The sequence below is a fragment of the Melopsittacus undulatus genome, chromosome W (genome assembly GCF_012275295.1).
Source record: "Melopsittacus undulatus isolate bMelUnd1 chromosome W, bMelUnd1.mat.Z, whole genome shotgun sequence".
Lineage (NCBI taxonomy): Eukaryota > Metazoa > Chordata > Aves > Psittaciformes > Psittaculidae > Melopsittacus > Melopsittacus undulatus.
In genome coordinates this window covers 1924223-1994651 of record NC_047558.1, presented here as the reverse complement: position 1 = coordinate 1994651, position 70429 = coordinate 1924223, and the positions used below count along the sequence as shown (strand labels likewise).

Genomic DNA, 70429 nt, shown 5'->3' with positions numbered 1-70429 from the left:
AAAAGGAAGTTATTTGCTTACTAGTATAAGATGAAGCTTACAGACTTTATTAATTCACATTTACCAAAAATATAGCTCAATTACCATGTCACACTATACTGCTGAATAGCATGATATTTCTGCATGCATTTAATTTAGTACCAGTATTTGTCCTGAGCCAAGAACAGCAATTAAATGTACTGAAATGGAGATTAAGCACATTTTCCACTATTTGTTTGTCTATTATAATGATAATCTTTTTTCTTAACAAAAAAGGAACACCTAGCCCATCTATCCAGTGGTGATATTAATTTTTCAGAAGATTTAAAAATCCTTTGACATCCAGAAAGGTTAAAACAGTTATTAGCTTCACCATAAAGGGTTATTTTAACCCATAAAGGGTATTTTCAAGGAACAGTCATTCAAAGAATTGAATAACATGAACGTTATATTCTCATTCCTATTAACTATGTGTTTAAAAGTTAGATAAAAAAATAAGCTTTGTTTAAAAATAAGAATGGTAAATTCTAATTTTTAATTTGGTTTGAAATATTTTATTTGTAAGTACTTCTAAGTACCAGCCATAACCAATATTTCATTATGCACCTCAAGCAGTACTTTAGATCTTACATATGTCTGGAACCAAATCAAGGGTAGAGTAACCCATTTTATATCTTCCTAGCTATAACGGCACAGCCTTTAATGCCAAAAATAGGCTGAAATTGAAAACTGTTTTAAATTTGTGCAGCCCAAAGACAATGCAGATGAACAAAACCAACAGCAGGTAAAGCTTAAACACCTAAAGCTGTCTCCTAATCTTCCAAACACCAGCTACAGAATTGCAATTTATTTTCTGCTGCTAGTTGACTGAGGCAGCTCTTTAATCCAGAACCTGTCAGTCTCCTAAATTGCTTAGAGTCGGTTTAATGATCCATAACCAAGGTACTTCCTACAATCACTGACAATAGTTTTTCATTTAATTCACAATGGGCAAAGCTCTGTCCTTATGTACAACACGATATTCTTTCATCGCTGATGTGTTACGTAAGTGCTGAATTCATGTAAGGATTTCTAATCAGAAATTTCTGTTATTGGTGTCTCAGCTTTAAACAAGCTAATTATGGCATCTTAACAAATAACATTTAGAGAGGATTTCTCTGATGCATTGTTTTGGGAAGATTATTTTGTTTTTTTGTGAAAGCTCCTTTCCAAATTTATGACATTAATGAGGCAAAATTATCTGAGACATGCTATGTCACTTTAATAATTAATATTTCCTCAATATGCACAAGTCCCATTGACATTAGTGTAAGCTTGTCCTGGGTTCAGCGGTAGCAGTTATTTTTCTGTTTCTTAGTAGCTGGTGCAGTGCTGTGTTTCAGCTTTACTCTGAGAACAATGCTGATAACACACCGATGTTTTAGTTGTTGCTAAATAATGCTTACCCCAATCAAGGACTTCTCAGTCTCTCATGTGCTACCAGTGAGGAGGGGCACAGGAAGCCAGGAGGAAGCAGCAACAGGACACCTGACCCAAAATAGCCAAAGGGGTATTCCATACCACAGCACGTCATGCTCGGGTCGTGCTGGGTATCAGTCATCAGGTGGTGTGCAATTGTATTGTGCATGACTTGTGTTTATTGTGATTTTTTTCCTTCCCTGTTTAGTCTTGTATTCTCTCCCCTTGTTATTTCCTTTATCATTAAAATTATTATTATTAGTAGTAGTAGTTTTACATTATACTTTACTTATTGGACTGTTCTTATCTCAACTGGTGGGAGTTACATTTTTTTTATTTTCCTCCCCATCCATCCGGAAGGGGAAAGAAGGGGGGAGGGGTGTGGGGTGTGGTGTGAGTGAGCAGCTGAGTGGATCTGAGTTACCAAAGTGAGGCTCAAAAGGTTGAGTTAAAAACAGATCTGACCACAGTATGCTGAATCGTTTGCCTAATAAGCATTCATTGTTTTGGATTAATAGTCACTTGTCACAATGTTGATTTATTTGCTCTCAGAGCTGCTGTGTTTGGTCTCAAAGAATCAGCATGTGCTGTGATTGAAGCCCAGCCAGCAACCCAGAACCATGCAGCCGTTTTCTCACTCCCCCCTCTTCCTCCCCCAGCTCCTGGAGGGATGGGGAGGAGAATCGAAGGAATGTAACACCCATGAACTGAGATAAGAACAGTCCAGTAACTGGGGTACAACACAAAACTACTACTGCTGTCACCAATAATAATAATGACAAGGGAAATAACAAGAGAAGAGAATACAACCACTCACCACACAGCCAAGGCCTCAAAGGTGATACACACTAAACCAGCTAAAACTGGCTGCAAGTAAGGCATGACATGCTGTCCTGGGTTCAGCAGTAGCAGTCATTTTTTCTCCTTCTTAGTAGCTGGTGCAGTGCTGTGGTTTTGACTTTCAGCCTGGGAACAACATTGACAGCACCGATGTTTTTAGTTATTGCTAAGTAATGTTTAGTCTGACCAAGGACTTTCTGAGTCTCATGCTCTGCTAGGGAGGAGGGGAAGACGGGAGAAAGCAGACACAGGACACCTGACCCAAACTAACCAAAGAGGTATTCCATACCACAGTATATCATGCCCAGTATATAAACTGGAGGCAGTTACCCAGAAAGGAGAGATCACTGCTTGGGTCAGGCTGGGTATCAGTGGGTGGGTGGTGAGCAGTTGTATTCTCTTCCCTTGTTATTTCCTTTATCATTATAATTACTGGTGGTGCCAGTAGTGGTTTTGTGTTAGACCTTAGTTACTGGACTGTTCTTATCTCAGTTTGTGGGAGCTACATTCTTTTGATTGTTCTCCCCATCCCTCTGGGAGCGGGGGGAAGAAGGGGAAGGAGTGAGCAAACGGTTGGGTGGTACTGAATTACCGGCTGGGTTTAAACCACAGCAGTTCTTTTTGACACCCAACATGGGGCATGAAGGGTTGAGATAATGACAGATCTGACTGCAGTGTGTCTAATACTATTTGTGAAAAACATTCATTATTTTGGATTAATAGTCACTTGTCACAATGCTGATTTATTAGCTCTCAAAGTAGGTACTCTTGATCTCAGAATTTCACTTGTAAGATGGGCTAATGCCAACCTTATGAAGTTTAACCATGACAAGTGCAACATCCTACACCTGGGTCGGAGCAATCTCAGGCACAGCTACAGGTTGGGTAGAGAAGAGATTCAGAGCAGCCCTGTGGAGATGGACTTGGGGGTGCTGGTAGATGAGAAAATGAACATGAGCCATCAGTGTGCGTTTGCAGCCCAGAAAGCCAACCATATCCTAGGCTGCATCAAAAGGAGTGTGACCAGCAGGTCAAAGGAGGTGATCCTGCCCCTCTACTCTGCTCTTATGAGACCTCACTTGGAGTATTGTGTACAGTTCTGGTGTCCTCAGCATAAAAAGTCATGGAACTGTTGAAACAAGTCCAGAGGGGGGCCACGAGAGTGACCAGGGGACTGGAGCACCTCACGTATGAAGACAGGCTGAGAAAGTTGGGGCTGTTCAGCCTGGAGAAGAGAAGGCTGCGTAGAGACCTCATAGCAGCCTTCCAGTATTTGAAGGGGGCCTACAAGGATGCTGGAGAGGGACTCTTCACTGGGGACTGTAGTGATAGAACAAGGGGTAATGTGTTCAAACTTAAACAGGGGATGTTTAGATTGGATATAAGGAAGAAGTTCTTTACTGTAAGGGTGGTGAGGCACTGGAATGGGTTGCCCAGGGATGTTGTGAATGCTCCATTAGATATGCTCTGGTCAGATCTGTCGTTATCTCAACGCTTTATGCCCCACCATGGGCACCACAAAGAACTGTCGTGGTTTAAGGCCAGGTGGTAACTCAGAACCACGCAGCAGCTCGATCACTCCCTCCCCTTCTTCTTCCCCCCGCTCCCAAAGGGATGGGGAGAACAATCAAAAGAATATAACTCCCACAAACTGAGATAAGAACAGTCCAGTAACTAAGGTCTAACACAAAACCACTACTGGCACCACCAGTAATTATAATGATAAAGGAAATAACAAGGGAAGAGAATACAACTGCTCACCACCCACCCACTGATACCCAGCCTGACCCAAGCAGTGATCTCTCCTTTCTGGGTAACTGCCTCCAGTTTATATACTGGGCATTTCTCAAAGTGAAAAATATTTCTGCATAAGCTACTTCATTCCACTTTCCTTTTTGTCTCAAGAATAACATCCACCATTGATTACAGTATTTTACCAGTCTCCTGAGTAACTGAACTACCCAAGGGTCCACCACTTTGTTTCAAAGTCTTCTGAGTGACCAAGCCACCCTGGGGGCTCACCAATTTGTTTCCAGAGTGTTGCAAAATGTAACCCAGCAGGGATTTCTTCAAAACCCCCTATGGAGGCAGTGGTCCTGACCTCCACCCAGATTCCACCAATTTGTTTCCAGACTGTTGCAAAATGCAACCCATCAGGGACCTTTTCAGGACTCCCCTTTTGGAGACAATGGTATTCATAATCCTGCCCTCCACCCAGATACCAGAGTCAGGAGCACCAACACCAGACTACCTTTTACCCACCACGCAGGGTATCCCCTGTGTCTTATGTGGAAAGGGACCAGAAAGAATGCCTTGTTAAAGAAATAAAATCAGGGTCTTACTGAGGTCCCGAGTCAGTCCGGGGAGCTGCGGTTCCTTTCTGGAAAATTCCCCCGATGCTGGTGTGAAGGTCCCAGAGACTCCCCTGATCTGTGGGAAACACAGCAGAGGATCCCTGTTTGGGTGCCAAATTTTTACCGTAAAAGTCAGTTGGAGAAACTCTCTAAGACTCAATTTGGAGTTTTAGAAAGCAGCATTCCTTATTGCAGCACTGGGACACACACAAATTGTTTTGCAAAACTGAGTGCACCAGTTCCTTGCTGGCAGCATCTATATGTTTAGCATATTCATGCATATTTACAGAATTTCCAGGAACTAATTATAATATTTGCATCCTAATTACACATGTGCTTTCTTGCTGAGTGGGGGTCTCTGGTGGTCACCGATAGTCTTCCTCACTGTGTTTACTGAATGACCTCAGTGCTTGTGCATGCTTGCAAGGTCCTAGTGCTGAGTTAGCAGCTGGTATGTCCATGCTTCTGTTCCAGTCTCACTCCACATTGGGCTCCACTTTGCTATCTTGAAGGCTAGCATCCTTGGTCTTATTTACTGTCTCCTTAGTTGTTACCAGTCCTGTGATGTTCCTTCCTCTGTCAGCCAAACATTCCTTTCTTTCTACACGTTAGTAAGTTAGAACAGTTTGGTCCATTCTACTATGTTAAAGGCACAAATGCTATTGTCACTTTAAAATTTAAGCCTACAACATAAGTTGTATGTCTTGTAATGTTGGCTTTTCCTTTCAATTAAGCTCTTTTATTTAAATCAGTGGTGTTTTGGTTGGTTGGGTTTTTTTTCTACCAGTCATTTCCTTGTCTTTTTTCTCCTTATTTCATTTCAATTTTTAAAGAGCTATGATTGTTAATCAACATTCATCAACTGTTTTCCCTCTGTTCTCATGATGTATCCAGTCCCTCACAGGAAAAATGTCTGTCTGTTCAGATTTCAGAGATTAGGAAGATTTCAAGTATTCATGCTGATTATTTAGCACTTCTGCTGTTTTTCATATAGGGCCTCACAATGATACACTTCGTAAAACATCAATGTATGGAAAAATGGGATCATCAAACAATGAATATTTAATCTAAACAGAAAATAAATAAGCAAGCAGTATCTTTACTGGTTTTACTCTAGAAAGTACTAAAGGTCAGTATTAGTTCTGTAAAGCATTTAAGATTTACTGGCAGTGTCCTGGCTTTAGCAGTAGCAGTCATTTTTTTTTTTCTTCTTAGTAGCTGGTGCAGTGCTGTGTTTTTGAGTTTCAGCCTAGGAACAGAGGTGGTAACACTGATGTTTAGTCTAACCAAGGACCTTGTGAGTCTCATGCTCTGCCAGGGAAGAGGGGAAGCCGGGAGTGCCGCGGCCAGGTGGAGGGGAGAAAACACCGATACGATGTAGGTTCACAAAATGCTCCGTTTATTGATTACAAGGCTGCTCTTAATATACTGTCTTACACGCAATCACGCATTACTTGATTGGCTGCTTCACTTTGCCCGCGAGAGGTACACGCTCCACTTTGCCTCTCCTGATTGGTTTCACACCTTCGCTTCAGCTTAGCGTTACATCATGCTTCTGGCATCTTGTTATTGCGCTCCTGTTTTGCTGACCTTGACGCTTCCTCTTCCAGCCTGGGGTCAGAGGTTCACTTTCTCACAGCTTGCTGCAAGCCTGTTAAAGCGCCCATGCTCGACCCCCAACATCTCCCCCTCTTTTTTCAAATAAGGCGTTCGTCATCTGCTGCATGCGTTGCATAGTACATTGTAACAAACAAGGTCCAAAAAACAAAATTAACAACATAATCATTATTGGTCCACTAAACATCATGATTAAACTCCTTAACCAACTACTTATTCCTAACGATTTTAACCAAGAGTCTATAGGATTTGTTTCTACAGTATTTTCTTTAAGCTCAAACAATTTCTTGTGAATAGATTCAGAATGATCAGAAAGATTGTGAAGGATGTAAAGCAGCTGCAGAAGTAAACTGTACAGTGTTAACAGTCAAGGAGTTTGCTCCATCATTACACTCCCCCCCCTTTTTTTTTTTTTTAGGTGGTCAACCATAAATACCTGCTGCACTTATGCATTGACCCTTTCTTGCCCAAAATGTTGAACTGCTACCTGTTAAAACTTTTTACATGAACCTGACAACAAAAAATATACAGAACACTGTCTGCCCTCATCACACACACACAAACACACATATATGCATATATGGGATCCCACATACACTCTCCACAGAACTACAATATTTGAAACACAAAATCCGGACAATCATTGCTCCCACTGCACAGTCCCACATACAGGACGTGGCACAAGGACCTTGTAAAGACTATTAAGAAACCAGCTCCAAGAAGCATCATCGCAGTGCAAGGTGGCAGGCTCAACCTTAGCGGGCGTCCCCACAGAGGCTCTGCCTCCCTCACATCACGTGAGGCTTGGGCTTTTATACTGACTAAAATGCACACTCGTTCCAACACAGGTGGCCAGCCTGTGTTGGAAGAAGTGGTCAGCCATATCTATAAAGGTCTTGTGAGATACCAGAGGGACTCCAATCAAACATGTTCGAAATGGATCAGATGGGGTTGCTATAGATAAACAAAAGGAATCCTGCCCTATCTCATTAACCCATGTTACCCACATGTTTTGCCGATGATCCATGTTATGTGACATCATACTTCCCTGTTCCATCAGAACCACAGGTGCTGCCAGACCTAATATCTTCATTTCGTTTTTCTTCCAAAAGTTCCCTAGCTAGATTCCACAAATAGTTTATTAAGACACCGTCTGCTGTCCTCTCGTTTCCTCAGAATCTCCCTTCTTTTCCAGCCACGGTTTTACCCATTTAGCTGGGACCCATCGAGGTGGGTCATCACCTGTAGAGACACAAGCATATCCCCGTCCCCAGGTGAATAAAGTTTCTTTTTCTGTTCCCCAGGCCCCTTTTTTAGGGTCCCAAGTACGGACAGGCATTTTTAAAACAGAATTTTGTGAAGTATAGTGCAAATGTATCAGAATAACAGTTTGCTTATCATTGGTTGAAACAGGATTTTTCCAATTTAAAACATAACATGCTTTAGCTAACATATCGTGTGGCGAGAGGGTTATCTCCCCCTCTTTTTTCAAAGCGCCAAGCAAGCGTTTAATATCCTGATGTCGTCTTTCGACAATGCCCTGGCCAGTAGTATTGTAAGGTATGCCTGTAACATGTTTAACACCCCATTGCTTTAGAAATTGTTCACTCCAGTGTCCTACATAACTTGGCGCATTGTCTGTCTTTATCATTTCAGGAACCCCTAGGACAGCAAAAGCCTGTAACCAGTGTTGTTTCACTGCTTTAAAGGCTGTTGTAGTTAGTGCTGAGGCCCATACTGCATGACTATGAGTATCAACTGAGACATGTAAATATTTCAGTCGACCAAAAGGGGGGTATTCTGTAACATCAGTCTGCCATACTTTTCTTGGGCCTAAGCCTCGCGGGTTAACTCCATGTTGTTGTAATGGAGCAATACGGGCGCAATCAGGGCAGGCTGCGACAATATTTCGAGCCTGAGACCTAGATAGTCCAAATTCCTGCTGTAGACCTCTTGAGGATTGATGAAAAAACTCATGTGACTGACGAGCCGCTTCAAAGTTCTGTAGCACGACTGGTCCTGCAACCGCTCGGTCAATTACAGCATTACCCTGGGAAAAGATACCAGGTAAGTTGGTATGACTTCGCATGTGGCAGCACCAGATGGGCTCCTTACGTTCTTGAATTATACCCTTTAGGCGAATTACCAATTCTTCAATTTCCAATGTTCCAATTTTACCTATTTTTGCACAGTCAATACGATTGACTACACTGACTGCATATGCTGAATCGGATACAATATTTAAGGCTTGTGAGGAAAACCAATTTAAGGTTTCAACAATGGCTTGTAGTTCTAAGATTTGCACTGATTGTCCTGTGTCAGTCCATATCTTTAGTTTCCAATTTTGATTGTCTTGCCATGCGAAGCCATATTTCCCAGTACGTCCACTGGCATCAGTGAATACAGTAAGTGCATTTGATATAGGTTTTTGTTTCACAATAGGCCCTCTCATTATAATAGAGGTTGTTTGAAACAGCGGATGAGAGGGATAATGTGTTGACAATTGTACCCCATTAACTGCAAGAGCAAAGGTCATAGAACATAATGACCATTCTTGGATTAAATCAGTAGTTTTCCAAGGTAGTACAAATACAGAAGGATCAACACCAAACACCAACCTGACACGTTCTTTGGCTTTTAACAATAGGGACCCAATATAATCCTGGAGCGTGGTAACAGATGCAGAAGGCTGATACGATGGGAAAACCCATTCTAGGATCGCTAAGTGTTTTTCAATTTGTTGCGCTATAATAGCAGATCTGTATTGCTGTGATCCATAAACCAAAACCATAACTGGATATTCAGGGTCATATCTATAAACCTGTTGTTGCTCAATTTTTGTCTCAATTACTTTAAGAGAGTCATCACCTTCACCGTTTTCATTATTCTCTGTGACCTCTGAATTCTTGATTTCTGCTAATGGATCCCTTGAGGAGCCTACTCCAAAGCCATACTGGAACTCTAGTTCTTCATGAACTAACTCATCTTCACCTGTCAACTGGTGTGGCTCATTCCACATCGCATCAAATTCTGCTCTCATCTCTGGTAAAATCTGGCTTTCCCTCAAAGTCATTACCTTTTTATTGGAGACATTGTCTTCATCAGGCTTTTGCCTTACATCTGTAGTGGCTTTAGCCTCATAAAGTTGCTTCTCATTTAATTCCTTGACGAGAGAATTCAGTTTCTGAATCTTTCCACGCGAGGACTGTTTTACTTGTTTGTATTGTTCAGCTTCCTTGAGCTGCTCTTCTGCATCAGAAAGTTGCAACTTAAGCCCATCAATCAAACCCTTGTATTTAGTTTCAATTTCAGATTTTTCTCTCTCAAAGTCTTCCTGTTGGTTCTCAAGTCTCTTCCTCAAAGATTCTTTATTAACTTCAGACTCATGAAGACTCTTATTTAAGTCAATTATTATGCCATTCAAAGTCTGAACATGCTCTTCAGAATTCAGAGCACAGAGCTCTCTTTTTAGCTCTTCAAGTTCATTCTTATATTTCAAAACCATTTCTTCTTCATATACCTGCCTGGCTTCTGCAATTTCCCTTCTGTGGCACTTCTCCAGCTCAGCCCTCAAGTTCTCCAACTGTCTGCAAATATCCTTCTCATGGCTGATTGTCAGTTCTTCAACATGTTGTTGTTCTTTCATTTTGCATAAAGCTATTTCATTTTTCAATTCTCTTATTTCTGAGTCCCGGACAGAAAGGGCACATTGTAATACAGACAACCTTTCTGATGCCACTAGATCTTGGAGACTTTTAACATCTTGTTCTTTTTCTTCCGTGCTTTCGCATAGCTGTTGAATTGTATCTTCCATATTCTCTTCCATTTGGGCAAATGTATTTTCTTTATCTTTGGCATTCTTTTGAGAAGACTCAAGCTGTACTTCCAGGTCATGTGCTTTCTCACGCAGCATCTCCAAATGTGCATTTTGCTCTCTGATACGGTTCTGAAACAAGGACATCTGTTGCTGGGCTTCTAATGCTTCATTTTTCTCAGGGCTTGTACTCCTCAGCACCTCATTAACCTCTGTCTCTGTTGCTGTCTGTAGTAGGTCGGCATCTTCAGCCTTAAATTCTAGTAGGTTGGAGTCTCCAGTCTTAATCTTGAGCAGGTTGGAGTCTTCAGCCTTAAACTCTAGTTGTTTTAGCTCTAAGCGTTCCTGCCACTTTACCAGAAACATTGTAAAAGCCGTAGCCCCTAGGAGAGTTTCCATAAGCAATCTAATATCGGCAGGAACAAGCTCCTGGTATTTCATAAAGGCTGTCATCTGTCTTCGTACAGCCGAATTAGTGGCTCCGTAGGCCATAACACTTTGTTGTAATTTTGAGACCAAATTCCAGTCTAAAGGTGTCCATTCTGCTCCATTCTGTGTAACCCGTACTGGAGCAGATATTAATGGTTCTAAAGTAACCTCCCCATTCAAATTAGCTTGTGTGATAACTCCTTTCCATCTCCGCCCCATGTCAAAAGAATGATCTGTAGGGATATATTCGTTTACTCTTTTAGGGATATACCCCTTTGCCCTCTCATCCTCTAACATTCCTTCATCTAAATCATCCTGTAAGTCTCTTTTTTCTTTTTCTGTTAATCCTTCCCCTGCTCCATACAAGCGTTTTATTTTTTCATGACCTTCTTTAATCGTTAGCTTTCCCTGTCTAATTGCCCTCTTGATCCCTTCTCGTCCCCCGGCGTCTAATTTCTCCTTTTGGTCCAACTGTCTTTCAATATTCTTGATTCCTTCTTTAATTGCCTCCATGGCTTTTTTATACATTTCTTTCTTTTTACCCGTATCACCATCCTTGTCTAAATTTTTCACAGCTATCATTAACCTTGCCATTTGGTGGCGCTGTTGCCTCGTGTTTTTTGGCTGAGGCAGTCTTACATCTTCCTCTTCCTCATCTGCCATGCAACTCGTTCACTCGCTCCCCCCCTTCCTCCCCCAACTCCTGGAGAGATAGGGAGGAGAATCAAAAGAATGTAGCTCACACGGTTTGAGATAAGAACAGTTTAATAACTAAGGTATAACACAAATCACTATTGCTACTACCAATAATAATAATAATGATGAAGGAAATAACAAGTGAAGAGAATAAGACACCTCACCACCCACCAACCAGTAACTCACCCCACCCTGAAGGTTGTGATACGTATATGCTTTTTCATCTTATTATGGGAAACTGAATTTTAAGTGTTCAAAGACACAAACATCTTGCTGCAAAATGCATTTAAAGTAACTAAAGGCTTGATCCTTGCAATCAATAAGTGAAGTCTCATTCTGGATCTGACACCTTAATTTCTGCATGGCTAGGCTATAAAAGTGCTACGTAGAAGGCAACAGCATGCAGCTGAGTTCACAGAATCAAAGAATCCCAAGAGTTGGAAGGGACCTCAAAAGATCATCTAGTCCAATCCCCCTGCAAGAGCAGGGTAACCTAGAGTACATAACACAGGAACTTGTCCAGGCGGGCATTCAATATCTCCAATGTACGAGACTCCACAACCCCCCTGGGCAACCTGTTCCAGTGCTCTGTCACTCTCACAGTAAAGAAATTCTTCCTGATGTTAATGTGGAACCTCCTATGCTCCAGTTTACACCCATTCCCCCTTGTCCTACCACTGGATATCACTGAAAAAAGCCTAGCTCCATCATCCTGACACCCACCCTTTACATATTTGTAAACATTGAAACAAGGGGAACACAAAATCACAAAAGGGAATATATAAACCTTTAGAATTAGTTTTAAGCAATGTCAAGTTTGATGGCTTTGTAACAGTAGCAATGGGAAATTACTGAGGTGCATAATACATAGAAAAAATAGAGTACAGATAGAGAACATACTGACACAAGATAAATTGTTATAGTTGATGTAGTCTTAAGAAAAACAGTCTAGAAAAACAGGACGCAGGGATAAGGAGTATCTGGGAATGGCAGGTGTCCAGGATAGGCTACGGGTAAACTAACTGATAAGTAGGAGGATAGGAGGGTTCTTATGTCTCTGATGCTAACGAACCAATTAAACTGGTACAAACATCTACTGCGCGTGCTTCAAAGGCTGCCAGAAGTGATGAAGATTGTTGGAAGAAGTAAACGACTGTCAGAGACCACCACCACATTTTTGTACGCATGCGGGGAACTTTCTGGAAAATAACGTAATCCATACGTAGCCTCATGAATATGTATGTATGCCCAGGGACTATATAACGATGGCTTGTATAGCAATAGAGGGACACACGTTAGGAGGAGCTATCCCCCGTGCCTCCCGGCGCCGCAATAAAGAATACCTGCTTGTCAGCTTGAAAACTTTGTTGGCAAGTTTGTTCCTGGAGTTTTCTCTGAAACAACATTGATGAGGTCACCCCTCAGTCTCCTCCAGGCTAAAGAGACCCAGCTCCCTCAGCCTCTCCTCATAAGGGAGATGTTCCATTCCCTTAATCACCTTTGTGGCTCTGCGCTGGACTCTTTCAAGCAATTCCCTGTCCTTCTTGAACTGAGGGGCCCAGAACTGGACGCAATATTTCAGATGCGGCCTCACCAAGGCAGAGTAGAGGGGGATGAGAACCTCTCTTGACCTACTAACCACACCCTTTCTAATACACCCTAGGATGCCATTTGCCTTCTTGGCCACAAGGGCGCATTGCTGGCTGACTCGGAGAAAAATCCAGGAACAAACTTGCTAACCCTAATGGTTTCATTCCCCCCTTTTTCTGTCCTTTTGCAAATCCTTTTGCAACATTTTATATATTACCATCACCATCAAAAGTCCTTTTGAAATAATTTCCCATTTCTACTCAGTGCTTAATTTCATTCCTTTTCCAATCTTCATAATTGATCGTAGATAGTTTACAACACCAAAGGGAACATTGTATCATACCACAAGCAATCAATATTAAAGTAATTAACATCAATATTCTTGCAACCAGTTGCAAAGGTTTTGGATTTTACTGGTATACAATCACAAGAGGCAGAGGGCATCTTGTGTTTTGGGTCCTGCAAGATGCAGGGGGTGTCTTATGGAAATGGTTTTGGATCTTCTTGTGGCTTGTTACATTGAGGATTTTGGTCTTGTGATTTTGGTATTGGTGACAGGATGTTATAACTGTGTTATTAATTGTGGTTTGTTTGGTAGAATTTTAGAATTTTTCCCGGAGGGACCCCTTGACTCATTTGGATCACTGTGGGAGCAGACAAAGACCATCTTCATAAAAGGAATTCTTTTATTTAAGTCTGCAAGATGCAAGGGGCATCTTGGCTTGGTAAATTGGTTCGGTAAGCATACGCATGGTGTGGAAGCCTTCCGTAAATCGAGATAGGAAATCTCATGGGTAAAGGTGTATACCCGGCTGTTAGCATCTGTTTGGTATACACCAACAAGAGGCAGTGGGCATCCTGTGGTTTGGGTCCTGCAAGATGCAGTGGCTGTAAGTGTCTTGTAGAAAAGGTTTTGGTTTTTACCGGTATACAATCACAAGAGGCAGAGGGCATCTTGTGGTTTGGGTCCTGCAAGATACAGTGGGTATCTTGTACAAATGGTTTTGGTTTTTACCGGTATACAATCACAAGAGGCAGAGGGCATCTTGTGTTTTGGGTCCTGCAAGATACAGTGGGTATCTTGTAGAAAAGGTTTTGGTTCTTACCGGTATACAATCACAAGAGGCAGAGGGCATCTTGTGGTTTGGGTCCTGCAAGATACAGTGGGTATCTTGTACAAAAGGTTTTGGTTTTTACCAGTATATACGCACAAGAAGCAGCGGGCGTCCTATGGTTTACAATCACAGGAGGCAGCGGGCATCTTATGGTTTGAGTCCTGCAAGACACAGTGGGTGCCTTGTAGAAAAGGCTTTGTTTTTTACTGGTATACAATCACAAGAAGCAGAGGGCATCTTGTGGTTTGGGTCATGCAGGACACAGTGGGTGTCTTATAAAAAGAGTTTTGGATTTTACTGGTATTTGACTTCTATTGTGGCTTGTTACAGTTGTGATTTTGGTCTTGTGATTTTGATATTGGTGACAGACTGCTATAAATACGTTAATAGTTGTCTCTGTTTCAAGTGTTGTAACTGTGGAGTGTCTATTCTGTGGCTTGTTATAGTGATGATTTTGGTCCTGTGATTTTAATGTTGGTGACAGGTTATAAGTATTAATTGTTAGTTTGATATGATTTTAGTCTCTGTCTCAAGTGTTGTAACTGTGTGGAGTGTGTCTGGGATCCCGTGTGTGTGTGTGAATGCGAGATCGATGATGGGAAATCGGCGGAGTGGAGAGATCTTGAAAAAGAGTCCTTTAGGGTGCATTTTGGCAAACTGGAAAGAACTGGGAGGGTTTCCTGGGGGCTCGGTAAATGAGAAAATGCTGATAAAATATTGTAACCAATGGTGGCCTTTGTATAGTTTGGAAGATCAGGAAAAATGGCCTAAAAATGTAACTTTGACTTATGATACATTGTTACAATTAATGCTGTTTTTGAGGTGGCAAGGAAAATGGAATGAAGTGGATATGACAGGCGGAATGCAAAACTAATATACCTCCGCCAGATCCCTTAATTTTGGCTTTGGAAAAGGACAGGGAAAAACTGAAAGCTAAGCTAAAGAGATGTTGTTCAGATCGTGATACCGGGGAAAGATGTTTAAAGTTAAGGAGGGAAAGTAGGGGAGCTCGGGCAGCTCCTGTGTTTGAGCGTGGGATGAGTGCTGGGGAGGCAGAGGTGAAGGGATGTCGGGCGGAAGTGGGGGAGTGTGTTCTTCTCCTATGGGACCGGATTGGTGTGTGTTGTGGGGAGTTTGGACGTTGGAAGTCTCGGACTGCCCTGGGGGAAGTGCATGGGGTGGCTCCGGTGGCTGAATTGAAACTAGACTGATGGGGACCTGGGTAATCTACCCTAGCAGATCCACCAGTTGAATTAAAACTTGGGACTAGAGGAAATAAAGTGGAATTTTAGTGGATACGGGAGCAACTTGTTTGGCGTTAAATCAGAGGGAAAATAATTTGTTACAGATGTGGGAGATACTGGCCACCGAGAAAAAAAAAAAAGGAAAAAGAAAAAAAAAGAGAAAAAATAGATTCTTTCTGAAACCCTTGAAGTACAAATTGGAAAAACAAATGGGAATGCATAAATTTTTATGCATGCTAAATTCTTTGAAATCTTTATTAGGGCAAGAAGAAGCATTTAAAGAAGGTGAAATGGAATTGAGAGTTTAAAATCAGTTAATTTCAGTTTTGAGTTTATATCTTTAATTCAACAGAAAAGTGAACAGGAGGACCTCCCTGAAATGGAAGAAATCCTTAATCGGGTATATCTGGGAGTATGGGCATCCGAAGTTCCAGGTAAGGCAAAAAAATGCTCTGCCTGTTAAAGTAGAAATAAGAAGGGGGGGCCCCTGCCCAATTAGAATAAAACAGTATCCCCTCAAATTGCAGGGAAAGGGAACTAAAAATCATTGATAAATTTTAAAATATAAATTATGAATTGAATGTGAATTGGGATACAATATTCCTATCTTACCAGTAAAGAAATAAAGTTGCAGATTGCTTCAAGATCTCAGAGCAATCAAAAAATTTGTAGAGGATATTAATCCAATAATAGCTAATCCATCTACCTTATTGACTAAATTGAATAATAATCAAATGGTTTGCCATCTTGGATTTAAAGGACTCTTTCTTTTGCTTAACATTGGCCAAAGAAAACCAGAATTTATTGGCTTTTGAATAGGGAAAAGCCTGACACAGTAAGGAAAACTCAACTAACTTGGACAGTATTACCTCAAGGGTTTAAAAGCAGTCCAACGAGTTTTGAAATCAGTTAACATTGGAACTAGAATCATGGAATCCACCCACTCAGATGGGGACTCTGTTACAATATGCGAATGACCTATTAATTGCCACAGATACAAAGGAAGAATATGTCTAGTTAATGGTGGGATTACTGAATTTTCCAGGACTGAATGATTATCGGGTATCCAGACAAAAGGCCCAACTAATTCAAACCCGAGTTTCCTACCTAGGATATGAAACAACAGGAGAACAGAGAAGTTGGAACTGCTAGAAAAGAAGCCATTTATCAAACACCATGACCATCAACCATCAAGGAGTTCTGTGCATTCCTGGGAATGACTGGATGATGCAGACTGGATGCATGATTATGGTGTTCTGGTAAGACCACTATATGAACTGTTAAAAAAAAAAAACCTTCTCTCTTTGGAATAGACTGATTCTGCAGAGGAGGGCTTTTAAACAGAGCTAATGAGAACTGCAGCTCTGTGACTTCCGGATGCGACTAAATCATTTTGGCTGTATTCCTGTGAAGAACAGGGAATAGCTTTGGGGGTCCTTGCTTGAAACTAGGACCCTATAAGAGGACAGTGGTGCATTTTTCAAAACAGCTGGATGAAGCGAGCAAAGGATAGCCCAGATGCCTAAGAACTGTGGCAGCAGTTGTCATGAACATTGAAGAGGCTTGCAAATTTACCTTGGGACAAAAGATTACTGTACTAGTGTCCCATGTTGTATTAGCAGTTCTGGAACAGAAAGAAGCCCACTGGTTATCTCCTTCATGTTTTTTAAAATACCAGGCCACCCTTGTGCAACACAATGATATAGAAATTGTGGTCACTAATGTTGTCAATCCAGCATCCTTTTGCAGGATCAATCGGCAGAACTATTAACACACGACTGCTTGGCCACTATAGAGACTGTATATTCAAGCTGACCACATTTGAAAGAAACCTCTGGAACATGCTGAACAAGAGCCCTGGAATTGGCTAAAGACAAAAGGATAAATATTTGGACTGATTCTAAATATGCGTTTGTGGTCCATGAACATGGTGACATCTGAAAAGAATGAAAACTTTTGAACACACAGGGGAAAAAAAAAAAGAAAATGAAACATGCTACAGAAAGTCTATGACTACTGGAAGCTGGTGACTCTCAGGAAACTGGAAATACTTTGGCCAATATTGAAGCCAAACAAGAAACTGAACAATTTAAGATCATTCCTTTAATCCCTGATGGCAAACTAACAATTGAGAAATCCAAACCTAGATATTCAAAGGAGGATAGAAAATTGATTGAAGACCTCAAAGGACAGGAAAACAAAGAGGGTTGGGTACAGATTCCTGACGGGCGAATTGTAATTCCCTGTAATCAACTCTGGAAGATACTTCAGGAGGAACATAATAAAACTCATTGGGGTAGCAGCTCTTTGTATAAATACTTAGACAAACAAATTGCAGGAAGGAATCTATATACCATAGTTCAATTAGTGACAATGTCAGCTCTGTCTCAAGAACAATCCTAAAAATTGAAAATAGAAATCAAATTGGTACAACTGGGGAGGAAGTTATCAGCGACATTATTGGCAAATAAATTTTCCCGAGTTACCGAGAACAGAAGGTTACCAATATTTGTTGGTGTTAATGAATAGTTTTTCAGGGTGGCCAGAAGCATTCCCTTGTAGAATAAATAATGCAAGAAAAGTAATTGGAACATTGTTAAATGATATACCTTGTTTTGGAGTACCAGAGGCAATTTCTTCCGACCGAGGCTCGCACCTTAGAGCAAAATAGTTACAAGAGATTAGCAAAAAATTAGAAATTGATTGACAACTACATGTACCATACAGGCCTCAGGTCAGTGGGCAAGTAGAAAAGACAGTTCATCTGATCAAACAAAAGACTGGTAAAATATGTCAGGAAATGAATTAATATTGGTACCAAGCCTTACCACTGACTGTTAAGAATTTGAACTAAACCTCGGTCGAAAGAAGAGGCTAGACCATGTAAAATTTTATATGGAAGACCATATCAGTCCCAGTTTGAAGGAGAAAGTCTTCTGGAGGTGGGAGAAGGCTATCTCTAAGAGTTTATGGTCAACCTGGGAAAACAATTAGCAGAAATAAGAGAATACTGGGGATAAGAGCGAGAGGCATGGATTATCCGATTCACCCTTTTAGATTGCGTTTATGTTAAGAATTTTTCAAGAGAATCCTCTACAGGAGAAGTGAAGAGGACCATACCAGCTATTACTGACCACCTTTACAGCAGTGAAGATGAAGGAACAACCTGCTTGGACACATTATTCAAGAATAAAGAAAGCACCAGAACCAGAGAAGACATGGCTGGTTGAACCCTTACATATGAAATTGTTTCGATCATAATTTGGATTTATATGATAACTGGCATACTAGTTTGGGACCAATACTTATACCTGAAATTAACGCAGAATGTTACTAAATTGTTAATTGTAGTGACTGTTGAGTGTGTGCACAGTTGCCTGAATCAGGAGATCAGGGCCTTCCATTAATTGGCATTCCAATTTCCAGCACTATCTCATGGACAAATTTGTGGGTGATATCTAAAATGGTATTACAAAACCAAATGCCTCTAGACATGTTATTGGCTTCACAAGGAGGGGTTTGTTCCATAATCAGTGAAAGTTGCTGTTCCTGAAACAAATCTGGAGGAAATTTGAAAATAAACTAAAATCTTTCATAAAATGGCCAAGGGTGATACCTCCTGGGGGTTTAAAGAAATATGGAAAAAGTTAATTTCGTGGTTACTTGATCTCTCCTGGTTAGGGCAACTGGTTGCAGGAATATTAATATTGTTTTAATATTGATTACTTGTGATATAACAACTTTCTGGTATTGTAAATGATCTATGATAAATTATGAAGACTGGAAAAAGAAATGAAATTTAAGTATCAAGTAGAAACAGGAAACTATTTCAAAAGACTCTAGATGGTAATGGTATTATATAAAATGTTGCAAAAGAATCTGCAAAAGGACAGAAAAAGGGGGGATTTGATACAAGGAGGCACAAAAGCACAAAATGTAATCAGTTCTAAGTAATGATAAGTTTGATGGCTTTGTAATGGAAAATAACTGTGATGCCTGAAGGTAGCTGACATAGTTTCAGGTCCTCAGAACCTTAGTACAAAAGGTGTGAGAAAAGCAGAATGGAAAACAGGACCTGGGGATTGATTCGGAGAAAACTCCAGGAACAAACCTGACAACAAAGTTTTCAAGCTGACAAGCAACTATTCTTTATTGCGGCGCCGGGAGGCACGGGGGATAGCTCCTCCTAACGTGTGTCCCTCTATTGCTACACAAGCCATCCTTATATAGTCCCTGGGCATACATACATATTCATGAGGCTACGTATGGATTACGTTATTTTCCAGAAAGCTCCCCGTATGCGTATAAAATGTGGTGGTGGTCTCTGACAGTCGTTTACTTCTTCCAACAATCTTCATCACTTCTGGCACTCTTTGAAGCACACACAGTAGATGCTTATACCAGTTTGATTGATTCGTTAGCACCAGAGACATAATAATCCTCCTATCCTCCTACTTATCAATTAGTTTAACTGTAGCCCATCCTGGACACCTGCCATTCCCAGATACTCCTTATCCCTGCGTCCTGTTTTTCTAGACTGTTTTTCTTAAAACTATGTCAACTATAACAATTTATCTTGTGCCAGTATGTTCTCTAGCTGTACTCTTTTTTTCTATGTACCACGCACCTCAGTAATTTCCCATTGCTACTGTTACAAAGCCATCAAACTTGACATTGCTTAAAACTAATTCTAAAGGTTTATATATTCCATTTTGTGATTTTGTGTTCCCCTTGTTTCATGGCTCATGGTCATCCTTCTACCCACTAGGACCCCCAGGTCCCTTTCCCATTCACTACTTTCCAGCAGGTCAACCCCCAACCTGTACATGGGGTTGTTCTTCCCCAGATGCAAGACTCTCCACTTGCCCCTGTTGAATTTCATCAAGTTTCTCCCTGCCCAACTCTCCAGCCTGTCCAGGTCTCGCTGAATGGCAACACAGCCTTCTGGTGTGTCAGCCACTCCTCCCAATTTAGTGTCATCAGCGAACTTCCTGAGGGTACACTCAGTTCCCTCATCCAGGTCGTTGATGAAAATATTAAACAGCACTGGTCCCAGCACCGACCCCTGAGGGACTCCCCTAGTCACAGACCTCCAGCTAGATCCTGCCCCATTGACCACAACTCTCTGCCTTCTTCCTTTCAACCAGTTCTTGATCCACATCACTAACTGATCCTCAAGCCCCCATTACCTTAGCTTATCTATGAGGATGCTGTGGGAGACAGTATCAAATGCCTTACTGAAGTAAAAAAAAACCACATGCACCACTCTACCATCATCCCTCCACCTAGTCACTTCCTCATAGAAGGCTATACGCTTGGTCAAACATGACTTCCCCCTCATAAAACCATGTTGGCTGCTCTTAATGGCCCCATCATCCTTGATATGTTTAGAGATGGTGTCAAGAATAAGTTGTTCCATCACCTTTCCAGGGATGGAGGTAAGGCTGACCCGTCTATAATTACCCAGGTCCTCCTTCTTGCCCTTCTTATAGACTGGCATGACATTTGCCATCTTCCAATCCTCAGGCACCTCTCCTGTTTCCCACGACTTACCAAAGAAGATGGAGAGTAGCCCAGCAAAAACCTCCGCCAGCTCCCTCAGCACCCGTGGGTGTATTCCATCTGGACCCATCGATTTATATATGTCCAGATTCCATAGCTGATCCCTAACCCAATCCTCATCTAACAAAGCAAACTCCTCCTTTGTCCTGACTCCTTCTGGGGCTACAGGAATCTGGGGCCCGTGCGGAGAGTCTGCAGGAGTAAAGACAGAGGCAAAGAAGTCATTCAGCAGCTCTGCCTTTTTTATATCCTCTGTCTCCAGGGCACCCACCTTCTTCAGCAGTGAGTCTATATTGCCTCTTGTGTTAGTTTTATTCGCTATGTATTTGAAGAAGCCCTTTCTACTGTCCTTAACCCGCTATTCTCAGCCTGAAAGTCAAAACACAGCACTGCACCAGCTACCAAGAAGGAGAAAAAAATGACTGCTACTGCTCAAACCATGACACCCGACTAGCAAGATTAAGTTCCAAGGAGGCCTTAGATGTCCTAATTGCCACCCTACATCCTCTAACAACTGTCCTACATTCCTCCCAAGTGGCCAGTCCCTCTTTCCATAAACCATAGATACTTTTTTTCCACATGAGTTTGCCCAGCAGCTCCTTGTTTAACCACGCTGGTCTCCTAGCTCCCTTACTTGATCTCCTACCCATTGGGACGCTCTGATCCTGAGCTTGGAAGAATGCTGAACAACTATCTTCAGCCCCTTTACCACCTAGTACCCTTTCCCATGAGACTTCCCTTAGCAGTTGATTGAAGAGGCCAAAGTTGGCCCTTCGGAAATCCAGAACAGTGGCCTTGCTAGGTATTCTATTCCTCCCACACAGGATCCTAAACTCCACCATCTCATGGTCACTGCAGCCAAGGCTGCATTGGTGTACAGGCATTTCAGGGAGCGAGCAGAGCACGCTGATGGCACCCTCCAGAGGCAGGAGGCCTTCTGGTCTTCATTAATACTAGAACAATGTCCCACTAGTTCAAGCCCACCTACAACCCCCATGCACTTTGAATCTAACCTGAAGATGTGTGAGTGAGTACTGCTAACTCTTTCCCTAGTACCCTTTTTCCATGGCTGGGACAGTGTCTAAACAACTTTCCTTTCCCACAAATGAAACAATAGATTGATAGTCCTCCCTAGTCTGCCATCCTTCAAGCCCTAGAATGTTTCTCTTGGGCTCATCCCTAAAAGGCCCAGTTGTATCCCCTTCCCCCTTCATATCTAGTTTAAAGCCCTGTCAATAACCCTGATAACTCCTGCCCCAAAAACCTTTTCCCCCTCTGGAACTGGTGTATCCCACCTGCCACCAGCAAACCAGGTGTCTCATATAGCAGCCCATGATTGAAAAACCCAAAACCCTGTCTTTGGCACCAGTCACGTAGCCATACATTAATCTGCAGACTCTTCCTATTTATTTCTTCACCCTTGCTTGTAACAGGTATGGAGGCAAACACCACTTGCGCTCCAGACCCTCTAACCAGCCGTCCCAGGGCTCTGAAGTCTTTCTTTATTGCCCTTACCCTCCTTCTAATAATTTCTTCACTGCCAACCTGAAAAACCAGCAGCGGATAGTAGTCAGAGGGCTGCACCAGATCAGATAGTTTCTTTTTAACATCTCTAATCTGAGCCCCAGGTAGACAGCAGACTTCCCTGTGCGATGGATCTGGTCAACAAATGGGCCCTTCTGTTCCCCTCAGAAGGGGGTCACCCACCACAATTACTCTTCTTTTCTTCTTGGTTGGGGAAGTTCTAAGGCATGGGGGTGAGTGACAAGCCCTAGGTGACTCACTAGATAGATCTACCCTTCCATCTCCATTTACCTGGCCCTGTAGTTCCAAGACCTCATACCTGTTATTCAAGGGCAACTGGGAGGGAGGAAGGGATTGCGAGGGTTTTCGCTTACCTCTCCGAGGAGGGACCTCCCTCCATACCTCCTTGTCCCTTAAGTTCTCTCCTTCTGTCTGATGGTAGGAGGGAAGGGGATCCATCACTTGTTCAACCACTTCCCTCTGCCCCTGCCTTAGGGTGTGGCTCCACCAATCTATTTCACTTTCACATTCCCTGATGGCTCTCAACCTTTCTGCCTCCTCCCTCAGTTCAACCACCTGCCTGAGCAGATCATTTATTTGTTCACAGCAAACACAAGCAGTGTCACTGGCTCCCTCCAATACAAGTGCCAGGCTCAGGCATTCGCTGCAGCCAGAGACCTGCATGGCCGCATGTCTGCGGGAAGGTTCAGTCTGAATACCCATATTATTCCTCACTACAGATCGTGTTGTGACCATGGTCTATCTGTTCGATTGATCTGTCTACGTCTCTCCACAGAAACAAGCAGTCCTTCCTTCTTCTGCACTCCAGGCTAGTTCTCTTGACGAGGCGGTTATTCTGCTCTCCTGCCCACGTGAACTGTTGCACAAACTGCCTCAACCCACTCTATTCTCCTTGCTACTGCTCCCTCTGCTCCCTGGGCAGGTTTTTAACCACTCACAGCTGGTGCCACTCCCCCTGGCTCCGCCCCATCTGCTTTCCCCTAAAATCAAATCCCCTTGAGGTACACATAGGACTTCCCCATCTTCCCGCATTACCCACCAAGTATGTGCATGTTCCTGAGCAGAAGCAAACCCACGAGTGGGTTTATGTGGAGACAGTGTTCTCACAGGAAAATGGATATTTGGTACATGAACTCTAAATAACTCCGAAAAATACAGCAAGGCCATGAAAGGCCAAAGGAAGCTTAAGCAAGCAAGATAACAAGAAGCTGGAATTCACTGAGTTATGAGAAATGTGGACTGTTGGCAAGCATTCGAAGTCAAGTTCTCACACCTGTGCTTAACCAATTATATGTTAGTCAGTAAGCGTCTTCAAGACATGTATCCAATCATGATATGCCAAATCACTGTAAGTGTATGCAAGCAGTAGTATATAAGGAGTTAATGCTTTGCAATAAATGGCTTTTGGTCTGCTCATATTGATCTCTGACTGAGTCCATTCCATGGCAGGTTTGCCTTTACCTGAAGCAGGAATAACCTAGACTGTCTTCCCCAGCAAAATCTTTATGTGCACCACAGGAACTTTATCCCCTTCTACAGTATGTAAAAGTTCTGACTAGCCTGTTCCAGCCCTGTTGGCAAATCCTCTGGTGTTGACCAACCATGTGGCTTTTGGTAAATGTGTATCCCAATGTTTGAAACTCCCATTACCCATTGCTCTCAGTATAGTTTTTAACAGCCCATGATACCATTTGATTTTCCCAGAGGCTGGTGCATGGTAGGGTATGTGATATACCCACTCAATGCCATGCCCTTTACCACAAGCGTCTATAAGGTTGCTCCGGAAATGAGTCCCATTGTCTGACTCAATTCTCTCTGGGGTGTCATGTGGCCACAAAATCTGTTTCACAAGGCCCAGCATAGTGTTCTGGGCAGTGGTGTGGGGCACAGAGTATGCTTTCAGCCATTCGGTGGTTGCTTCCACCATGGTAAGCACATGGTGCTTGCCTTAGTGGGTTTGCGGAAATGTGATATAATCAGTTTGCCAGGCCTGCCCATATTTGTACTTCAGCCATCGTCCTGCATACCAAAGAGGATTTAACCACTTGGCTTGCTTAAATGCAGCACGTTTCACAGTTGTGAATAATCTGGCAACAGTGTCCATTGTTAAGTCCACCTCCCTTGATCACAAGCCTATCAGTATGTTGCATCTCTGCCCTGATGGCCTGAAGTTTCATGGGCCCACCAGGCCAAAAAAGAATTCACCCTTATGTTGCTAATCTAGAGTCCATCTGAGCCACTTCAGTCTTAGCAGCTTTATCCACTTGTTGGTTGTTGTGGTGTTCCTCAGTGGCCTGACTCCTGGGTACATGAACATTTAAATGGCATACCTTCACCACCAGCTTCTGCACCCGGGCAGCGATATCTTGCCACAATGCAGCAGCTCAGATGGTTTTACCACTGTATTGCCAGTTGCTCTTCTTCCATTGCTGCAACCACCCCCACAGCGCATTTGCCACCATCCATGAGTCAGAAAAGAGAGAAAGTACTGTCCAGTTTTCTCATTCAGCAATGTCCAAGGCCAGCTGGATGGCTTTCACCTCTGCAAATTGATTCAATTCACCCTCTCCTTCAGCACTTTCTGCAACTTGTCATTGGGGACTTCATACAGCTGCCTTCCATCTCTGATGCTTTCCCACAATATGGCAGGACCCATCAGTAAATAAGCAATATTGCTTTTCACTTTCTGACTGTTTATTATATGGTGGGGCCCCTTCAGTAAATAAGCAATATTGCTTTTCACTTTCTGACTGTTTATTATATGGTGGGGCCCCTTCAGTACACATCACGTCCTGCTCTGGTGACATTCCAAAATCTTTGCTCTCTGGCCAGTCCATGATGACTTCTAGAATTCCTGGATGACTGGGATTTCCTATTCAAGCTCATTGTTTAAGTAGTGCAGCCCGCTTACTCCATGTAGCATGGGTTGCATGATGTGTAGAGGAGATCCTGCCTTTGAACATCCAGCCCAGCACGGGCAAGTGGGGTGCCAGAAGGAGCTGTGCTTCAGTGCTAATGACTTACAAAGCAGCTCGAACCCCTTCATAGGCTGCCAGTATCTCTTTCTCAGTTGGCGTATAGCTGGCCTCAGATCCTCTGTATCCCTGACGCCAAAAGCCAAGGAGTCAACCTCGAGTCTTCTCTGGAGCTTTCTGCCAGAGGATCCAGGTAGTACCGTTCTCCTGGACTTCGGTGTATAGTACATTTTTTTACATCTGGCCCTGTCCAGACTGGTCCAAGGGCTACTGCATGAACTATCTCTCATTTAATTTGCTCAAAGTGTTGTTGTTCTTCAGGGCCCCATTGAAAATCATTCTTCTTCCAGGTCACATGATAGAGAGCTTACAATCAAACTGTAATTTGGGATGTGCATTCTCCAGAACCCCACAGCACCCAAGAAAGCTTGTGTTCCTTTCTTCCATATTAGTTGGTGGAGACATTGCTGTTATCTTGTTGATCACATCTGTGGGGATCTGGTGACATCCATCTTGCCATTTTATTCCCCAAAATTGGATCTCCTCTGAGGTCCCTTGACCTTACTCCATTTTACGGCAAAACCGGCTTTCAGTAGGATTTGGATTATTTTCCTCCCTTTCTCAAAGACTTCTGCTGTATCGCCCCACACAATAATGTCATGAATGTATTGCAGGTTTTCTGGAGCTTGCCCCTGTTCCATTGCAGTCTGGATCAGCCCATGGCAGATGGTAGGGCTGTGTTTCCACCCCTGAGGCAGTCGGTTCCAAGTGAACTGGACACCTCTCCAAGTAAAAGCAAACTGTGGCCTGCACTCTGTTGCCAAAGGAATTGCCAAAAATGCACTGGTGATATCAGTCATTGCCGCGGAAAGGACTCAGTCAGAGATCAATATGATCAGACAAAAAGCCATTTATTGCAAAGCATTAACTCCTTATATACTATTGCTTACACACACCTACAGCAATTTGGCATATCATGATTGGATACTTGTCTTGAAGACCTGTTGGGGGTCGAGCATGGGTGCTTTAACAGGCTTGCAGCAAGCTGTGAGAAAGTGAACCTCTGACCCCAGGCTGGAAGAGGAAGCGTCAAGGTCAGCAAAACAGGAGCGCAATAACAAGATGCCAGAAGCATGATGTAACGCTAAGCTGAAGCGAAGGTGTGAAACCAATCAGGAGAGGCAAAGTGGAGCGTGTACCTCTCGCGGGCAAAGTGAAGCAGCCAATCAAGTAATGCGTGATTGCGTGTAAGACAGTATATTAAGAGCAGCCTTGTAATCAATAAACGGAGCATTTTGTGAACCTACATCGTGTCGGTGTTTTCTCCCCTCCACCTGGCCACGGCATTCTGGTGACCCCGACGTGATACCAGGAGAGAGAGAGACCGCGGACGAGAGAAGGTGGAGATCCCGGCTGCCCGAGAGAGGCAGGCTGCCCGAGAGAGGCAGGAAAAGAGCTCAAATTACGTGGCCACGGCTGACCGGTGAGTCAGGCAGACTGCGGTCTGGTTCGGGATGGGTTCCGCTGTATCAGCGATAGAAAAGGCTACGATAGAGGGATTGCTATGCGTAGCGAAGAAAACAGGGTACTCGATACCCCGACAGGAACTTGTGGACCTTTTGGTTTGGTGCCGGAAAAGGGGGTTGTTAGAAAATACGGCACAGTTATTTTCCAAAGATCAATGGCGTAAGATAGGAGAAGAATTGTGGGAGAGCGTTCAGACAGAGCATAAAGGGGCGAAGAAATTAACATGCACTTACCGCTCCATTAAGCTCATGATTGATCAAATGCATGCAGAGGCGGAAATCGCAGCTGCGTTGAAGGGTGCCTTGAGTGAGAGTACGAAAAACTCGGACTTGGGGGAAACGGACTTAATCGAGTGGGGCCCCATCCCTGATCCAGTGCCCCCCCGTACCTCCCCTGAAAAAACAAAAATTGCTGCACCAGTGCATAAGAAGGGGGAGTTTGATGACTTAATTATCCCCTGGGACCCCTCAGATGAGTTGCCCACGCAACCATCTGCACCCCCTGAGCCAGAACCTATGGAGGTACTGCCCGAAAATGTACCCTTGCCGTCTGAGAATGATGACGAACTACAAAAAGAATCGCCTTATGCTGAACTTGTGAAAGAACTAAGGCAACAGCGCCACCAAATGGCAAGGTTAATGATAGCTGTGAAAAATTTAGACAAGGATGGTGATACGGGTAAAAAGAGAGAAATGTATAAAAAAGCCATGGAGGCAATTAAAGAAGGAATCAAGAATATTGAAAGACAGTTGGACCAAAAGGAGAAATTAGACGCCGGGGGACGAGAAGGGATCAAGAGGGCAATTAGACAGGGAGAGCTAACGATTAAAGAAGGTCATGAAAAAATAAAACGCTTGTATGGAGCAGGGGAAGGATTAACAGAAAAAGAAAAAAGAGACTTACAGGATGATTTAGATGAAGGAATGTTAGAGGATGAGAGGGCAAAGGGGTATATCCCTAAAAGAGTAAACGAATATATCCCTACAGATCATTCTTTTGACATGGGGCGGAGATGGAAAGGAGTTATCACACAAGCTAATTTGAATGGGGAGGTTACTTTAGAACCATTAATATCTGCTCCAGTACGGGTTACACAGAATGGAGCAGAATGGACACCTTTAGACTGGAATTTGGTCTCAAAATTACAACAAAGTGTTATGGCCTACGGAGCCACTAATTCGGCTGTACGAAGACAGATGACAGCCTTTATGAAATACCAGGAGCTTGTTCCTGCCAATATTAGATTGCTTATGGAAACTCTCCTAGGGGCTACGGCTTTTATAATGTTTCTGGTAAAGTGGCAGGAACGCTTAGAGGTAAAACAACTAGAGTTTAAGGCTGAAGACTCCAACCTGCTCGAGATTAAGGCTGGAGATGCCAACCTACTCAAGATTAAGACTGGAGACTCCAACCTACTAGAATTTAAGGCTGAAAATGCCGACCTACTACAGACAGCAACAGAGACAGAGGTTAATGAGGTGCTGAGGAGTACAAGCCCTGAGAAAAATGAAGCATTAGAAGCCCAGCAACAGATGTCCTTGTTTCAGAACCGTATCAGAGAGCAAAATGCACATTTGGAGATGCTGCGTGAGAAAGCACATGACCTGGAAGTACAGCTTGAGTCTTCTCAAAAGAATGCCAAAGATAAAGAAAATACATTTGCCCAAATGGAAGAGAATATGGAAGATACAATTCAACAGCTATGCGAAAGCACGGAAGAAAAAGAACAAGATGTTAAAAGTCTCCAAGATCTAGTGGCATCAGAAAGGTTGTCTGTATTACAATGTGCCCTTTCTGTCCGGGACTCAGAAATAAGAGAATTGAAAAATGAAATAGCTTTATGCAAAATGAAAGAACAACAACATGTTGAAGAACTGACAATCAGCCATGAGAAGGATATTTGCAGACAGTTGGAGAACTTGAGGGCTGAGCTGGAGAAGTGCCACAGAAGGGAAATTGCAGAAGCCAGGCAGGTATATGAAGAAGAAATGGTTTTGAAATATAAGAATGAACTTGAAGAGCTAAAAAGAGAGCTCTGTGCTCTGAATTCTGAAGAGCATGTTCAGACTTTGAATGGCATAATAATTGACTTAAATAAGAGTCTTCATGAGTCTGAAGTTAATAAAGAATCTTTGAGGAAGAGACTTGAGAACCAACAGGAAGACTTTGAGAGAGAAAAATCTGAAATTGAAACTAAATACAAGGGTTTGATTGATGGGCTTAAGTTGCAACTTTCTGATGCAGAAGAGCAGCTCAAGGAAGCTGAGCAATATAAACAAGTAAAACAGTCCTCGCGTGGAAAGATTCAGAAACTGAATTCTCTCGTCAAGGAATTAAATGAGAAGCAACTTTATGAGGCTAAAGCCACTACAGATGTAAGGCAAAAGCCTGATGAAGACAATGTCTCCAATAAAAAGGTAATGACTTTGAGGGAAAACCAGATTTTACCAGAGATGAGAGCAGAATTTGATGCGATGTGGAATGAGCCACACCAGTTGACAGGTGAAGATGAGTTAGTTCATGAAGAACTAGAGTTCCAGTATGGCTTTGGAGTAGGCTCCTCAAGGGATCCATTAGCAGAAATCAAGAATTCAGAGGTCACAGAGAATAATGAAAACGGTGAAGGTGATGACTCTCTTAAAGTAATTGAGACAAAAATTGAGCAACAACAGGTTTATAGATATGACCCTGAATATCCAGTTATGGTTTTGGTTTATGGATCACAGCAATACAGATCTGCTATTATAGCGCAACAAATTGAAAAACACTTAGCGATCCTAGAATGGGTTTTCCCATCGTATCAGCCTTCTGCATCTGTTACCACGCTCCAGGATTATATTGGGTCCCTATTGTTAAAAGCCAAAGAACGTGTCAGGTTGGTGTTTGGTGTTGATCCTTCTGTATTTGTACTACCTTGGAAAACTACTGATTTAATCCAAGAATGGTCATTATGTTCTATGACCTTTGCTCTTGCAGTTAATGGGGTACAATTGTCAACACATTATCCCTCTCATCCGCTGTTTCAAACAACCTCTATTATAATGAGAGGGCCTATTGTGAAACAAAAACCTATATCAAATGCACTTACTGTATTCACTGATGCCAGTGGACGTACTGGGAAATATGGCTTCGCATGGCAAGACAATCAAAATTGGAAACTAAAGATATGGACTGACACAGGAAAATCAGTGCAAATCTTAGAACTACAAGCCATTGTTGAAACCTTAAATTGGTTTTCCTCACAAGCCTTAAATATTGTATCCGATTCAGCATATGCAGTCAGTGTAGTCAATCGTATTGACTGTGCAAAAATAGGTAAAATTGGAACATTGGAAATTGAAGAATTGGTAATTCGCCTAAAGGGTATAATTCAAGAACGTAAGGAGCCCATCTGGTGCTGCCACATGCGAAGTCATACCAACTTACCTGGTATCTTTTCCCAGGGTAATGCTGTAATTGACCGAGCGGTTGCAGGACCAGTCGTGCTACAGAACTTTGAAGCGGCTCGTCAGTCACATGAGTTTTTTCATCAATCCTCAAGAGGTCTACAGCAGGAATTTGGACTATCTAGGTCTCAGGCTCGAAATATTGTCGCAGCCTGCCCTGATTGCGCCCGTATTGCTCCATTACAACAACATGGAGTTAACCCGCGAGGCTTAGGCCCAAGAAAAGTATGGCAGACTGATGTTACAGAATACCCCCCTTTTGGTCGACTGAAATATTTACATGTCTCAGTTGATACTCATAGTCATGCAGTATGGGCCTCAGCACTAACTACAACAGCCTTTAAAGCAGTGAAACAACACTGGTTACAGGCTTTTGCTGTCCTAGGGGTTCCTGAAATGATAAAGACAGACAATGCGCCAAGTTATGTAGGACACTGGAGTGAACAATTTCTAAAGCAATGGGGTGTTAAACATGTTACAGGCATACCTTACAATACTACTGGCCAGGGCATTGTCGAAAGACGACATCAGGATATTAAACGCTTGCTTGGCGCTTTGAAAAAAGAGGGGGAGATAACCCTCTCGCCACACGATATGTTAGCTAAAGCATGTTATGTTTTAAATTGGAAAAATCCTGTTTCAACCAATGATAAGCAAACTGTTATTCCGATACATTTGCACTATACTTCACAAAATTCTGTTTTAAAAATGCCTGTCTGTACTTGGGACCCTGGGGAACAGAAAAAGAAACTTTATTCACCTGGGGACGGGGATATGCTTGTGTCTCTACAGGTGATGACCCACCTCGATGGGTCCCAGCTAAATGGGTAAAACCGTGGCTGGAAAAGAAGGGAGATTCTGAGGAAACGAGAGGACAGCAGATGGTGTCTTAATAAACTATTTGTGGAATCTAGCTAGGGAACTTTTGGAAGAAAAACGAAATGAAGATATTAGGTCTGGCAGCACCTGTGGTTCTGATGGAACAGGGAAGTATGATGTCACATAACATGGATCATCGGCAAAACATGTGGGTAACATGGGTTAATGAGATAGGGCAGGATTCCTTTTGTTTATCTATAGCAACCCCATCTGATCCATTTCGAACATGTTTGATTGGAGTCCCTCTGGTATCTCACAAGACCTTTATAGATATGGCTGACCACTTCTTCCAACACAGGCTGGCCACCTGTGTTGGAACGAGTGTGCATTTTAGTCAGTATAAAAGCCCAAGCCTCACGTGATGTGAGGGAGGCAGAGCCTCTGTGGGGACGCCCGCTAAGGCTGAGCCTGCCACCTTGCACTGCGATGATGCTTCTTGGAGCTGGTTTCTTAATAGTCTTTACAAGGTCCTTGTGCCACGTCCTGTATGTGGGACTGTGCAGTGGGAGCAATGATTGTCCGGATTTTGTGTTTCAAATATTGTAGTTCTGTGGAGAGTGTATGTGGGATCCCATATATGCATATATGTGTGTTTGTGTGTGTGTGATGAGGGCAGACAGTGTTCTGTATATTTTTTGTTGTCAGGTTCATGTAAAAGTTTTTAACAGGTAGCAGTTCAACATTTTGGGCAAGAAAGGGTCAATGCATAAGTGCAGCAGGTATTTATGGTTGACCACCTAAAAAAAAAAAAAAAAAAAAAAAAAAAAAAAAAAAAAAAAAAGGGGGGGAGTGTAATGATGGAGCAAACTCCTTGACTGTTAACACTGTACAGTTTACTTCTGCAGCTGCTTTACATCCTTCACAATCTTTCTGATCATTCTGAATCTATTCACAAGAAATTGTTTGAACTTAAAGAAAATACTGTAGAAACAAATCCTATAGACTCTTGGTTAAAATCGTTAGGAATAAGTAGTTGGTTAAGGAGTTTAATCATGATGTTTAGTGGACCAATAATGATTATGTTGTTAATTTTGTTTTTTGGACCTTGTTTGTTACAATGTACTATGCAACGCATGCAGCAGATGACGAACGCCTTATTTGAAAAAAGAGGGGGAGATGTTGGGGGTCGAGCATGGGTGCTTTAACAGGCTTGCAGCAAGCTGTGAGAAAGTGAACCTCTGACCCCAGGCTGGAAGAGGAAGCGTCAAGGTCAGCAAAACAGGAGCGCAATAACAAGATGCCAGAAGCATGATGTAACGCTAAGCTGAAGCGAAGGTGTGAAACCAATCAGGAGAGGCAAAGTGGAGCGTGTACCTCTCGCGGGCAAAGTGAAGCAGCCAATCAAGTAATGCGTGATTGCGTGTAAGACAGTATATTAAGAGCAGCCTTGTAATCAATAAACGGAGCATTTTGTGAACCTACATCGTGTCGGTGTTTTCTCCCCTCCACCTGGCCGCGGCAAAGACCCTTAGTGACTAACATATAATTGGTTAAGCACAAGTGTGAGAACTTGACCTTGAATGTTTGCCAACAGTCCACAGTTCTCATAACTCAGTGAATTACAGCTTCTTCTTATCTTGCTTGCTTAGGCTTCCTTGGGCCTCCCACAGCCTTGCTGTATCTTTCGGAGTTATTCAGAGCTCATGTACCAAATATCCATTTTCCTGTGAGAACACTGTCTCCACAACTCCCCCTTTTTAGTTTTACTAAAAGTTTTTTACAATTTGGTGTGTCTGCTCTATCACTGCTGGACTTGTGTAACATAACCACCCACTACTCTAGGCAGCATTATTTCAGTAAGATTAGTCTGATTTGAAGTCACTTGAACATTTATAACATGTGGCATACCAGTGAATCCTACACACCATGTAACAGGATGGAATAATGGGGATTTAACAGATGCGCTCAGTATACTTGTCCATTACCCATGGTCACACATAATAGAACAGATATTACAAAGATTTCTGTCATTGCTGTTTCTTTATGTTGTTGAGTTCTGGGCCTTTGTATATTTCGCTGGCAGTCAGTATGGTCCTGTTGATAGCTGTACACAGCTGGGCCTACCCTTTTTCTCCTGGATGGCTCTCTGATAACAGCAGAGGCCATCCCTCACATCAAGGTCTGGCATGGCATGTGTCTCCACCACTCTACGCCTGCTGGGTTGCAGCCAGCAGCGGAGCTAAAAGTTCTTCTTGGTGGCAGACACAGAGGCCAACCCAGTCTTGCCCTTGACTGTGGTAGCAGGCATTTGGTCAATCTCAGTCCTTGCACCTTGTTGTCAGTGCAGAGTTTCACCTACTTCACCCAGTAACAAGTCACTACTACAGCAAAGCACACACAGATTTACATTAGCCGAGTAACTATTACAGACTGCATCAGCATGTTGAAGATACTGATGGCAGTGAGTGACTAGCCAAAGAAACTTCCTACCAGTGGAGTTCTCCCATCCTCTTAATTTGTTCCATTACCTGCTTTGTAACAGTACCATCATATTAGAATCTTTCTAGCTTTTGCCTTAGCATTTTCTAGCAGCTGCTGCAAATTTACATTCTTTAACATCTCATTTACAAGTGACAAATCAATACAATACAAGGTATAGTTTCTTATTAGCAACTGGCTAGTAAATACAGGTGGGTTTATATGCAAAATCACAACCTCTAATAATAGCTACTTTACAAGCACGCATATTCAAGTTGTTACTTTTCAGTTGCCCCCAAGTGATGTTTTGCAATCATTCGTTTCTCTCTATCTCATTCTGCTTGGGGTTTTCACGGTCAGCTCCTGTATCTGATGCATCAAGTTCTTCCACTCATCTGTCCCGCTCATGGCAAGGCTTGACAAACTTTGCAGGCAGCCACCGTGGACCTGTAGGTAGGAGGACAGAAATATACCCCTTCCTCTGGGTTATCAGTTCTTGAGAAATAGACAGGTTAAAGTGACTCCTTAAAGCAAAAGCATTCTGATGCAAACGGAATGTGAAGCAGCTGCAGAAACAGACGACACATTTTTATCAGTCAAGGGGGTTTGCTCCATCATTACACTCCCTTTTTTTTTTTTTGTCGCACAAGCAGAATCAAAAGCAATACTTCCTAACCCCTATGGCTCAGACCACATTGTAACATTATAAGGGGGGTTTCCTTGAACCCTTTATATTTGATCAGCCTGTCAGTGTCCCAAGAAAGACGAGACCCTTGTGTGTGACCAGCCTGTCTGCATCCCATTGTGGGAACTGTATTGGACAGCCCACTGTATCGGAGGGTGACTCGACTAACCTATTCAGGAACCCACACTGACAGTATCACTGAATCAAATCCCTTACATGCTGTTGATAGTACTCTGGCTGGAAAACAAGCTTGAAGCAATACACAACAAAACTACAGTCACTAGTAACAGCTAGAGTGACTTATCATTACCCTTTTCTTTCTTTTTTTCAAAGTTTCTCACCCTGCTTTGCACAGCTAAAACCACCGGCCTATCAGCAGCAGCCTTCTCAGCAGCAGCAACAAATACCTGCCACACTTTTGCATTAACCCTTTCTTGCCTGGAATGTTGAACTGCTACCTGTTAAAATTTTTACATGAACCTGACAACAAAAAAATATACAGAACACTGTCTGCCCTCATCACACACACACACACATATGGGATCCCACAAGCACACTCCACACAACTACAATATTTGAAACACAAAATCCAGACAATCATTACTCCCACTACACGGTCCCATATACAGAACATGGCACAAGGACCTTGTGAAGACTATCAGGAAACCAGCTCCGAGGAGCATCATTGCAGTGCCAGGTGGCAGGCTCAACCTTAGCAGGTGTCCCTGCAGAGGCTCTGCCTCCCTCACATTGCATGAGGCTTGGGCTTTTATACTGACCAAAATGCACACTCATTCCAACACAGGTGGCCAGCCTATGTTGGAAGAAGTTGCCAGCAATATCTATAAAGGTTTGCAAGGGTTGATAGAAACATGGACATACTTATATTTACCAACTTCTAGTACACGAGTATCACAGAGAGACCGTATCAAAGGAGTTGTATATGGGGTCCTAACTCCACGGTCTGACACATTCTGCCCGATATCCCTGATAAGAGCATACAAAAGACCTTCCCATCTCAAGTGGGAAGCACACACACCATGGGAAACTGCAATACATCTGCATCCCCCAACCGTCTCGCTTCTCCCTTTACAGCTGCCCATTTATCACGAGGATCTGGGGGATATAAATCAGGCTTCTTTTCCAAATGAATAGACTCCAGGTCAAAAGCACCATCCAGGTCAGCATCGGCATTATCAGGCGTCAGAATCTCAGGAGCAGCAACAGCAGACTGATGAATGTGCACAGACTCCTTCTCAGGGTCCATAGGGCCTGAGTCGAAAGGATCATCTTCATTCCCGTCTTCAGTCTTCGCTGACGCGGCAGCAACAAGCAGAAGTTTGGGGGGGAGGGCAGGGAGGGGGCACGCTGGACTCCATGATCTCATTTTTTGACTTTAACGTCTCTAAAACAGTTCTCCAAATGACTAACAAACTTTTCACAACATCATTGCCTTTCATGGCTGCATTCCACATTTTAACTCCTGCCTCATTCCACAAAGAGATCTCAAGTCCGGTAGACTCATCAATCTCCGGATAACGTGTCTTCGACCATATCAACATTAACTTTAAGTCTGTCTCTTTAAAGGTTGCTCCCTTCACCTTAAGAAGGACTGAAAACACCCATAAAAAGGAGGCTTCTTCCTTAGTAATTTTCTCCCAAGTCTCGAAATTAAAAGCTTCACCGACTCCCACAATTAATTCCTTACTCCAGAGCAACAATCTTTTTAGCATAGCTTCATCATAGTCTGTCCCTCTCACAGAGAGGATATGTTGGAAGAGTTTAAGTATTACTTCTTCTTTACTTAACTGGTTTCCCATCCTTAAGCTCCCTTCCAACCGTCTGGCTGCTCACCTTATTTGCACTGCGCAGTGTCTTCTGGGCTCACAAGGCTCCGATCCGAGGATTCCCTCCTCCGAGGCTTCTGCCTCCCGATCTTGGTCCAGCCAGATCAATTCCAGCCGATTTGTTCCCAGCCCAGCGATTCACACCCTCTTCCGTTTCAATGTGAAATTATAGAGGGTCCCTGTTCAGGCGCCATTTGCCGCGGAAAGGACTCAGTCCGAGACCAATATGATCAGACAAAAAGACATTTATTGCAAAGCATTAACTCCTTATATACTACTGCTTGCATACACTTACAGCAATTTGGCATATCATGATTGGATACTTGTCTTGAGGACCCTTAGTGATTAACATATAATTGGTTAAGCACAGGTGTGAGAACTTGACCTTGAACGCTTGCCAACAGTCCACAGTTCTCATCACTCAGTGAATTCCAGCTTCTTCTTATCTTGCTTGCTTAGGCTTCCTCGGGCCTCCCACGGCCTTGCTGTATCTTTCAGTTATTCAGAGCTCATGTACCAAATATCCATTTTCCTGTGAGAACACTGTCTCCACAAGTCATGGTATACCACTTGGATGCCTTTGACTCCACTTCATTCTGAAGTTCTAGCAAGTTCGGTATGGCAGCACTCAATGGTGGTGTGACTTCCTTCAGGCCACGATAGACTGCTGTTAGTCTCCGCTCTCCATTAGACTTTTGCACTGACCATATTGGGCTATTGAAGGGTGAGTGAGTCCTACTGATCACTCCTTGACTCTCCAGTGTCTGGAACTGCTTATGGATGGGAATCAGGGAGTCTCGGTTGGTGCAATATTGCCACCAGTGCACTGTTGTGGTTGCGATTGGCACTTGTTATTCTTCAAACTTCAGCAACCCCACAACAGAAGGAACCTCTGAGAGACCAGGTAAGGTGGACAGCTGCTCAATTTCCTCAGTCCCCAAAACAGCAAAAAAAAAAAAGCCCATTGTACCCTTTTGGGTCTGTGAAGTACCCTCTCCTGAGGTAGACTGTGCTAAGGATGTATGGAACCTCTGGAAAACTCATAACGGAGTGCTTTTGCCACTTTCTCCCAGTCAGGCTGATTTCAGCCTCCAGCACAGTTAACTCTTGGGATCCTCCTGTCACTCCAGAAATATAGATGGGTTCCACCCCTTCACAACTCGATGGCATCAGGGTACACTGTGCACCAGTATCTACTAGAGCCTTATACTTCTGTGGGACTTATGTGCCAGGCCATCTGATCCACAGTCCAATAAACCTGCTTGTCCCTCTCCTCCACCTGGCTGGTGGCAGGACCCTTCTAATAGCAATGATAGGATTCTTCACTTTCTTCTTTTAGCCTTCCTATTCATAGTAGTTGGAGTAAACTCACCACTTCCACTCCATCTGGGAACTCGTTTCTCTTTCACAATTGCTTTTTCAATTTCTCTTTCTCTAGCAAGTGCTAACAGCTCCTTAGCTTCCTTACACTCTAGTTCATGATTGCCGGCCTCACTGTCCCAGCATCAGAGCAACCAGGTGATGATGTGCTATCCTGGATGAAGGCTGAAAAATTTTGCATATTCTGCAGCTCATTCAAGGACAGGGATTAAGAAGTTACCTCTTCCACATTCTCTGGTTCTAGTACTAATTCCTCTTGTTCAGCTGTTCACGTTAGTGAAATGAAGGTAACCCATCATCTTTTATATGAGACTAAATTTACAGAGCAGTGCAGCGATAAGGACACTGTGCCAGAAAATTTGAGACAGAGAAAGCTACTAACTTCAGAGAGCTTGCAGCATCAACTACAAGCACTGTGTGAAAAAACATTATCCAAGTTCCCTTTTACACAGTTCCTTGGTCAATAAAGAAAACAGGTTTGATCATTTGTACAAACCCCAAGATACTCACACCTCTGTTGTGATTTTATTGGGATGCATGTAAGATAAGAAGTTCTGCAAGGAATTTTACTTTTAAGGATATGACTTTTAATGGTCTTATGCATTCAATACTACATGTAGTCAGACCTTTCTAATGTGCATGTAGAAATTTATGAAAGGCAGCACTATGGAGCTTAACTGCTTTGCTTTGGTGTCATCCCCCCCGGGAATTCCTAGATATTCCCAAGAATCAGTACTGTATCATTTTGTCTTAAAATGACACTTCTTTTAACTGAAATCTTGTATATGCATTTTCAGATCTCCAAAACAAAGTTGTTGGCTTCACTGTCACCTGGTTTAAATGGCAAACTAAACCCTCTTTCTAGGTAAGACTGATCTTTGATGGCTTAACTCGCCTGAACCTGTGAATGCTGAATAAAACTCTTTTCAAATGAAGTAGCTGAGATTTGAGCCCAAGAAGGAAAAGGTATTTAAAGGAAAATGTCTTACGCCAAGCATAAGGATAATAGTACAGCTCACTCTTAAATCTTCCAGTCATACTGCTGGCTGAATGACCCTGAGTGCTTATTAAAATGCAGTATTAAAAAACAGGTCCCTATCTAGGAGTACAGCTGTATTACTCTACTACTCTATGCTGGTTTCCCTGCGCAACAAATAGAAGGCTTCTGTATCTCTAGATTTGGAAGCTGGACGCTGCCTTCTAGCACTGATAAAGGACTGAAGGAACATAGCTTCCACTATTCAGCAGCTGCGGAGGACGCTCGCAGACGCCTCTCACAAAAAACAGAGGCAAGTACCCTCTTCCCTCCTGGAAAAACGGACGTGTGGGTTCAGGCTTAGGCTCAGCATTTACAATGCTTACTCATTAAGAATGTCTCATTTAAGCTAGTCATTATCTTTAGATTGCTGTTTAGAAATAAACTCATTTTTATGTCTACTATTGCTTTGTTATTTAGGTTGCCTTTACAGCTGGTTCAACTTCCTATACTGATCTTGGTTACTAAAGCCAAGCAAGACCTAGAGAATCACCACAGGGGTAAAGCCCGTGCCAGTCAATCTGTTATGTGTGGAAGGCAAGTGATGTTGCCAGTAATTGCCCTTGCGACAGCAGCTACTGGTCTATGACATAGCATTAACAGCTGGTGTACTTCTCACTGTTCTTTACTGAAATCTGTGAGAAGAATTTAGTACTTGGTCGCCTACCAGTGGTCCTAGGTTCATAAATGAAAAAGACATACTGCTACACAAAGTTACTATGGAGGCTTGGGGGGAGGGGGAGTATTCTTTTATTCTTATAGAAATGGACTTCTTGGAGGGCAGCAAACTGAAAACACTTATGTTGCTACTATCCATTGATAAATACAACCTTTTATCTGTCGGTGCCCTCCACATCCTTAATATGCACTAATAAAAGAAATACAGAAAGCAAAACCATACTAAGAGATCAGAATACTGATGTAAAAATAAGGCAAACATTATGTTCTTGTTCTAGGAATGTGTTCAAATCAGATCTGGCTTTGGACTTTTAATGCAGTATAGATTGAAGCTAAGATCTAACAATGGGAGTTAGAATATTTTATTTTTTTTTATGTTCTTGTAACTGAAGCTTTTTCAGGAGGTAGTACTTGTAATCTAATAAATCAACAGGTTTTATATTTGCCTTGCATTTGCACCTGATAGTTCTGGAAAAAGTTAAAAGGTTTACAAGTTTCTAATAATTTACAGGTATGAAAGGCTTTTTTTTTAAGTTGGGACAGCAATTCTTACACTTTTAAATTAAAATATAATGGTATAAACTGAACTTTTTCTAAACGTTCTATTATGGTTCTTTTTATGTTTCTGACATTATAAGGGATAACTTTGTTCTCGATGCATCTCATGGAAGGGTGGTGATTTCTATTATCCGTCCACAATATTTGTATGTACTGTAATAAAGGTAATGTGCATTTTTGTGGAACAGTCCTGTAAAGCCAAGATCTTTCTTTTCAATGTCTTTGAAATATTGTGCTAGTAACAGACAATCTTTACTTTCAGATGCATGTTTCTAAGTTTGATTCTCCTACAGGTGCTTCTTGTAATGGTACTTCAGATGTATGAGACCTCCAAATAATAAAGCACGTGGTTTTGGGGTTTTGTTTTTTTCTTTTTGTTTTTGGGTTTTTTTTTTTCTTCCCTCACCCCCAAAGTTCTTGTAAAATACGAATTCCCTTCTCTAAACAAGATAACAAGGTTTTATTAAGGGACAAAGTCACTAAAGCAAAAGCGAACAGCGCTGCGCGCATGACCGTAGCCAGAGGCGCGGGTGATTAGTATTTGTTACAGGTTTATATACTTTCACAATTCCATTAGTCACATACATATTCATAATCCCTGCATATAGGCAGGGAACATTATAATTAAGTCCAGTCACTTATTACCAGAAGTATCTTCCTCTTGGTGTCTGCGCACTGCTCTTCAGTAATTGTGGGCAGGGGTCTTGAGGGTGAAGTAAGCAGTCTTCCTCATGTGAGTAGGGGTCTTCAAGATGAAGTAAGCAGTCTTCCTCACAATGTACTTTTCACCTTTGGCACAGTTGAACGCCCCAGTAACCACACAACTCGCTAAAACCAGCCATATCTTTAATTATTCTGATAACTAGCAAAGACAGTGTGACCTTCCTGCAAAGTTTATAGCAGGACAGGCAGACAAGGAGTATCCCAAGCTAGCAGATGTTTGGGAGGCTCTGTCTCTAAACTAAATGATAAGTAGAAGGATGGTGTGAAATAACTCCTTCATGTTTAGTGGGGTCACTAAATCTTGTTATCTCACCAGAGACTTGCAACACAAACATTGTTCTTTAAAGCTAAAGATACTTTAGAGGACTGGTGTGAAACAATTAACTCACATTTAGTGGGGCCACTAAATTCCACAGGCTAACAACATAAACATTGTTCTCTTTCTACAACCTAAGTTAAGCTAAAAAGTACTTTATATTTTACAGGCACTAGCTTTTCTTCTGTCAAGCATGCAACCCCCCTTTTTTTCTTTTTACCTTTACAGATTCTTCTACTATACGTCTCCGTTTTGCTCATCTTGTGTCTTTGTCGAGCTTTGTTTTTGTTACTATAAGCTTGTATAGTTATATCCACATAACCACACCTATGATTTGCGAAAGCCAATACATTTATGTGTTTATCACGGTTCTCAATTTTCTATGTCACTGAAGCAGCACTTGCTGAATTGCATTATGAGGCATTAAGCTGATGTTCAAACTAGTATTTACTTCAATCCATGTACCTGGTCATTAATTTCTGCATTGCTCCACTTTATGGACTTGAAATTTGTCAAAGTTGTTGCCACAGAACTATTCTCTGTACATAGAGATAGTCTTAGGTGTGTTTTGTGCTCATAATTAATCATAGCTTTTTATGTAAGGAGTTGTAACCAGGAGTTAAGCAAGCCATACTTCTCTTTTCATAGAGGGGATCAATTGGTTTGTTAAGGCTGATTGACTGTGGACTGAAACATCTGGGGATTTGTTTGGTATTTTTAGGTGTTTCCTTCTAAAAATACTTCTTACCTGGCTTGTAGATTAAACTTACAGAGCAATGAGATGTTGTCTTTTTTTGCAGCGATAAAGACACTGTGCCAGACAAATATGAGGCAGAGAAAGCTACTAACTTCAGAGAGCTTGCAGCGTCAACTACAAGCACTGTGTGAAAAAAACATTATCCAAGTTCCCTTTTACACAGTTCCTTGGTCAATAAAGAAAACAGGTTTGATCATTTGTACAAACCCCAAGATACTCATACCTCTGTTGTGATTTTATTGGGATGCATGTAAGATAAGAAGTTTCTGCAAGGAATTCTACTTTTAAGGATATGACTTTTAACGGTCTTACGCATTCAATACTACATGTAGTCAGACCTTTCTAATGTTCTCTTATTACAAGTTTGTTAAATACTATCTTTACCTGATTAGAATTTACACAACCTGTAACCATTTGCATCAGGCAGAGCAGGTTATTCACTTTGCTGGCTTTGAAGCACTGCATATTCCACACACCGATCAGCAGTAAAATAGCAAAAGCCAAGCCTCAACTCTGAAATAGGGTCCTTCTTATACAGGAAGATGGTTTCTCAATGCCTGTCCAAACCCTGGCAGCACAGCCACTGTCTGACGCAGCCTGGGGCCTGTGCCTGACATCCTTCTGTGCTGGGTACTACTCACTGCTGGGATGAAAGTGGTCACCTGCCCCACTGCAGGTCCTTGTGTGCTGAGCTCAGCAGCTGCCACTTCCAAGCAATTAAGGAAAAAGCACAGTTAATTTGGTTCCACCAGGACAGAGCACATGTGCGTGTGGATCTATGTCAGCCTGCCCAGCTCCTGTCAGGACGCGAGGGTTTAGGTTTTGTGCCTGTGTAGACGCACCCAAACCCATCCCTAGGGCACCACGAAGACGGGGGAACCCAAATTTCTCACCCTCCCTGCCTCCATTTCGTCCCTTCCAACGGGAGTCCGAGCACACCCGGAGTACACTCTCCCTTCCGCCTTGGCAGCTCTCGACCCACAGGCCTGGGCCGCCCAGTCCCCTCACGGACACAGCCCCTCTCAGGGGGCCGGGCCGCCAGCTCCCACCAACCCGGAGGGTGTGTCCGATGGGGGAGGGGAGGGAGATCCCCGCTCTTACAAAAGCTTCCTGGGCGGAGAGTACGGCATTTTTCTCGTGGGGTGGTGGCTATGCCACGGAGGAAGTTCGCTGGCAAGCGGTGCAGACTTGGCTTGGGTGGGGGCTCGTGCTATGGGGTTCTCTCCCAGGAGACAAAGAATCAGCGTATCACGCTGTTTTTCCGCGACTTCGACCAGCAGGGTAGGGCTGGAGGCGTTGGCAAGGGCCCTGGAGGTGCTCTGTGGCTCTCATGGGTACCGGCCCTCGCAGGGGGTGAAGTGGCCACTGTGGCAGTACTAGTGGTGCCCGCACTCCTGCGCTTACTTGTCTGGTGGGGGGAGCCTGCGGACCAGAGCCGTTGTAAGGCGGTTGATGAAGAGCGGCGAACGGCTCACCTCTCCTTGAGGAGCTGCTCGAGGGCCCCGGTTCGATGGTGGGCGGGTTGAGGGGCCGCAGTCGCGGCGCACGCCGTGTTCCTGACAGCCTCGGGAGGGCTCCCGCGTCAGGCAGTCCGCATAAAGCATTGTTAACTTTATTTTTCAATGCGTTCTAGCAGTGCTGGTACTTGGAAGCATGTAACGCATAAAGCGATAAGAGCCTATTTTGTTTTAAAGCCAAGGAAAATATCCAGGAAATGAAGAAGGAACTCGATTCGCTTTTGCAAACAGCTGAGAAAGCGTTTACAGTAGAGCTGCTGAAGATGCCGATTGCCATCAGGAAAGTGAAGAGAAAAGATTTGCTTAGTAAGTGTGCGTCCTCTGATTTCAGCTGCGATATGGTTAATGCTCTTTCCAGTAGCTGGTACAGTGCAATGTTTTGGCTTTAGCCAGAAAACAGGGTTGATGACCCAGAGGTGATTTGGTTATTGCTGAGCAGTACTCATAGAGCCAAGGCCTTGTTTGCCTCTCACCTGCAAGCAAGGAGGCTGGGGGGCGTAAGGAGGAGGGGATTCTGGAAGCAGTGGTGTTTATTTTTCTGAGTCACTGTCAGATGTGGAGCCTTGCTGTCCTGAGGATGGCTGTGCAGCTGCCTGCAGTGAGAAGTGGTGAATCTGAAATCAGCCTGACTGGGAGTGAATGGGTAGCTGCTTTGGAGGCAGAGGAGGTTAAGCCAATTTCTGTCTTGCCTGGGGTTAAACACACAGCTGTGTGCGTGGCCTTGTATTTGTGAGGGATGCAGCCGTCATAACGCAACCCTGACTGATGTGAGAAAGCCTATAACCGTAGTGACTTTTTATATAAAGCTTGCTTTGTGTGCTATGTTAGCTAATTGGCAGTGGTATTGTACTGCTGAGGCTCGCTCAGTATGTGCTCTTGTTCAAGTAATTGACCTGTGTATCACAGGGTGTAGAATTAGTTGATAACAGTGTATGAAGTCCAGAGCTTTATTTCATGTGTGCTTTTAAGTCATCTTATTTAAAGCCCAATGTGTCAGGGACAGTAGATAATGGTCTGTGGTGAAACACGCTAAGATAGAAAAGTACTGTTTGTCTGCTTTGGATCTTCCCTGGAAAGTCCAGCTTTGGCTCTTCCCCGTAAAGTTCCACTTTAGAACTCCCTGGAAGAGTCCTGACCCTTGGAGACCTTTCTAGATATTGCTGGCCACTTCTTCCGATGTAGGCTGGCCCCCTGTGTCAGAATGAGTGTGTTTTTGTTAGTATAAAAGCTTGAGCCTCATGCAATGTGAGGAGGCAGAATCTCCTATCACTATGTCAATGTTGCCTCTGTGGGGATGCCTGCTAAGGTTAAGCCTGCCACCTCGCACTGCAATGGTGTTTCTCAGAGCTGGTTTCCTGATGGTCGTTATATGGTCTTTGGGTTTGGTAAGGTAACCAAGCATCAGAAGTATCTTTACTGTATTTGTTAGTATCTCTATATATTCCTATGTTAATAAACTATTTGTGAGTTCTCTATTTGTCTTGTTTCTCTCACCTGGAATCCTTGAGCTCTGGAACACCTGAAGAGATGAGGAATAATTACAATTCTAGTATTTCCTGTGTGTATAAATGTGAGCGCTTCTTTCCATCTGAATCTCTTTGTCCTAGCCACAGAGATTATTTTGTCTTTATGTGAAGTTTAAGTCTTTTAGTACTGAGCCTTTCTTATCTAGTTTGTTTACTTGTAATGGTAAATGCATTTATGCAGCAGTTAAAGCTGTGGTGCATGGTTGGCATCAGATGTATAATCTGGTAAGAACTGATGTGTTTAGAATCTGTCTTGCAGCTGGAAATTACAGGGGCCCCACAAAGTACCAATTTAAGACTCTTGAAGAACTTCAGTTTACTGTAGGCCTTTCCTGAGTATGTAGTTCAATGTCTGTCTTGAAAGCTTTTGCCTAAAATCATTAACTTTCAGCTGTGCAGTGTATGGGGGTTTTTCTTTTTTGAATTCAGGTTATATACTGTGTGATTACACTTAGTATTCTTTCAAAGATCAGGCATACTGAAGTGGCCTAAGACTTTCTTTGTTGCTTTGTAGGAGTGACTATCCCAAAATACTTGAATCTTGTTCAAATGCAACATACTTGCTAGCTAAGTTTCGCTATTTAAGTAATTGTAATCCTGAATTATTTGCTCAGCTTCATAGCATGCAAGAAAAGAACCTGCAGAGAGTAATTATGTAAGTAGCAGTATATAAACAAGATACTTTCTTGAGTTACAGGTTTGCGAGAAGGTGAGGAAGTGGCTCTTGCTGCTGCAGTGGTAAGTGGTGTTTTCAAATTTCATCACAGTTTACAGAATAGAAGTCTTCTCCCTTCTGTAAGCATTTTGGACAGATGTTTTTGTTTGGCTGTCTGTTTAAAGAGAAGATGGTACAAGAAGGCTAGCTGGTTAGCCAGCCAGCCACAGTGCAGTTACGAACATTACCTAAAGCTTTAGGGTCATCTGCAGGCAGAAATCTGGATGGTTCTGGAGGAAAAAAAACCAAGACCAAACCAAACAAACAAACAAAAAAAAAAAAACCCCAGGAAAACCAAACTGGTGTTTAGCCAATTCCACTTCAGTCACTTTTAGATGACTGCCTTTTGTAGGATAATAGGCATTTACTGGGCAAAAATCTGTTGACTTTCCCTTGTTGGATAAACTTTCTTTTTTAGACTGACTGTTCTCTGGAAGACATAGCAAATCCAAAACTGGTGAGGACCAACAGCAAAAAAGGCAAGTCAGTACATTAATAGATAGCTTGGTTCCCAAGTTGTTTTTTGTTTTGTTTTGTTTTTTTTATTGGCTTGAACTGAGCATTTGTAAAGTGAATGTTAAGCTTGAAGGATACAAGGGGGAGAAGTGTCTAAGTGTAGCATAAAGGTCCCTTCAGCATTCAGTGTGGAGGATCATGAGCTTTGCTACTTTTGAGGTACTTTAAAACATGATATAAGAGTTCCTGCCCTTTGGGTTTATCACTGAAAATGGTGAGAAGAGCATATTTAAGTGACTTGTCAGTGCTGTACAGTATAGCAGAAGAGCTAGGAGAGCCACTCCTATTTTCTCATAGGTCCCTCCTGCCAATTTAAGTTTGTAAGGAAAAGGCCATTTCTGTTCATACTCCAAAATATGCAACAAGGACACTGCCACTGGAAAGTAATTCTAATTTGTCTGGGGCTTCAAGGGGTATTTGATGTCTTATAACTTCGCTGCGTGTCACTGTGTCTGTGACGAACATGCATAGTTTGCTTTCAACTCTGGACCAGGTGAGTGGCCATCAGTAGCTTTCAGTAGGTAAATAGGCTTCAAGCAAATGAGTTTGAAATAGTCTTTTGTGCTCTTCATAAAACTTTTTTTCTTGTCTTTCTAATGCATTTCTAGTTAAGGTAACTACAATTGTTGAATATGAAGATGCCAAGCATATTTCTGCAAAGAAAATATCTAAAAAGGTAAGTTTATTTTGAACAACCAACATAAGGGCTTTATCAGTTGTGACCTGCTATGAACCCTGCTAGATCCATGACTGGGCAGGCCAGTGGCTTACTGTTTTGCTTAAAAAATCAATTGTTTTAAATTCGGTATATTTTAAGCAAAGCTAAACTGTGTAGCAAATTAATTTCATAATGAAATAAGATATCTGCACTTCTGGTAACTAATTCACACAGACTTGCAAGCACTGACATAGTCGTTCTCTCTTCACTTGCCAGCAAGTGTTGATGGTTTGAGGAGCCATTTTCTGCTGTTTTTTGGGGGGGAAACAATAAAACCCCAACATTATCTTTGATTTAATACATGCTTTTATATATTTGAATGACTTGTGCATTCTTTTCCACCTTGATCTCTAAAACAAACAGCACAAGTGTATTAATTTTACCACCTCAGTTTGTGCAATGTAGTGCCTCAGCCAGACATGGAAGTATGTAGCAAGATGACAACAAAGAATAGAAGATTACATGTGGAGTTACAGGCATTAATTATAAGGGAGCTTAAAGATCGGAAGGGTGTGTATTAGAAAGGTGGTTGTTTGTACAGAACTTCAATATGAACTTTGGGCATTATGGAATTTGACATTTTATGTGCATGTAGAACTTTATGAAAGGCAGCACTATGGAGCTGTTAATGCTAAATATAATGTTAAAGCAGTTAATGCTTTGCTTTGGTGTCATTCCCCCCCCCCCCCCCCCCCCCCCCGGGAATTCCTAGATATTCCCAAGAATCAGTACTGCATCATTTTGTCTTAAAATGACACTTCTTTTAACTGCAATCTTGTATATGCATTTTCAGATCTCCAAAACAAAGTTGTTGGCTTCACTGTCACCTGGTTTAAATGGCAAACTAAACCCTCTTTCTAGGTAAGACTGATCTTTGATGGCTTAACTCGCCTGAACCTGTGAATGCTGAATAAAACTCTTTTCAAATGAAGTAGCTGAGATTTGAGCCCAAGAAGGAAAAGGTATTTAAAGGAAAATGTCTTACGCCAAGCATAAGGATAATAGTACAGCTCACTCTTAAATCTTCCAGTCATACTGCTGGCTGAATGACCCTGAGTGCTTATTAAAATGCAGTATTAAAAAACAGGTCCCTATCTAGGAGTACAGCTGTATTACTCTACTACTCTATGCTGGTTTCCCTGCGCAACAAATAGAAGGCTTCTGTATCTCTAGATTTGGAAGCTGGACGCTGCCTTCTAGCACTGATAAAGGACTGAAGGAACATAGCTTCCACTATTCAGCAGCTGCGGAGGACGCTCGCAGACGCCTCTCACAAAAAACAGAGGCAAGTACCCTCTTCCCTCCTGGAAAAACGGACGTGTGGGTTCAGGCTTAGGCTCAGCATTTACAATGCTTACTCATTAAGAATGTCTCATTTAAGCTAGTCATTATCTTTAGATTGCTGTTTAGAAATAAACTCATTTTTATGTCTACTATTGCTTTGTTATTTAGGTTGCCTTTACAGCTGGTTCAACTTCCTATACTGATCTTGGTTACTAAAGCCAAGCAAGACCTAGAGAATCACCACAGGGGTAAAGCCCGTGCCAGTCAATCTGTTATGTGTGGAAGGCAAGTGATGTTGCCAGTAATTGCCCTTGCGACAGCAGCTACTGGTCTATGACATAGCATTAACAGCTGGTGTACTTCTCACTGTTCTTTACTGAAATCTGTGAGAAGAATTTAGTACTTGGTCGCCTACCAGTGGTCCTAGGTTCATAAATGAAAAAGACATACTGCTACACAAAGTTACTATGGAGGCTTGGGGGGAGGGGGAGTATTCTTTTATTCTTATAGAAATGGACTTCTTGGAGGGCAGCAAACTGAAAACACTTATGTTGCTACTATCCATTGATAAATACAACCTTTTATCTGTCGGTGCCCTCCACATCCTTAATATGCACTAATAAAAGAAATACAGAAAGCAAAACCATACTAAGAGATCAGAATACTGATGTAAAAATAAGGCAAACATTATGTTCTTGTTCTAGGAATGTGTTCAAATCAGATCTGGCTTTGGACTTTTAATGCAGTATAGATTGAAGCTAAGATCTAACAATGGGAGTTAGAATATTTTATTTTTTTTTTATGTTCTTGTAACTGAAGCTTTTTCAGGAGGTAGTACTTGTAATCTAATAAATCAACAGGTTTTATATTTGCCTTGCATTTGCACCTGATAGTTCTGGAAAAAGTTAAAAGGTTTACAAGTTTCTAATAATTTACAGGTATGAAAGGCTTTTTTTTTAAGTTGGGACAGCAATTCTTACACTTTTAAATTAAAATATAATGGTATAAACTGAACTTTTTCTAAACGTTCTATTATGGTTCTTTTTATGTTTCTGACATTATAAGGGATAACTTTGTTCTCGATGCATCTCATGGAAGGGTGGTGATTTCTATTATCCGTCCACAATATTTGTATGTACTGTAATAAAGGTAATGTGCATTTTTGTGGAACAGTCCTGTAAAGCCAAGATCTTTCTTTTCAATGTCTTTGAAATATTGTGCTAGTAACAGACAATCTTTACTTTCAGATGCATGTTTCTAAGTTTGATTCTCCTACAGGTGCTTCTTGTAATGGTACTTCAGATGTATGAGACCTCCAAATAATAAAGCACGTGGTTTTGGGGTTTTGTTTTTTCTTTTTGTTTTTGGGTTTTTTTTTTCTTCCCTCACCCCCAAAGTTCTTGTAAAATACGAATTCCCTTCTCTAAACAAGATAACAAGGTTTTATTAAGGGACAAAGTCACTAAAGCAAAAGCGAACAGCGCTGCGCGCATGACCGTAGCCAGAGGCGCGGGTGATTAGTATTTGTTACAGGTTTATATACTTTCACAATTCCATTAGTCACATACATATTCATAATCCCTGCATATAGGCAGGGAACATTATAATTAAGTCCAGTCACTTATTACCAGAAGTATCTTCCTCTTGGTGTCTGCGCACTGCTCTTCAGTAATTGTGGGCAGGGGTCTTGAGGGTGAAGTAAGCAGTCTTCCTCATGTGAGTAGGGGTCTTCAAGATGAAGTAAGCAGTCTTCCTCACAATGTACTTTTCACCTTTGGCACAGTTGAACGCCCCAGTAACCACACAACTCGCTAAAACCAGCCATATCTTTAATTATTCTGATAACTAGCAAAGACAGTGTGACCTTCCTGCAAAGTTTATAGCAGGACAGGCAGACAAGGAGTATCCCAAGCTAGCAGATGTTTGGGAGGCTCTGTCTCTAAACTAAATGATAAGTAGAAGGATGGTGTGAAATAACTCCTTCATGTTTAGTGGGGTCACTAAATCTTGTTATCTCACCAGAGACTTGCAACACAAACATTGTTCTTTAAAGCTAAAGATACTTTAGAGGACTGGTGTGAAACAATTAACTCACATTTAGTGGGGCCACTAAATTCCACAGGCTAACAACATAAACATTGTTCTCTTTCTACAACCTAAGTTAAGCTAAAAAGTACTTTATATTTTACAGGCACTAGCTTTTCTTCTGTCAAGCATGCAACCCCCCTTTTTTTCTTTTTACCTTTACAGATTCTTCTACTATACGTCTCCGTTTTGCTCATCTTGTGTCTTTGTCGAGCTTTGTTTTTGTTACTATAAGCTTGTATAGTTATATCCACATAACCACACCTATGATTTGCGAAAGCCAATACATTTATGTGTTTATCACGGTTCTCAATTTTCTATGTCACTGAAGCAGCACTTGCTGAATTGCATTATGAGGCATTAAGCTGATGTTCAAACTAGTATTTACTTCAATCCATGTACCTGGTCATTAATTTCTGCATTGCTCCACTTTATGGACTTGAAATTTGTCAAAGTTGTTGCCACAGAACTATTCTCTGTACATAGAGATAGTCTTAGGTGTGTTTTGTGCTCATAATTAATCATAGCTTTTTATGTAAGGAGTTGTAACCAGGAGTTAAGCAAGCCATACTTCTCTTTTCATAGAGGGGATCAATTGGTTTGTTAAGGCTGATTGACTGTGGACTGAAACATCTGGGGATTTGTTTGGTATTTTTAGGTGTTTCCTTCTAAAAATACTTCTTACCTGGCTTGTAGATTAAACTTACAGAGCAATGAGATGTTGTCTTTTTTTGCAGCGATAAAGACACTGTGCCAGACAAATATGAGGCAGAGAAAGCTACTAACTTCAGAGAGCTTGCAGCGTCAACTACAAGCACTGTGTGAAAAAAACATTATCCAAGTTCCCTTTTACACAGTTCCTTGGTCAATAAAGAAAACAGGTTTGATCATTTGTACAAACCCCAAGATACTCATACCTCTGTTGTGATTTTATTGGGATGCATGTAAGATAAGAAGTTTCTGCAAGGAATTCTACTTTTAAGGATATGACTTTTAACGGTCTTACGCATTCAATACTACATGTAGTCAGACCTTTCTAATGTTCTCTTATTACAAGTTTGTTAAATACTATCTTTACCTGATTAGAATTTACACAACCTGTAACCATTTGCATCAGGCAGAGCAGGTTATTCACTTTGCTGGCTTTGAAGCACTGCATATTCCACACACCGATCAGCAGTAAAATAGCAAAAGCCAAGCCTCAACTCTGAAATAGGGTCCTTCTTATACAGGAAGATGGTTTCTCAATGCCTGTCCAAACCCTGGCAGCACAGCCACTGTCTGACGCAGCCTGGGGCCTGTGCCTGACATCCTTCTGTGCTGGGTACTACTCACTGCTGGGATGAAAGTGGTCACCTGCCCCACTGCAGGTCCTTGTGTGCTGAGCTCAGCAGCTGCCACTTCCAAGCAATTAAGGAAAAAGCACAGTTAATTTGGTTCCACCAGGACAGAGCACATGTGCGTGTGGATCTATGTCAGCCTGCCCAGCTCCTGTCAGGACGCGAGGGTTTAGGTTTTGTGCCTGTGTAGACGCACCCAAACCCATCCCTAGGGCACCACGAAGACGGGGGAACCCAAATTTCTCACCCTCCCTGCCTCCATTTCGTCCCTTCCAACGGGAGTCCGAGCACACCCGGAGTACACTCTCCCTTCCGCCTTGGCAGCTCTCGACCCACAGGCCTGGGCCGCCCAGTCCCCTCACGGACACAGCCCCTCTCAGGGGGCCGGGCCGCCAGCTCCCACCAACCCGGAGGGTGTGTCCGATGGGGGAGGGGAGGGAGATCCCCGCTCTTACAAAAGCTTCCTGGGCGGAGAGTACGGCATTTTTCTCGTGGGGTGGTGGCTATGCCACGGAGGAAGTTCGCTGGCAAGCGGTGCAGACTTGGCTTGGGTGGGGGCTCGTGCTATGGGGTTCTCTCCCAGGAGACAAAGAATCAGCGTATCACGCTGTTTTTCCGCGACTTCGACCAGCAGGGTAGGGCTGGAGGCGTTGGCAAGGGCCCTGGAGGTGCTCTGTGGCTCTCATGGGTACCGGCCCTCGCAGGGGGTGAAGTGGCCACTGTGGCAGTACTAGTGGTGCCCGCACTCCTGCGCTTACTTGTCTGGTGGGGGGAGCCTGCGGACCAGAGCCGTTGTAAGGCGGTTGATGAAGAGCGGCGAACGGCTCACCTCTCCTTGAGGAGCTGCTCGAGGGCCCCGGTTCGATGGTGGGCGGGTTGAGGGGCCGCAGTCGCGGCGCACGCCGTGTTCCTGACAGCCTCGGGAGGGCTCCCGCGTCAGGCAGTCCGCATAAAGCATTGTTAACTTTATTTTTCAATGCGTTCTAGCAGTGCTGGTACTTGGAAGCATGTAACGCATAAAGCGATAAGAGCCTATTTTGTTTTAAAGCCAAGGAAAATATCCAGGAAATGAAGAAGGAACTCGATTCGCTTTTGCAAACAGCTGAGAAAGCGTTTACAGTAGAGCTGCTGAAGATGCCGATTGCCATCAGGAAAGTGAAGAGAAAAGATTTGCTTAGTAAGTGTGCGTCCTCTGATTTCAGCTGCGATATGGTTAATGCTCTTTCCAGTAGCTGGTACAGTGCAATGTTTTGGCTTTAGCCAGAAAACAGGGTTGATGACCCAGAGGTGATTTGGTTATTGCTGAGCAGTACTCATAGAGCCAAGGCCTTGTTTGCCTCTCACCTGCAAGCAAGGAGGCTGGGGGGCGTAAGGAGGAGGGGATTCTGGAAGCAGTGGTGTTTATTTTTCTGAGTCACTGTCAGATGTGGAGCCTTGCTGTCCTGAGGATGGCTGTGCAGCTGCCTGCAGTGAGAAGTGGTGAATCTGAAATCAGCCTGACTGGGAGTGAATGGGTAGCTGCTTTGGAGGCAGAGGAGGTTAAGCCAATTTCTGTCTTGCCTGGGGTTAAACACACAGCTGTGTGCGTGGCCTTGTATTTGTGAGGGATGCAGCCGTCATAACGCAACCCTGACTGATGTGAGAAAGCCTATAACCGTAGTGACTTTTTATATAAAGCTTGCTTTGTGTGCTATGTTAGCTAATTGGCAGTGGTATTGTACTGCTGAGGCTCGCTCAGTATGTGCTCTTGTTCAAGTAATTGACCTGTGTATCACAGGGTGTAGAATTAGTTGATAACAGTGTATGAAGTCCAGAGCTTTATTTCATGTGTGCTTTTAAGTCATCTTATTTAAAGCCCAATGTGTCAGGGACAGTAGATAATGGTCTGTGGTGAAACACGCTAAGATAGAAAAGTACTGTTTGTCTGCTTTGGATCTTCCCTGGAAAGTCCAGCTTTGGCTCTTCCCCGTAAAGTTCCACTTTAGAACTCCCTGGAAGAGTCCTGACCCTTGGAGACCTTTCTAGATATTGCTGGCCACTTCTTCCGATGTAGGCTGGCCCCCTGTGTCAGAATGAGTGTGTTTTTGTTAGTATAAAAGCTTGAGCCTCATGCAATGTGAGGAGGCAGAATCTCCTATCACTATGTCAATGTTGCCTCTGTGGGGATGCCTGCTAAGGTTAAGCCTGCCACCTCGCACTGCAATGGTGTTTCTCAGAGCTGGTTTCCTGATGGTCGTTATATGGTCTTTGGGTTTGGTAAGGTAACCAAGCATCAGAAGTATCTTTTACTGTATTTGTTAGTATCTCTATATATTCCTATGTTAATAAACTATTTGTGAGTTCTCTATTTGTCTTGTTTCTCTCACCTGGAATCCTTGAGCTCTGGAACACCTGAAGAGATGAGGAATAATTACAATTCTAGTATTTCCTGTGTGTATAAATGTGAGCGCTTCTTTCCATCTGAATCTCTTTGTCCTAGCCACAGAGATTATTTTGTCTTTATGTGAAGTTTAAGTCTTTTAGTACTGAGCCTTTCTTATCTAGTTTGTTTACTTGTAATGGTAAATGCATTTATGCAGCAGTTAAAGCTGTGGTGCATGGTTGGCATCAGATGTATAATCTGGTAAGAACTGATGTGTTTAGAATCTGTCTTGCAGCTGGAAATTACAGGGGCCCCACAAAGTACCAATTTAAGACTCTTGAAGAACTTCAGTTTACTGTAGGCCTTTCCTGAGTATGTAGTTCAATGTCTGTCTTGAAAGCTTTTGCCTAAAATCATTAACTTTCAGCTGTGCAGTGTATGGGGGTTTTTCTTTTTTGAATTCAGGTTATATACTGTGTGATTACACTTAGTATTCTTTCAAAGATCAGGCATACTGAAGTGGCCTAAGACTTTCTTTGTTGCTTTGTAGGAGTGACTATCCCAAAATACTTGAATCTTGTTCAAATGCAACATACTTGCTAGCTAAGTTTCGCTATTTAAGTAATTGTAATCCTGAATTATTTGCTCAGCTTCATAGCATGCAAGAAAAGAACCTGCAGAGAGTAATTATGTAAGTAGCAGTATATAAACAAGATACTTTCTTGAGTTACAGGTTTGCGAGAAGGTGAGGAAGTGGCTCTTGCTGCTGCAGTGGTAAGTGGTGTTTTCAAATTTCATCACAGTTTACAGAATAGAAGTCTTCTCCCTTCTGTAAGCATTTTGGACAGATGTTTTTGTTTGGCTGTCTGTTTAAAGAGAAGATGGTACAAGAAGGCTAGCTGGTTAGCCAGCCAGCCACAGTGCAGTTACGAACATTACCTAAAGCTTTAGGGTCATCTGCAGGCAGAAATCTGGATGGTTCTGGAGGAAAAAAAACCAAGACCAAACCAAACAAACAAACAAAAAAAAAAAAACCCCAGGAAAACCAAACTGGTGTTTAGCCAATTCCACTTCAGTCACTTTTAGATGACTGCCTTTTGTAGGATAATAGGCATTTACTGGGCAAAAATCTGTTGACTTTCCCTTGTTGGATAAACTTTCTTTTTTAGACTGACTGTTCTCTGGAAGACATAGCAAATCCAAAACTGGTGAGGACCAACAGCAAAAAAGGCAAGTCAGTACATTAATAGATAGCTTGGTTCCCAAGTTGTTTTTTGTTTTGTTTTGTTTTTTTTATTGGCTTGAACTGAGCATTTGTAAAGTGAATGTTAAGCTTGAAGGATACAAGGGGGAGAAGTGTCTAAGTGTAGCATAAAGGTCCCTTCAGCATTCAGTGTGGAGGATCATGAGCTTTGCTACTTTTGAGGTACTTTAAAACATGATATAAGAGTTCCTGCCCTTTGGGTTTATCACTGAAAATGGTGAGAAGAGCATATTTAAGTGACTTGTCAGTGCTGTACAGTATAGCAGAAGAGCTAGGAGAGCCACTCCTATTTTCTCATAGGTCCCTCCTGCCAATTTAAGTTTGTAAGGAAAAGGCCATTTCTGTTCATACTCCAAAATATGCAACAAGGACACTGCCACTGGAAAGTAATTCTAATTTGTCTGGGGCTTCAAGGGGTATTTGATGTCTTATAACTTCGCTGCGTGTCACTGTGTCTGTGACGAACATGCATAGTTTGCTTTCAACTCTGGACCAGGTGAGTGGCCATCAGTAGCTTTCAGTAGGTAAATAGGCTTCAAGCAAATGAGTTTGAAATAGTCTTTTGTGCTCTTCATAAAACTTTTTTTCTTGTCTTTCTAATGCATTTCTAGTTAAGGTAACTACAATTGTTGAATATGAAGATGCCAAGCATATTTCTGCAAAGAAAATATCTAAAAAGGTAAGTTTATTTTGAACAACCAACATAAGGGCTTTATCAGTTGTGACCTGCTATGAACCCTGCTAGATCCATGACTGGGCAGGCCAGTGGCTTACTGTTTTGCTTAAAAAATCAATTGTTTTAAATTCGGTATATTTTAAGCAAAGCTAAACTGTGTAGCAAATTAATTTCATAATGAAATAAGATATCTGCACTTCTGGTAACTAATTCACACAGACTTGCAAGCACTGACATAGTCGTTCTCTCTTCACTTGCCAGCAAGTGTTGATGGTTTGAGGAGCCATTTTCTGCTGTTTTTTGGGGGGGAAACAATAAAACCCCAACATTATCTTTGATTTAATACATGCTTTTATATATTTGAATGACTTGTGCATTCTTTTCCACCTTGATCTCTAAAACAAACAGCACAAGTGTATTAATTTTACCACCTCAGTTTGTGCAATGTAGTGCCTCAGCCAGACATGGAAGTATGTAGCAAGATGACAACAAAGAATAGAAGATTACATGTGGAGTTACAGGCATTAATTATAAGGGAGCTTAAAGATCGGAAGGGTGTGTATTAGAAAGGTGGTTGTTTGTACAGAACTTCAATATGAACTTTGGGCATTATGGAATTTGACATTTTATGTGCATGTAGAACTTTATGAAAGGCAGCACTATGGAGCTGTTAATGCTAAATATAATGTTAAAGCAGTTAATGCTTTGCTTTGGTGTCATTCCCCCCCCCCCCCCCCCCCCGGGAATTCCTAGATATTCCCAAGAATCAGTACTGCATCATTTTGTCTTAAAATGACACTTCTTTTAACTGCAATCTTGTATATGCATTTTCAGATCTCCAAAACAAAGTTGTTGGCTTCACTGTCACCTGGTTTAAATGGCAAACTAAACCCTCTTTCTAGGTAAGACTGATCTTTGATGGCTTAACTCGCCTGAACCTGTGAATGCTGAATAAAACTCTTTTCAAATGAAGTAGCTGAGATTTGAGCCCAAGAAGGAAAAGGTATTTAAAGGAAAATGTCTTACGCCAAGCATAAGGATAATAGTACAGCTCACTCTTAAATCTTCCAGTCATACTGCTGGCTGAATGACCCTGAGTGCTTATTAAAATGCAGTATTAAAAAACAGGTCCCTATCTAGGAGTACAGCTGTATTACTCTACTACTCTATGCTGGTTTCCCTGCGCAACAAATAGAAGGCTTCTGTATCTCTAGATTTGGAAGCTGGACGCTGCCTTCTAGCACTGATAAAGGACTGAAGGAACATAGCTTCCACTATTCAGCAGCTGCGGAGGACGCTCGCAGACGCCTCTCACAAAAAACAGAGGCAAGTACCCTCTTCCCTCCTGGAAAAAACGGACGTGTGGGTTCAGGCTTAGGCTCAGCATTTACAATGCTTACTCATTAAGAATGTCTCATTTAAGCTAGTCATTATCTTTAGATTGCTGTTTAGAAATAAACTCATTTTTATGTCTACTATTGCTTTGTTATTTAGGTTGCCTTTACAGCTGGTTCAACTTCCTATACTGATCTTGGTTACTAAAGCCAAGCAAGACCTAGAGAATCACCACAGGGTAAAGCCCGTGCCAGTCAATCTGTTATGTGTGGAAGGCAAGTGATGTTGCCAGTAATTGCCCTTGCGACAGCAGCTACTGGTCTATGACATAGCATTAACAGCTGGTGTACTTCTCACTGTTCTTTACTGAAATCTGTGAGAAGAATTTAGTACTTGGTCGCCTACCAGTGGTCCTAGGTTCATAAATGAAAAAGACATACTGCTACACAAAGTTACTATGGAGGCTTGGGGGGAGGGGGAGTATTCTTTTATTCTTATAGAAATGGACTTCTTGGAGGGCAGCAAACTGAAAACACTTATGTTGCTACTATCCATTGATAAATACAACCTTTTATCTGTCGGTGCCCTCCACATCCTTAATATGCACTAATAAAAGAAATACAGAAAGCAAAACCATACTAAGAGATCAGAATACTGATGTAAAAATAAGGCAAACATTATGTTCTTGTTCTAGGAATGTGTTCAAATCAGATCTGGCTTTGGACTTTTAATGCAGTATAGATTGAAGCTAAGATCTAACAATGGGAGTTAGAATATTTTATTTTTTTTTATGTTCTTGTAACTGAAGCTTTTTCAGGAGGTAGTACTTGTAATCTAATAAATCAACAGGTTTTATATTTGCCTTGCATTTGCACCTGATAGTTCTGGAAAAAGTTAAAAGGTTTACAAGTTTCTAATAATTTACAGGTATGAAAGGCTTTTTTTTTAAGTTGGGACAGCAATTCTTACACTTTTAAATTAAAATATAATGGTATAAACTGAACTTTTTCTAAACGTTCTATTATGGTTCTTTTTATGTTTCTGACATTATAAGGGATAACTTTGTTCTCGATGCATCTCATGGAAGGGTGGTGATTTCTATTATCCGTCCACAATATTTGTATGTACTGTAATAAAGGTAATGTGCATTTTTGTGGAACAGTCCTGTAAAGCCAAGATCTTTCTTTTCAATGTCTTTGAAATATTGTGCTAGTAACAGACAATCTTTACTTTCAGATGCATGTTTCTAAGTTTGATTCTCCTACAGGTGCTTCTTGTAATGGTACTTCAGATGTATGAGACCTCCAAATAATAAAGCACGTGGTTTTGGGGTTTTGTTTTTTCTTTTTGTTTTTGGGTTTTTTTTTTCTTCCCTCACCCCCAAAGTTCTTGTAAAATACGAATTCCCTTCTCTAAACAAGATAACAAGGTTTTATTAAGGGACAAAGTCACTAAAGCAAAAGCGAACAGCGCTGCGCGCATGACCGTAGCCAGAGGCGCGGGTGATTAGTATTTGTTACAGGTTTATATACTTTCACAATTCCATTAGTCACATACATATTCATAATCCCTGCATATAGGCAGGGAACATTATAATTAAGTCCAGTCACTTATTACCAGAAGTATCTTCCTCTTGGTGTCTGCGCACTGCTCTTCAGTAATTGTGGGCAGGGGTCTTGAGGGTGAAGTAAGCAGTCTTCCTCATGTGAGTAGGGGTCTTCAAGATGAAGTAAGCAGTCTTCCTCACAATGTACTTTTCACCTTTGGCACAGTTGAACGCCCCAGTAACCACACAACTCGCTAAAACCAGCCATATCTTTAATTATTCTGATAACTAGCAAAGACAGTGTGACCTTCCTGCAAAGTTTATAGCAGGACAGGCAGACAAGGAGTATCCCAAGCTAGCAGATGTTTGGGAGGCTCTGTCTCTAAACTAAATGATAAGTAGAAGGATGGTGTGAAATAACTCCTTCATGTTTAGTGGGGTCACTAAATCTTGTTATCTCACCAGAGGCTTGCAACACAAACATTGTTCTTTAAAGCTAAAGATACTTTAGAGGACTGGTGTGAAACAATTAACTCACATTTAGTGGGGCCACTAAATTCCACAGGCTAACAACATAAACATTGTTCTCTTTCTACAACCTAAGTTAAGCTAAAAAGTACTTTATATTTTACAGGCACTAGCTTTTCTTCTGTCAAGCATGCAACCCCCCTTTTTTTCTTTTTACCTTTACAGATTCTTCTACTATACGTCTCCGTTTTGCTCATCTTGTGTCTTTGTCGAGCTTTGTTTTTGTTACTATAAGCTTGTATAGTTATATCCACATAACCACACCTATGATTTGCGAAAGCCAATACATTTATGTGTTTATCACGGTTCTCAATTTTCTATGTCACTGAAGCAGCACTTGCTGAATTGCATTATGAGGCATTAAGCTGATGTTCAAACTAGTATTTACTTCAATCCATGTACCTGGTCATTAATTTCTGCATTGCTCCACTTTATGGACTTGAAATTTGTCAAAGTTGTTGCCACAGAACTATTCTCTGTACATAGAGATAGTCTTAGGTGTGTTTTGTGCTCATAATTAATCATAGCTTTTTATGTAAGGAGTTGTAACCAGGAGTTAAGCAAGCCATACTTCTCTTTTCATAGAGGGGATCAATTGGTTTGTTAAGGCTGATTGACTGTGGACTGAAACATCTGGGGATTTGTTTGGTATTTTTAGGTGTTTCCTTCTAAAAATACTTCTTACCTGGCTTGTAGATTAAACTTACAGAGCAATGAGATGTTGTCTTTTTTTGCAGCGATAAAGACACTGTGCCAGACAAATATGAGGCAGAGAAAGCTACTAACTTCAGAGAGCTTGCAGCGTCAACTACAAGCACTGTGTGAAAAAAACATTATCCAAGTTCCCTTTTACACAGTTCCTTGGTCAATAAAGAAAACAGGTTTGATCATTTGTACAAACCCCAAGATACTCATACCTCTGTTGTGATTTTATTGGGATGCATGTAAGATAAGAAGTTTCTGCAAGGACTTCTACTTTTAAGGATATGACTTTTAACGGTCTTACGCATTCAATACTACATGTAGTCAGACCTTTCTAATGTTCTCTTATTACAAGTTTGTTAAATACTATCTTTACCTGATTAGAATTTACACAACCTGTAACCATTTGCATCAGGCAGAGCAGGTTATTCACTTTGCTGGCTTTGAAGCACTGCATATTCCACACACCGATCAGCAGTAAAATAGCAAAAGCCAAGCCTCAACTCTGAAATAGGGTCCTTCTTATACAGGAAGATGGTTTCTCAATGCCTGTCCAAACCCTGGCAGCACAGCCACTGTCTGACGCAGCCTGGGGCCTGTGCCTGACATCCTTCTGTGCTGGGTACTACTCACTGCTGGGATGAAAGTGGTCACCTGCCCCACTGCAGGTCCTTGTGTGCTGAGCTCAGCAGCTGCCACTTCCAAGCAATTAAGGAAAAAGCACAGTTAATTTGGTTCCACCAGGACAGAGCACATGTGCGTGTGGATCTATGTCAGCCTGCCCAGCTCCTGTCAGGATGCGGGGGCCTCTTTTAATCTATATTGTTTTATCTTCGCAATGAAAATAGTCTTTTGTTTCTCCAGTATATGTATATGACATTTCACAGCATGGGCCCAAGTTGATGAAGAGTCTCAAATCTAACTTTATTCTAACCATGCACTTTTTATCCCCTTTTTTGTTGCTTTCCCAACCTGCTCATACAGCGTTCAGTCTCATTGGCCCTTGTAAAGCTCTTCAGGTAAATAGTCCAATCACAGTGCTGCAGATGTTTTCACAGCCACCACATTCTCTGGCCTTCAACACCCCAACTCACTGTCCCAGGGCTTGTCAAAGCATCAAGGCCTCGGAGCTCATTCCCAAACTGTTCTTCATGGAAGTCTTATTGCCTTTGCTCCCCACATATGTAGGTCTTTAACTTCTCAATCTTTGAAGGTTGCTTTTATTTGAGAACTTTTCAAATATAAATTCTTCTCCCACTTGCTGTTTTGTGTAGGTATAGTTTAGAGCTTAAGCTAAATCTCAGAGCCCAAGCTTGATTAAAATGTCACTAATACTGCTGTTTAAAAAATAAAAATTAACCCTGAAAAAATAGTGATCATTTAAATTGACAATCAGTTCTTTGCTTATTGATCTATTAAGGTTTTTCAGTTAATTACACTCATTATACACTAGAGTTTTGTTTTTGTATAAATAATCAGCTGAAGTTGAGGGGTGAAGAACTTTACTCAAATGTGTCGTGAAACCAGCAAGTGGCTTAATTTCACCTTGACCTGCTATAAATGTCAGAGGCTTGGTTCCATGGAGAACATATCCAAACCTTACATTTTTTTTAAGTGAAGTAAAAGCAACTGTATGGTGAAATAAGCTTAAGAATTTTGTATGGCACAAGGCATGCCCTGTACCTCTCGGAGCTATGAGATTTGGTAGTTCTTAGTATTTTCTTCTGTAGTAGACACATACAGCACATTATCTGAAGCCCTGAGGCATGAAGTTTCCTCTTTCCAGACCTTTAAGTGTTGATATTGGAGAGTGGTTGCTCAAGCTTTGCAGTGTAGCAGAGAAGCAGATGATTTCTAGAAAAGTTAGCCATGCAAGTAAAAACTGTCAGAATGGTTTTTATTTTAAAACTGTTTCTCTTCATGTGTCATCATTGTACAGCTGGTGGAGACCTTCATAATACTGGCATACAACTACTAAATCAAGATTAAGTACTGCATATTCATAACCTAGTGGTAAGCTTAAGCTAGTAGGCTTACATATAAATATTCATATATCTAGTCTCAGGTTTTCATGTGAGATACTGTCATGAATGTACATTCAAAGTACTTTAACTCTTCTGAGGTTATGCCTAAATTGGTTGGCATAAATCGTAGGGAGAAATAAGGCAAGGGAGGAACAGGGAGGGGAGAACTGCTGCACACAGATAATTTGTAAAAATAAATGCACTTAAATAAGCATGCACAATTTCATAATTGCATGGGGGGCAGAAGCATAAACCCTTCTAGATGGCTCTGGTGTCTTCTGCGACATTAGCAAATTGCCATTCTCTATCTCATATTTGCAAAGGCTCACAAAGCTACAACCAAGTTTCAATTCCTTTTAGAATTATTATTCTCTGTCCCTTGCTGAGTAAGAACTATACACCTGTTAATTCTCTGCTGCAATTGAATAGTAATGGCCTTACCTTTCGTTCAGGGAAGTAAATTGTTTTGAATCAGAATGAAGCTGAACAGAACTTTGTAGCACATAGTACCTGACCCTTCTGAAGATGAGGGTACCTGGGCTTTTGGATCAAGTAATGTGCGGCAGTGGAAGTCTATCTAGATGTAAGAAATATTAATCAGTTTACAGTCTTGCAGGTACTCATAGACTTGAGTCTAGCTACTTTTAAGTTACAGGTCTGGAAGTTTTGTGTTTTATGACATGGACCTGCCTCTGTAGGTAAAGAATGCGGGAGTGCTTGCTTGCTGCTCACTTTAGCAATAGTGACTTTTTTTTCTGTCAGGTTTTGTTGGGTAGCTTGAACTAAAATTAATTTTTCCCCTTTAGAGTGAGCAGACTACTATGTGGAAAGGCAACAGCTAAACCAAGGTAATGGAAATGTCTGTAATTACAGAATACTCATGACAGCTCTTGCTTGCTGCCTCTGAAGTGTTCAGAGAATGTCTATAATGTCTTAAAGCTTTATACTACCCAATAAATGTTTTTATATAAGGCTTACAATGTGATGTGCATTACTAAATTCCTGTTATCTCTGAAGGATACAAAAGTAGAAGAAAATTCTTTTTCTAACAACTTTATAAAAGGCTTAGTTAACATCTAACCTTTGTTCACAGTAAAATGAACAATAATAGGTTATTATGTAGGGAATAAGTTGTAACTCTCCTGTTCTAAATAGAGCTCTGGGATTTTTACATAACTAAGTATAGATCTCTAATGTCATTTGTCCATGCACACCACAAGCAGAATATAGTGTTGGTTTACTACTCATCTTTAGTCTTCTCTGTACTATTTTCCTTGAATCAAACTCTGCAATTAAGCTGAATCATGAGTTTCTAAATTCTTGAATAGCACTTTAAGGCATGTAACTTGACTTCTGTGGTAGCATATAAATCTGCCACAGGAATAGAACTTATTTACAGTATTGTGCTGTGACATGACAGTAATGTGCAAGATGACGGATAGCAACCCAGAAATACTGTAATTTGTGGTGTCACCCCAATTTTTCTAGTACTTAAGTACTTCTGAGTAACTTCTAGGAAAGGCTTTTAACATCTTACCAGGTAAAGGTGCCAGTCCAGAAGTCACTCTGCTGTGAGTACTCTTGTTTTTTCAGAACTTGAGGATGTACTTGGCTTTTATTCTGCCAGTGGTGATTTCAATTGAAATGTTTACTGTGGTAAAGTATGGTATGAAAGACTCCTACATCCTTTAAACTAAACCATTAGTTTAAGAATTAAATCTAGATTATTTTTTCTTTTCTGCTTCCACCCTTGCTCCACATAAGGAAACAGCGGTCACAAGTTTCAAATAAGGGGGGCGAGAAAGCTTTCTGAGGTATGGAAAACAAAACTGGTAAAGAACATGAAGTTAAACCACTATTAAACACAGATTAAAACTCTCCTCTCACTTGGTAATCAGAAAATACAGGAATAAACCTCTCAGATTTTACCTGAAGTTTGCAGAACATTCATGAATAGTTATTCTTAATTCAGTAGATTAACCTGAATTAATACCCATTCTTCATTAAATTGTTGAGCATCACATCAATGTGGTATCAGGTTTTAATCATTGCAGGAAAATGGACATTTCAAGATGAATGATTTAACTGTTCGAGGTAACCAAAATGGCAGTGCAGTACTGAAACCTGCACTGTTTTGTATTTTGGAAGAGGTGTTATGATTGGCATGCTTTGAAGCCAGGCCAATGCACCTTGGTGGTAGATCTACTTTGGTGTGTTGGTACAGTGGTCTTCATATTACAAAAATAGCTGCTAGTCCTTAATCCATCTTGTTCTTGTTACAAGTATTTTCTGAGTTGCAATTTAGAGATTACCCTTTTTTGCGACTAAAAGGCTACTACTGAGAGCTGGGAAAATGCTTATGGGCCCTGGTACAAGGGGCTGGTTTACAGGATGTGCGCTATAATGAAGCATGAGGACTTTTCAATCAACTGAAGTCATTCTTCTGAATTCTCACCAAGCTAGGAAGCCTCCAGAACTCCATTTGGTCCTTTGAAATTTGGTAAGAGGCATACAAGCATACAGTTAAATGCCTTACACCTCCTTTTGTATTTGCATCTAAGGCTGTAGTGGAAGGCTAATAACCAAAATACAATTTTTCTATGACATTCTCTTTAGAGGGCTGAGTAATTGCTGCATATGAACAGGTAAGTCTGTGGCTTTTTTCCCCTTGTTTATTTTTGTTTTGTTGTGTTGTTTTGCGGGATTTGTTTGTTTTAATCAACAGTAATCTTTCTTCCACTGATTACTTCTAACTTCTTTGCATACTTATTTTTCAGAAGAACATAGTCTCCTCTTTTATGTGAGAAAGAGCCACAGCATTGTCAGTATGTTATGTGTAACTGTACTATGAACACCTTAGTAAATTAAATGCACTTAAGAGGACAGATCAGACTTTCTATGAGAGTCACCTTTAGGTCCCTTTAAGTCACTGTATATGCTAAAATAAGTATGTCACAAAATAAGTTAGACAACACTTCCTGAGTCTGTTTTGGATTTTTTTTGGGGGGTGTGGGTTGGTGTCATATGTGTTGTCCCGTGTGTCATTGTGGTACCCCACCTTTTTGTTTCTTGAGGTCAATATTAAAGACAAAGTGTCAACTAGAAAAAAAGGTTCTAACACAGCTCTAGTGATCACATTTTCTTCTTCCCCCCACATACAGAATGCTCTTTTGTTTATGCTATCACCTTTACCATAAGTACTTCAGTTGCAGCTGGTTATAACTGAGAACAATCAACTAGTGTTTGTTTGATTATTCATAGGAGAGTCGCATTGGCCCAGTTAAAGCATTGACAGCTAAGTTGAATGCTTAACTCCATCAGTAGACTACTGAAGCATTAGTAATTGTAGTAGTAAATTGTAACTTAAATAATGAAATCAAGACAGTATAGATTGAATTCATGTCAAGTATTTCACACTACAACTTTGTAAAAGATACCCTCTTTATGGAATAGAAGATCTATATAGTAAGGTGTCATGGTTTAAAACTCAAACACCATCTCCCTCTCACCACCCCCACCCACCTCCCCGCTCCTGGAGGGATGGGGAGGAGAACCGAAGGAGTGCAACTCCCACAGGTTGCAACAAGAGCAGTCCAGTAACTAAGATATAACACAAATCACTACTGCTACCACCAATAAAAACAATGATAGAGGAAATAAACAAGGAGAGAGAATACGATACCACCTGTCGAAATGAGCCCAACCCGGAAGAAGAGCCAGCCCGAGCCGTTCCGGCCAACTCCCACTTACCTCCCTGGGCATGACGTGCTGTGGTATAGAATACCTCCTTGGCCAGCTTGGATCGAGTGTCCTGTCTCTACTTCCTCCCGGCCTCCCCTCCTTCCCTGGCAGAGCATGAGGCTCAGAAAGTCCTTGGACAAACCAAACATTTGAGCAGTAACTCAAAACATACGTGCTATCAGCACCATTCCCAGACCGAAAGTCAAAACCACAGCGCTGCACCATCTACCAAGAAGAAGAAAAAATGACTGCTACTGCTGGACCCAGGACAGTATCCACCCCTTATTCCATACCATTCATGTCATGCTCAAATCCCACATTTTCAATATACCATCAATCATATATATATATATATATCTACATACACACAGGAAAAAAAATCATTTCTTAGTATATGGACCAATCCCTATAATGCTGCTGAGTCCATTCGGTTCACAATGTCAGGTTCCATCTCTTGTAATAGTCTTTCAGAGCATTAGAGGCTGTGTGCAGTGTTCACACTCATGAATCACCTGAGCAATAGTGTCCACTGCAAAGTCCACCCCTCGATCATGAGTCCATCTTTATGTTGCATCTCTGATGGCCTGAAGTGTCACGGGCCCACCAGGCTCAATATAATTCGCCGTCCCCTTCCGCAGTATCTGCAAGTTGTTCCTGGGAACTCCATACAGCTGCCTTCCATTTCCGATGCTTCCAAAGCACTGGAGGGGCCCAGTGGACCAGATACTCGCCCATACTGTCCCATATGCCCTGCCACTCATGACTGTCCAGCCTTGGGGAAAATCTCCTGGTGCTCCTATATCATTGTCTAACCCTAGACAAGACCCAAACCCAACTCTGCTTAACTTTTGAGATCAGACAAAATGGTCATGGGTAGAACACACTCTGTGTGTGTGCCAACATGCTGATCCCTATCACAATCAGCAGGCAGGTCCCGAGGGCACCCAAAGGCCATTCAAAACCTTCAGAACTCTCAAATGATGGTGCTGTACTTGTCACTGGGGCCGGTGTAGCTGCCGTGCTTGCCAGCTCTCCCACCACCAGCTTCTCTTTTCCTGAGTCCAGATCTTCCTCCTCTGCTTTGCTGGGAAATGCTGCGTGGTCTCCTGCATCCTCCTGGGGCTCGGCGGGCGACTTCTGGGGGATGCTCTCGGCCGTCACGGGACTGGGCTCTGCCGTAGAGGTCGGCCCCTCCACCGCCTGCTCCTGCTGCTAGGCTACCACCTCTTTCCGCTCCTCCACCACCTCCTCCCACTGCTCGGCTACCGCCACTTGGTCCCCAGGGCCGCTCTCCCGGGCTGCTTTGGCCGCCGCCGGCTCCCGGGGCCGCTCCTCCTTGGCTCCCCGCAGCCTCATGAAGACGGAGGCAAGGACAAGGGCAAGGACAGTGAAGAGCGGCGGGATGGCCTGGTACAAGTTTAAGTCCATGGCCACGTCCATCCTGCCCTGTTGCCGGAGAGCCCCCGTATTACAAGTCATTGCCGTAAAGTACGGTGAAACAAGGACTTTAGCCCAAGCCCCATACTTGATAAACACTAACACAGGAAATACAGGCCCTAAGTAAGTTACAACTTTCTGAAACTGTGAAATCAAGAGAAACAACTTTGAGAGACAATAAATCAGCATTGTGATGAGTGACTATAAATCCAGACAGATCTGTTATCTCAACCCCTCAGGCCCCACGTTGGGTGCTAAAAAGAACTGTTGTGGTTTAAAACCCAAACACCATCTCCCTCTCACCACCCCCCCTACCCCCCCACTCCCGGAGGAATGGGGAGGAGAACCGAAGGAGTGTAACTCCCACAGGTTGTAACAAGAGCAGTCCAGTAACTAAGGTATAACACAAATCACTACTGCTACCACCAATAAAAACAATGATAGAGAAAATAAACAAGGAGAGAGAATATGATACCACCCGCCAAAACGAGCCCGACCTGGAAGAGAGCTAGCCCGAGCCCTTCCGGCCAACTCCCACTTACCTCCCCGGGCATGATGTGCTGTGGTATAGGATGCCTCCTTGGCCAGCTTGGATCTGGTGTCCTGTCTCTGCTTCCTCCCGGCCTCCCCTCCTTCCCTGGCAGAGCGTGAGGCTCACAGAGTCCTTGGACAAACCAAACATTTGAGCAGTAACTCAAAACATAAGTGTTATCAGCTCCGTTCCCAGCCCGAAAGTCAAAACACAGCACTGCACCATCTACCAAGTAGGAAAAAAAAATGACTGCCACTGCTGAACCCAGGACATAAGGGCAACTTTGAAGAAGTTACCAGTCATTGAAAGATGCTGCTGTGAGGAGCCTAAACTAACATAATCTCAGAACTGAAAAGGAACTAGACTAATGCTGCAAACAGTGATCAAATTTCCCTCCACCCCTGCAATTCAGCATGCTAGCCAAAAGGTTACCATTAATCCTTTCACTATCCCACTGAAAAAAGGAATTTTAAAGTAAGGTGGTAAGCTCAGAGCACATACTCTGTTTTCCAAGGAGGTAAATCCTGAGGGTTTGTTGTGGTTTAAACCCAGCTGGTAACTCAGCACCACGCAGCCCCTCACTCACTCCTCCCGTGCTCCTGGCGAGATGGGGAGGATAATTGAAAGAATGTAAATCCCATGGTTTGAGATAAGAACAGTCCAGTACCTAAAGTATAATACAAAACTACTACTACTAATAATAATAATGATGATAAGGGAAGTAACAAGGGGAGAGAACATAAAACTAAGAAGGGAATGGAATAAACCCAAATGAACACAATGTGATGCACCACCTTCTGACTGATACCCAGCCAGAGCCAAGCAGCAACCCGGGCCTTCTGGGTAACTCCCCCCAGTTTATATACTGGGTATGATGTGCTGTGGTATGGAATACCCCTTTGGCTAGTTTGGGTCAGGTGTCCTGTCTCTGCTTCCTCACAGCTTCCTGTGCCCTTCCACACTGTGGCAGAGCATGAGAGATTGAAAACTCCTTGATCAGAGTAAGAATTACTTAACAACTAAGCCATTGATGTATTATCAGCACTGTTCTCATACTAAAGTTGAAAACAGCATTGCATCAGCTACTAAGAAGGAGAAAAATAACTGTTACAACTGAACCCAGGGCAAGGTACTATTAAAACAATTAAAACACCTGTCTTCTGCTTTAAGCATTACAGATTAAGACACCTTCTTTGGGAAATTAATCAGGAGAAAGGATCAGTATGTGAAAATGATCTCATGAAAAGGAACTTGAAGTTTTAATAAATAAAAATACAGATTCACTAGATGAGAATGCCACAGCATAAAAAGTTAATACCAAAATACAGGTGTCGTGGTTTAAACCAAGTCCACACAGCTCGTTCACTCACTCCCCCCCCCTTTGCTCCCCCGACTCATGGAGAGTTAGGAAGGAGAATCCAAAGAATGTAGCCCCCACAGGTCGAGATAAGAACGGTTTAATAGCTAAGGTATAACATAAATCACTACTGCTACTACTACTACAAACAATAATGATAAAGCAAATAACAAGTGAAGAGAATACAAAACCTCACCAACCACTGACCCATAACTCACCCCACCCTGCCCAACCAAGCACTGACCAATACCTCCTCTATCCCCCCAGAGCTCCAGCCCTTCCGGGTCTCTCCCGGTTACATCCTGGGTATGACATGCCCAGGGTATGGAATACCTCTTTGGCTAGCCTGGGTCAGGTGTCCTGTCTCTCCTTCCTCCCAGTCTCCCTCTTTCCCTGGCAGAGCATGAGCTCAGAAAAGGCCTTGGACAAGCCAAACACCCGAGCAGTAACTCAAAACATACTTGCTATCAGCAACCATTCTCAGCCCAAAAGTCAAAACACAGCACTGCACCAGCTACCAAGAAGGAGAAAAAATGACTGCTACTACTGAACCCAGGACAACAGGTCAAACAGAATTTATTCTTCCTTGGTTTAGAGTCTATAACAAGGATGTTCAGCAACACTCAAACTCCAGTGCCTACCCAAGCACATGGAAACGCTTGGAGTTTGTCCCTCCAACATCATTAGTAAAGTTTCAACAAATATATGAGCAATAATTAAACAAGTCACGCTTCAGATTTGTAAAGTAGAGGCATCTTCCAAATTCCTCACTTCAACAAGGAGACAACCGTCACTTAGAGAAGCAGCTTACCAAACAATTCATGCTCAGTTCTTTAACATTTTAAAGAAATGTTTGAAAAAGTAACTGTACACCTGATAATTATTTAAGCTTATATTTTTACTTTGTTGTGGTATTCTTGCCAATTCAAAGCATATAAAAAAGGAACTGAAGTGAGCTGAAGAACTTAATGTTTTAATAGTTCAAAGGAAGTGCAAACTACTGGTAAAGTAACAAAACCACCTACATTTAGTATGTTTCCAGGTCAAAGTTTTTTGTCAAGTACAATACTCTCCATCTCTTCACAAACTGCATTACTGCAGCCACAAATTATCAAGTGTAATGTTCATTTTTGCAAAGATGTTTCACAAATTTTTTTTTTAATTTTGCAGCCTCCCCATGCTCATTTAGTCATATCTCATTTCAAGACTTTTACATGTGGCACACAGTTCTTATCTAACTGCAACCTCATAGAATCATAGAATCATAGAATAGTTAGGGTTGGAAAGGACCTTAAGATCACCTAGTTCCAACCCCCCTGCCATGGGCAGGGACACCTCACACTAAACCTTATCACCCAAGGCTTCATCCAACCTAGCCTTGAACACTGCCATCAGCTTCAGCCTCTCTGTTTCTAAAATGTCTACTGTCTTCACAGTCTCTGTACACAAGATAGTTGCAGCCACTGAAAAAGTAAGAGTTGCAAGGCAAAAGAAATATACACCAACTGCTTTTATTTTTTAGAAACCATTCACAAGATAGTAGAACCCCCCCCCCAACTTACAACCACTTCTAATTTACTCCTCCATTGTTCCCAGTCAGCTCTAAACCCATTATGTGCAAAGCCCGTTTACAATGCATCTAAGATGATAGATACAGGCTATGAAATTCTTTATTCTACTTGTAGCAGCTTATGCAGGTGCAGTCAAACGCCAAGCCTCAGGACAAATTGTACATAAACTTTTCAATGTAGAGTTT

At 42.2% G+C, this 70429-nt stretch overlaps 4 protein-coding genes and 1 long non-coding RNA gene across 9 annotated transcripts; 4 read left to right on the top strand and 1 right to left on the bottom strand.

The window, feature by feature from the left end:
• Positions 1-7025: 7025 nt before the first annotated feature.
• LOC117437995 (uncharacterized) lies at positions 7026-10554 on the bottom strand. The gene is made up of 3 exons (XM_034073314.1): positions 10002-10554; positions 8286-9887; positions 7026-7419 (listed from the first exon to the last, which is right to left on the bottom strand). The coding sequence occupies exons 1-3, from the start codon at positions 10552-10554 to the stop codon at positions 7277-7279; spliced, it is 2298 nt and encodes a 765-aa protein (XP_033929205.1). The 3' UTR covers positions 7026-7276.
• Positions 10555-26731: 16177 nt separating this feature from the next.
• On the top strand, positions 26732-31450 carry LOC117438019 (rootletin-like). 2 transcript variants are annotated; one of them, XM_034073372.1, is made up of 2 exons: positions 26732-30201; positions 31055-31450. In XM_034073372.1, exons 1-2 carry the CDS (start codon positions 26733-26735, stop codon positions 31195-31197), a joined length of 3612 nt encoding a protein of 1203 aa, XP_033929263.1. In that variant the 5' UTR covers position 26732; the 3' UTR covers positions 31198-31450. The 2 variants fall into 2 exon arrangements, with proteins under 2 accessions (XP_033929263.1, XP_033929262.1); XM_034073371.1 differs by having other exon boundaries at positions 26732-30416; positions 30984-31196.
• Positions 31451-38195: 6745 nt separating this feature from the next.
• LOC117437999 (uncharacterized) lies at positions 38196-40041 on the top strand. Its single transcript, XR_004550623.1, has 2 exons — positions 38196-38265; positions 38578-40041. It is a non-coding gene; the product is annotated as an uncharacterized lncRNA (long non-coding RNA).
• Positions 40042-42585: 2544 nt separating this feature from the next.
• On the top strand, positions 42586-50723 carry LOC117438012 (borealin-2-like). 3 transcript variants are annotated; one of them, XM_034073356.1, is made up of 8 exons: positions 42586-42749; positions 43163-43291; positions 45209-45249; positions 45645-45705; positions 46351-46418; positions 47254-47321; positions 47634-47745; positions 50567-50723. In XM_034073356.1, the coding sequence occupies exons 1-8, from the start codon at positions 42620-42622 to the stop codon at positions 50570-50572; spliced, it is 615 nt and encodes a 204-aa protein (XP_033929247.1). In that variant the 5' UTR covers positions 42586-42619; the 3' UTR covers positions 50573-50723. The 3 variants fall into 3 exon arrangements, with proteins under 3 accessions (XP_033929247.1, XP_033929246.1, XP_033929245.1); XM_034073355.1 differs by lacking the exon at positions 50567-50723 and adding an exon at positions 47913-49099; XM_034073354.1 differs by lacking the exon at positions 50567-50723 and having other exon boundaries at positions 47634-49099.
• A 917-nt stretch (positions 50724-51640) lies between these two features.
• On the top strand, positions 51641-59774 carry LOC117438013 (borealin-2-like). 2 transcript variants are annotated; one of them, XM_034073358.1, is made up of 8 exons: positions 51641-51804; positions 52218-52346; positions 54265-54305; positions 54701-54761; positions 55407-55474; positions 56306-56373; positions 56686-56797; positions 59618-59774. In XM_034073358.1, the coding sequence occupies exons 1-8, from the start codon at positions 51675-51677 to the stop codon at positions 59621-59623; spliced, it is 615 nt and encodes a 204-aa protein (XP_033929249.1). In that variant the 5' UTR covers positions 51641-51674; the 3' UTR covers positions 59624-59774. The 2 variants fall into 2 exon arrangements, with proteins under 2 accessions (XP_033929249.1, XP_033929248.1); XM_034073357.1 differs by lacking the exon at positions 59618-59774 and adding an exon at positions 56966-57035.
• The last annotated feature ends 10655 nt before the right edge of the window (positions 59775-70429 follow it).

Excerpts from the sequence above, each read along its gene's own strand:
- LOC117437995 (XM_034073314.1), bottom strand. The coding sequence starts at position 10,554 with ATGGCCTACGGAGCCACTAATTCGGCTGTACGAAGACAGATGACAGCC. Across the intron at positions 9,888-10,001 it reads AAAAGAACAAGATGTTAAAA|AACAACAACATGTTGAAGAA; the intron begins GTCTCCAAGATC and ends GCAAAATGAAAG. Across the intron at positions 7,420-8,285 it reads TTCCCAGGGTAATGCTGTAA|GAAACGAGAGGACAGCAGAC; the intron begins TTGACCGAGCGG and ends GGAGATTCTGAG.
- LOC117438012 (XM_034073354.1), top strand. The coding sequence starts at position 42,620 with ATGCCACGGAGGAAGTTCGCTGGCAAGCGGTGCAGACTTGGCTTGGGT. Across the intron at positions 45,250-45,644 it reads TGGCTCTTGCTGCTGCAGTG|ACTGACTGTTCTCTGGAAGA; the intron begins GTAAGTGGTGTT and ends TTTCTTTTTTAG. Across the intron at positions 45,706-46,350 it reads GAGGACCAACAGCAAAAAAG|TTAAGGTAACTACAATTGTT; the intron begins GCAAGTCAGTAC and ends ATGCATTTCTAG.
- LOC117438013 (XM_034073357.1), top strand. The coding sequence starts at position 51,675 with ATGCCACGGAGGAAGTTCGCTGGCAAGCGGTGCAGACTTGGCTTGGGT. Across the intron at positions 52,347-54,264 it reads GAAGAGAAAAGATTTGCTTA|GTTTGCGAGAAGGTGAGGAA; the intron begins GTAAGTGTGCGT and ends CTTGAGTTACAG. Across the intron at positions 56,374-56,685 it reads AAACTAAACCCTCTTTCTAG|ATTTGGAAGCTGGACGCTGC; the intron begins GTAAGACTGATC and ends CTGTATCTCTAG.
- LOC117438019 (XM_034073371.1), top strand. The coding sequence starts at position 26,733 with ATGGGTTCCGCTGTATCAGCGATAGAAAAGGCTACGATAGAGGGATTG. Across the intron at positions 30,417-30,983 it reads GAGGCTTAGGCCCAAGAAAA|GTGATGACCCACCTCGATGG; the intron begins GTATGGCAGACT and ends GTGTCTCTACAG.